The 72,089-nt window shown below is 41.7% G+C and overlaps 1 long non-coding RNA gene across 1 annotated transcript; it reads right to left on the minus strand.

Moving 5' to 3' along the window:
* Positions 1-22,735: 22,735 nt before the first annotated feature.
* LOC115076937 lies at positions 22,736-38,294 on the minus strand. The gene is made up of 3 exons (XR_003852904.1): positions 38,232-38,294; positions 37,646-37,754; positions 22,736-22,927 (listed from the first exon to the last, which is right to left on the minus strand). It is a non-coding gene; the product is annotated as an uncharacterized LOC115076937 (long non-coding RNA).
* Between the last annotated feature and the right edge of the window lie 33,795 nt (positions 38,295-72,089).

Here is a 72,089-nt window from a genome sequence, read left to right on the forward strand (position 1 = left end):
AATTGTGAAACATCATTCTACAGTAAATTTGATTTCTACACTTATTTGAAGCAAACCTACATTCGACTGTTACTCTTTTAATGAGAAACGTATTGTATCTATTTAGCGCTGCTTGTATTTTGGTGCAAAAGATTTTCTGTATTAATTAATCTAGTAATATCCCTAAGCAACCTAGAATTGTTGAAGATTATGAAAATTGGCTGATAAATGCATTGGTCACTTCACAAGCTTGTTCATATCTATCTTCTTGCTGCCCTAATGAATATGGAAGCCTGCCCAGTGTGTGATTGGATTTTAATGACTACAGGGTCAAGGACTTTGCAGAGTGCAAATCTGCTTGCGAGGTTAAGGGTTGCAAGCAGCACATGAATCTGAAAATAAACAAGGCACTGTCATGGTTGTTAGTTATTTTGTGGAGAAAAAAACCCATGAGATGATAAGGTTAATAGGTGAATGCCTGCTAACTTGTTAGAAAATCTCAAACTGAGCTCTAAAGTTATGTGCATTATGCTTTATTTCATATAGTATGCAGTTTAGACAAAAAGTGGTAATTTTAAAAAGCATTCAGCCTACAATTAATATAGGATAGGAAATTACCAAAATGGATTGCTTATATTTCATCAATATACTGTATATACTGAATAGGGACATCATTTACAAAGAACAAAATCAAGTGTAAAGACTGCTTTAAACTGCCCTTGAAATAACCACCAGACATGCATATGCGTTATATTTATGTTAAGAACATAAGAACATAAGAAATTGCCATGCTGGGTCAGACCAAGGGTCCATCAAGCCCAGCATCCTGTTTCCAACAGAGGCCAAACCAGGCCACAAGAACCTGGCAATTACCCAAACACCTAGAAGATCCCATGCTACTGATGCAATTAATAGCAGTGACTATTCCCTAAGTAAACTTGATTAATAGCAGTTAATGGACTTCTCTTCCAAGAACTTATCCAAACCTTTTTTGAACCCAGCTACACTAACTGCACTAACCACATCCTCTGGCAACAAATTCCAGAGATTTATTGTGCGTTGAGTGAAAAAGAATTTTCTCCGATTAGTCTTAAATGTGCTACTTGCTAACTTCATGGAATGCCCCCTAGTCCTTCTATTATTCGAAAGTGTAAATAACCGAGTCACATCTACTCGTTCAAGACCTCTCATGATCTTAAAGACCTCTATGATATCCCCCCTCAGCCGTCTCTTCTCCAAGCTGAACAGCCCTAACCTCTTCAGCCTTTCCTCATAGGGGAGCTGTTCCATCCCCTTTATCATTTTGGTTGCCCTTCTCTGTACCTTCTCCATTGCAACTATATCTTTTTTGAGATACGGCGACCAGAATTGTACACAGTATTCAAGGTGTGGTCTCACCATGGAGCGATATAGAGGCATTATGACATTTTCCGTTTTATTAACCATTCCCTTCCTAATAATTCCTAACATTTTATTTGCTTTTTTGACTGCTGCAGCACACTGAGCTGACGATTTCAATGTATTATCTACTATGACGCCTAGATCTCTTTCTTGGGTGGTAGCTCCTAATATGGAACCTAACATCGTGTAACTACAGCTAGGGTTATTTTTCCCTATATGCAACACCTTGCACTTGTCCACATTAAATTTCATCTGCCATTTGGATGCCCAATCTTCCAGTCTTGCAAGGTCCTCCTGTAATGTATCACAGTCTGCTTGTGATTTAACTACTCTGAATAATTTTGTATCATCTGCAAATTTGATAACGTCACTCATTGTATTCCTTTCCAGATCATTGATATATATATTGAAAAGCACCGGTCCAAGTACAGATCCCTGAGGCACTCCACTGTTTACCCTTTTCCACTGAGAAAATTGACCATTTAGTCCTACTCTCTGTTTCCTGTCTTTTAACCAGTTTGTAATCCACGAAAGGACATCGCCTCCTATCCCATGACTTTTTAGTTTTCGTAGAAGCCTCTCATGAGGGACTTTGTCAAACGCCTTCTGAAAATCCAAATACACTACATCTACCGGTTCACCTTTATCCACATGTTTATTAACCCCTTCAAAAAAATGAAGCAGGTTTGTTAGGCAAGACTTCCCTTGGGTAAATCCATGTTGACTGTGTCCCATTAAATCATGTCTTTCTATATGCTCTACAATTTTGATCTTGAGGATAGTTTCCACTATTTTTCCCGGCACTGAAGTTAGGCTCACTGGTCTATAGTTACCCGGATCACCCCTGGAGCCTTTTTTAAATATTGGGGTTACATTGGCCACCCTCCAGTCTTCAGGTACAATGGATGATTTTAATGATAGGTTACAAATTTTAACTAATAGGTCAGAAATTTCATTTTTGAGTTCCTTTAGTACCCTGGGATGCATACCATCCGGTCCAGGTGACTTGCTACTCTTTAGTTTGTCAATCTGGCCTACTACATCTTCCAGGTTCATAGTGATTTCATTCAGTTCGTCTGACTCGTCACCCCTGAAAACCAACTCCGGAACTGGTATCTCCCCAACATCCTCACTAGTAAACACGGAAGCAAAGAATTCATTTAGTCTTTCTGCAATGGCCTTATCTTCCCTAAGAGCCCCTTTAACCCCTCGGTCATCTAATGGTCCAACCGACTCCCTCACAGGTTTCTTGCTTTGGATATATTTAAAAAAGTTTTTATTATGAGTTTTTGCCTCTATGGCCAACTTCATTTCAAATTCTCTCTTCGCTTGTTTTATCAATGTTTTACACTTAACTTGACAATGCTTATGTTTTATCCTATTTTCTTCAGATGGATCTTTCTTCCAATTTTTGAAGGATGATTTTTTGGCTAAAATAGCCTCTTTCACCTCACCTTTTAACCATGACGGTAATCGTTTTGCCTTCCTTCCACCTTTCTTAATGCGTGGAATACATATGGACTGCGCCTCTAGGATTGTATTTTTAAACAATGTCCAAGCCTGTTGAACACTTTTAACCTTTGCAGCTGCACCTTTCAGTTTTTTTCTGACTATTTTCCTCATTTTATCAAAGTTTCCCTTTTGAAAGTTTAGTGTTAGAGCTGCAGATTTACTTATTGTCCCCCTACCAGTTATTAGTTTAAATTTGATCATGTTATGATCACTGTTGCCAAGTGGCCCCACCACCGTTACCTCTCTCACCAAATCCTGTGTTCCACTAAGAATTAAATCTAAAATAGCTCCCTCTCTTGTTGGTTCCTGAACCAATTGCTCCATGAAACAATCATTTATTACATCCAGGAACTTTATATCTCTAGCAAGTCCTGATGTTACATTTACCCAGTCAATATTGGGGTAATTGAAATCTCCCATTATTATTGCACTGCCAAATTGGTTTGCTTCCCTGATTTCTCTTAGCATTTCATCATCTGTCTGACCATTTTGTCCAGGTGGACGGTAGTATACTCCTATCACTATACTCTTACCCAACACACATGGGATTTCTACCCATATAGATTCTACTGAGCATTTAGTCTCTTGTATGATCTTTAGCCTGTTGGACTCTATACCCTCCCGGACATAAAGTGCCACACCCCCACCAAGTTGATCCTCCCTATCATTGCGATATAATTTGTACCCTGATATAGCACTGTCCCATTGGTTATCCTCCTTCCACCAAGTTTCTGTGATGCCAATTATGTCAATCTCATCATTTGCTGCTATACACTCTAACTCTCCCATCTTACTTCTTAGACTTCTGGCATTGGCATATAGACATTTCAAAGTGTGTTTTTTGTTTGTTTTAACAACCTGTTTTTCAGTTGATATGGGATATAGGACCGAATTTTAAAAATGATGTATGCACATAAATGGGCTTTTACGATTTCCCCCGGGTGTTGTGCATATAAAAGTGTTACGCTCGGGTTTGTGGACCCTTGGGCCGACGGGAGGATGGAATACCTTGGGGAAGACCTGAAGGTTCTCCCGTCGGGTGGCGAGGCAGGAACCGAAGACATGACCGGTGGACCCTTGGCACTGGAGACTGCGGCGACAGTGGAAGCAGAGGAAGAGTCGAGAAGAGGAGCGGTGTCTTCACCCCTGGAAGTCTGCGGTTCCCCCAGGAGGAGCCCGTAGGAACCCAGACCGCTTGGACTTAGGTGGACCTTTGAGAGGTCTGGTGACGGTGCAAGGGCCAACTGGAGCTTCACCCTGGAAGCCCATGGTCCCCCCGGGAGGAGCCCGTAGGGACCCGGGCCGCTGGGACTTAGGTGGACCTTTGAGAGGTCAGGTGACAGTGCAAGGGCCGACTGGAGCTTCACCCTGGAAGCCCGTGGTCCCCCTGGGAGGAGCCCGTAGGGACACGGGCCGCTGGGACTTAGGCAGGCCCTTGGAGACGGTAGTCTTGAAGAAGTCCTAGGTCGAGTGCCAGAGGGTTGTCGCTCACCAGTCCGAAGTTGTACGCCGGAGAATCACCACTTGCCAATCCGAAGTCAGGAACCAGAGAATCACCGTAAGCCAATCCGAAGTCAGGAACCAGGAACACGAAGACGAAGCAGGAACCAGAAGCCAAGTTCGAGGAACTCACCGAAGCAAGCAGACTAGGCAAAGCTCACAGGAGACGTTGCCAAGTCAAGGAATGGTCAGAGGAAGTCTCCCTTTATACTTCCTCTGACTCTGGAGATAGGAATCAGCTGAATCCACTCAAAGGGATGAGGTCCCTTTAAATCAAATGAAGAGGCGCGGCCTCGCGCCTAAGGATGGCGGCGGCCATCTTGGATCCGGGCCGCGGAGGAGAGCAGTGGCGGCCGTGAGGGAGGAGCAAGAGCGGCTCCGATCCCGGCGGTCAGCCCGGGGAGTCTCACTGCCGCGCTGAGCTGCAGGGCCCGCCGTGGTTGGAGGACGAGGTAGGGGACCGCGCCCGTGGATGGCCACGGGCGCGGAACACAACAAAAAGTGCTTGCAGGAACAATTCTACATGTACTTTTATGCAAACTGGAAAGAGGTATCCCAAAAGGGTGGAGTTAGAAACATTTACATGCATACTTTAGATTTTGGAAAGTATTTGCGTAAATCTACACACACACACACACATTTATACCTGCTAATGAGTGAACTGTGATCTGGGCACACATGTCCATTTTGAAAATTTGGGCTACAGTCTGTGTGTACTTTGGACATGCAAGCTTTAGCCCTATGAGGCTGCTGAAAATCACCTTCATGATGCTCACTTTCATGTCCTATGGCATGCATATTGTATGTGGCATACAAGTGTATGTGGAGGTTAGACTACTTGGTTCCATATTATAATTTAACATGGATAATCAGAAGAAAAGGTAAGTATATACTTTCAAATAAATTTTCAAAGGCCCACGTGCGCAAATACCGGTGGTTAAGCGCATGGCTGGGCCCTGCGCACACCGTGCACATTTTCTAAAGGGCCCAGCCACGCGCATAGCCATTGATATATGCACAAGTGCTGGGCCTCTCAGAAGGGGTGGGCCGGGATGGGGGCAGGCCAAGACAGCACCATTCAACACTGTCCTGGGGAAGTGCGCGCTGGCAGCTGGCCGGCGCGCAGAATCTACTGCTGCTCCAGAGGAGCGACAAGGTAAAAAAAAATTCTTAAATTAAGAGTTAGGTAATGGGTAGGGGTTGGGGAGGAGAGACGAAGAAGTAGGAAAGGTAGGGTTAGGCATAGGAAAGTCCCCTCCTAGTCCGCTCCTTAATTGGAGCGGATTGGGAGGGAAATGGGGGAGGCCCGATTGCGTCGCTGCACGTGGGCTTTTAGAATCCCCCCCCTCCCCCGCACAGAGAAGGTCATCCACCTGCACATGCGCTTGGATATTAAAATCTGCCGTCATGTGTGCGCAGATATCGTATTTTATAATACGCGCGTGTTATAAAATAACCGTGTCTATGTGCGCGCTCCTTTGAAAATCGACCCCTTTGTATGGAGGGAAGTGAGGCTGCTTATTGAACCACAATGTTATGAACCATTGCCCTTTCTAATTTAAGAATATATACGCTAGTCTTCAAATATAACTCCTTGTGCATGGATTTTTATGTACTGTCTAGTGCCAGACTGCATACAAATTGCTGTTAGATGATGAAAGCAAACAGCCTTGCTGGAAAATGTGCTGGAATGTGACTTTAGACTTGAAAATTAAAGTGGAAAATCTAACTTTCCATCTTACCTAGTCTATTTATCTGACACACATGCATTGCACAATATAAAATGACTTATAACTGTCTAAAATAAATAGGAAAGCTCTGCACTTGTTTACTTTTTTAAAGTTGTATATATAGTTATGAGTCATTTTTTAATAGAAAATTATTAAATAATCTCTACTTCTTCATGCTATAACAATACTGTAACATCTCAATATATAATTCATGAGGCTTTGTGGGTTGTGATATAACATACCATCTGTAGGAGGGATGTATGTAGTCCTAAAATTTCCTGTGGAAAAACATCCTTGCATAATTCTTAAATTGCTCTGATGAGAGGTTCATGGCCGACAGAGAATCGGGTTTCCTCCAGAGCCGTACAATTAGGTAAACTCTGCTTGTCAAGAAGGGATGCTGTATGATGGTTTTGGGTGTTCTGCTGGGAACAGGGTCAGGGTTGCTGGTGCTGAAATCAGGAAATTTCTCATTTCCCTAAAACTTAAAACGGTCTTTGATGCTTGTGCATATTTGCTTAGAAAACAAAACAAATCCTCACAGCTAGGGTTTTAGAACCTTTTTCAAACAGTAGTAAAGGATTACTTAGATTCAATAGAATTCAAGCCAAGTTTCCTAATCATCACTCACCTGTGGCCTCTATGTAGTTCAGTAATATCAAAGACTGGGCGTAGAAAAGCCAGAACATCATAGATATGTTAGGACAATCTCTGTCCAGTAGGGACGTGCAATCATTTTTCCCAAATTAGGCAATGTCATCGAAATTGCTAATTCAAAATGGTTCAGGAGAACCAAAAAACGATTGATTTTTTTCTGAAATTTTGGGAAAAATTCATTTTTGAGTTAGTGCGCGCTCACAACAGTGCGCACTAACTCGAAAAATGGGGCCCCCGAAAAAGAACCTGAACCACAGGAAAAACAAAATTCCCGTGGGGAGGCCCCGAAACGAAGCCCGCCACAAAATGTTTACCCAATGCACATCTCTATTGTCCAGTGACTTCTGTTTCTTCCTTTTGAAATATGATTGCCAGCCACTAAATGGTCTCCCTGGTCATCCTTTTTTTAGTGTAGCTTACAATTTGAGAAAAAGCATGACCTCCATGCCTTCTGCAGTTGATCCATCCGTAATGTTTTATTTGATTTCCGGTTAAACATATTAGCTCAGATAGGTAATATAGAAAGCTATATAATCAAAGCAGTATTTGAATTTTAGATGAATAATATGTGTTGGCTGTCATGCTGTTTTGAAATTGCTCCACTGCTTGAATGTGATGGCTTTTGGATGAGATACAAACTTAAATGAACAATACGCTTGCTAATGATTGGTCCAAACTCTGATTCTGGCATTTGCTCCTTTTTTTTTTTTTTTTTTTTTTACAATCAGCCCCATTAAACATGCTTCATTTTCCCATTTTTCTGAATTAGGAGAAAATGCTTCTTTCCAGTAGCTGCAAGGGAGGATGCCATGCAAATCAATACATGAAGCTTTCAAGAGTTAAAAAATAAATACATCTGAAGTGCTTTTTTGGTTGGCCCCACAATTCAAGCAGTAGCACCAAGCACTGCAGTGTGGTGGACCTTAGTTTAGATCTCCTGTTGGTTGGGGACAGTCAGTCAAGGTGCACTTGGAACTCCTTTCTCCTTACCAACTAACTTACAGCTCGAAACATGTCCCTCCAAATTCAAAACTAATCTAAAAACATGGCTTTTCAAACAAGCGTACTCTCAATAATTCCAGCTTCTCCTCCCCTTCTACTTGACACGCCATTCCTTAGCTGAACCTTATACATAATTATATTACAATCTTGTTACAACTATAAGTATTCCTATAACTACATTTACATTTCTTTCTGTTATTTAAATTTGATGTTTGACTGACTTCCTGTAGCTTTTCCTTCTAATCTTACTGTTCCTATGTATCCCAACCCTTGACCTGTTCAATGTAATTTCCATCTGTTGTTATACTGTAAACCGATATGATGTTGCTACGAATATCGGTATAGAAAAATTTATAAATAAATAAATGATGTTTAGAAACCTGTTATTGCGTTGGCTTCTGTTGATCAATGAGCCATACTGAGATTGTACCTTAGAGGAGATACCCACGCCAACCCTCAGACTATGAAAAGTCTAATGAGCTACATAGGTATGTTGCCTAGGGTTGGGACAAGAAGGGGTATGAAGATAAGATTGAAAGGGGAGAAAATTTGTAATAAGAGGTGCAAATTGCATCAAGGTTATATCTACCCATTCTTTTGTAAAATGGATAGAAAATAAAATCTCACTAAGATTCCACTGAGTAAAAGTGTAAGACATGTTTTGCATGAACATTCTTGAAACATCTCTTATTGTCACATTGATTAATAATTTCCTGTTACCTTTATAATATATCTTAACTGGACTGCACTGTGAGGCTCTGATTTCCAAGAGCATAATACTTTGGGTCTGCAGTATTATACATTAGTTTAAATTGAATTCTAAATAATTTGTGCTGTTGTTAATGCAAGATTTATGAGAGCCCAATTAAATGACTGCCCTGGCATTTCAAGGAACAGCTGATTAACAATGTAGTTTCACAGCAGGAGAAACTAGGTAACAGCTTTACTCAATAAGTTTAACCATAAATACAAGTGAATGAAGAGTGTCCTTAGATACTGCTACGAGTGGAAAAGATTCAGCAGGATTGTAATAACAGGAAGCAAAATTGAAAACAGAACCAAAATTGGTTTCTAGACTTACAATCCAGAAGTATAGCAGGGAATTACATGAATGACAGTTCTGTTTTTGGGAGGGAACCTTGCTATATATTCTAGTATAACATTTCCCCTGTTTTATTAGTATAGTCTAAGATCCCTGAGGAGAGACCCTAGTGGTTAGGTCCCAGGGATAACTAGGCATGTGAGAAAGCCCTAGACATTTGCCATGGGGAATATTTCTAGCGAAAGGATCCCGTGAACTGTTACTGCAAGACTTATCCAGGAATTGCCTCCAGTGGGAAGATTCTGTGGGACTTTTATGTAAATCATCCAGTGTAACTCAGTTTGTGGAAACAACTGCGGTATTGAGATATGCCTAGACCCTATTTGGAAATTTGAGTACAGTAAGACAATTCAGTTTTTATAGCAAAAGGTTAACTATTTCAGAACTCCTGAAATACCTTGAATTTTTAAGTATCTTTACACAAGTGTACTCATCGATTGTTGGAAGCAGAACATTACCAGATTTGGCTGCTAATGAAGATAATGTAAATAGATTAAGTGAAGCTGAATACTGTGAAATTTATCATTGATGTGAAGTGCATTCTGCGTTGAACATTTCTGGAAAATAAATCAGACCAGTTGGAACAGTGTAGGATTGAAGAGTGTGCTTCTTTGGGTTATCATAAAGTGAAGTACTTCACATGGTCTGCTAACCAGAGTAATTCTGCCATTTCAATCAGACACATGAGATCCAGGTCTATAACTCCCAATCAAAAAGTCATGAACCCTGTGCCATCCAGGACCCCACAGGATAAAAGTTTCTAATAGTAAAGCATTGTGATGAAAGTAAAATACTGAACAGAAAAAATACAACTCCTTCTTAGGTTATGCATATACTGAAAGGCAATCAACATGAAATTTTATTTTCCCCATATTGTATCCAAATTAAAAAAAAAAAAAAGAAAGAAGAAATAGACATTTTCCATTATTGAAAGGCATTGCAACCTATGCCATTTATTATTTGTATATATATGAGTTTGAAATACTTTAAAATGAAGACATCAGCTATCAGGTGATGGGAATCACTGGTCCACATTATTAAAGAGCAGAAGCCTAATATCTTAGAAAAATATTCTGCTTTAATACATTTGATACACATTGCTACTTTTAATTTCTATTTAAAATTAATATTACTTTCCAGTACATGAAGAAAAATACTTCTACACCAATAGAGTGCATCAGATGATAAATGGGAATGCAGAACGAGTACTTTGACTGGCTGGGCATAGCTGATGATAGATGAAGTTTATTATAATATAAGGCCAGGATTCAGTCTATAGAGATGTGCATTTATTTTGTTTCATTTTCCATGTGTTCATTCTTTATTTATTTAAGTGTTTTATATACTGTCATTCCATGTGAGAATCAGTAGTTCATAATGGTTACTAGTTCATTACTTCCTTACACACATAAAATTGTACTTACATGCATAAATTGCAACTTTATGCATTTTAAACTGATGTAACAAAACAAATAGAAACAATTTATAAATACAAAAAAAAAATTGAAAAGACCCGAATAAAATTTTGCCCATGCATACTCCTGTTAACCTAAATGGTTGATAGATGGGGTTTTTTTTATGATATCATACCCCTGTTACCTTTTTTAGTTTAAAATGGTAGCATAATATTACAAGATCAAATATAATCAACACAATTAATAAATATAAAAATATAAGACTTTCCATACTGGGCCAGACCAGAGGTCCATCAAACCCAGTATCCTGTTTCCAACAGTGATTAATCCAGATCACAAGTGCCTGGCAGGATCCCAAGGGGGAAGTAGAATCCCCTTGGGATTCCCCCAATTCCACTTTAATGGTTAATGGACTTTTCTTCCAGGAACTTGTCCACCAGAAGAATCAAACCAAAGCTTTTTCTTATACTCAGACAAGCCAATACAATAAAGTGCATTCAGCAGAACACAGTTTTACACGTAGATGTGTGTGCATTTTGTGTTCATAAACCTTACTACTCATGCAGCAAGGAATTTTACGTGGCACAACATGTATTTACTGTATAAAACTGCATTTAATGCCCTCTCATGGCAATTTCTTGCTAATGAGGGCATTAGCGATTGCCTCCCAATGCATCTTTAAAGTATTGGGATGGTAACATTCAAACTGATGTGCGTATGCAAATGTACGTGCGTTTGCCAGCTGATTTTATACCATGCATGTATTTATGCGAACATGTTATAAAATCGGCTAGCCATATGCACATGCATGCACGATTTTATATCGATGCTCGCATGTTTGCACGAATCCCACCACAAGCGTGTAAGCATATGAATTTTAGTTGGTATGTGCGGTGACACAATAGACCTATTTCCCAGTTTCCTCCCAGGTTGCGCCAGTAAAGGATCAAATGTCCTAAACCCGTAACTTGCCTCCCTTTCACCCTACTAGCTCTGACCCCTTAAAACCCCGCTGACTACCCTTTTTTTTTTTTAATCTGCTTACACACTGTCCATAGCAGAAGTAAGTTACATGTTTGTGGAATCTCGGTGTACGCTAGTGCGCGTAACTGGGTGCAGTCCCAGCCTGCCCATGCCCTGCCCCGGTGTCATTCTTATTGGCTTACACACTGTCCATAGCAGAAGTAAGTTACATGTTTGTGGAATCTCGGTGTACGCTATTGCGCGTAACTGGGTGCAGTCCCAGCCTGCCCATGCCCTGCCCCGGTGTCATTCTTATTGGCATCAAGGAATGCCTTTTCTCGTGATTGACCATAGTCAACCCACCTAATGCTCATAGCAATGGCTGACTCTATGGAGTGAATTTTCAGTTCTGTGCATATGTTTTAAAATATATGGGTATGGGTCGACCTAAAAAAAAGATGACGGAGCGTCCATTTATATTGGAGTGGTTTACAGGCCCCCGAACCAAAAGGAAGAGCTGGACAGAGACCTGGTTGAAGACATCCATAAGATAGGTAAGAAGGGAGAAGTGGTGATCGTTGGTGACTTTAATATGCCGGATGTAGACTGGAAAATCCCATCTGCAGAATCTAAAAATAGTAGAGCGATAGTGGATGCCATGCAAGTAACTTTGTTCAAACAAATGGTATTGGAACCCACGAGAGAAGGAAATATACTCGACTTAGTGCTCACTAATGGAGATAATGTCTCTGATGTCCAGGTGGGCGCCCACCTCAGCACCAGTGATCATCAAACGGTATGGTTTAATATCACTAAAAGAATACGGAAAAGAAGCATAAAGACCAGAGTTTTACAGTTCAAAAACACGGACTTTGAGGAAATGGGGAAGTACCTAGAGGAAGAACTAAATGGATGGGAGAATGAGAGAGATGTGGATCAGCAGTGGACCAATCTAAAAAGAGCAATCACCAAGGCAACTACTCTTTATGTTAGAAATGTAAAGAAAAGCAAAAGAAAAATGAAACCTATCTGGTTCTCAAAGGAGGTGGCTGACAAAATTAAAGCTAAAAGAACAGCATTCAAGAAATATAAAAGATCCCAAAGGGAGAAGCACAAAGAAGAATATTTGATTCAACTGAGGGAGACAAAGAAATTAATCAAGAGAGCAAAAAGTCAAGCGGAAGAGAGGATTGCCAAGGAGATAAACAATGGTGACAAAACATTTTTCAGATACATCAGTGAAAAGAAAAAAGTCCATAGTGGTATAGTGAAATTGAAAGGTGGAAATGATCAATGTGTGGAGAGAGACGAAGAAATGGCAGAAATATTAAATGAATACTTCAGCTCTGTGTTCACTAAAGAAGACCCTGGAGAAGGACCATTTCTCCACAAGAAGCTGGAGGGAAGTGGAATAGATGAAAATCATTTTACAGTAGAAAATGTATGGGAAGAGCTAAAGAATCTGAAAGTGGACAAAGCCATGGGGCCTGATGGGATTCATCCAAGGATTCTGAGGGAGCTCAGAGATGTGCTGGCGGGTCCGCTGTGTGACCTGTTCAATAGATCCCTAGAAACGGGAGTGGTGCCGAGTGATTGGAGAAGAGCGGTGGTGGTCCCGCTTCACAAGAGTGGGAACAGAGAAGAGGCTGGTAACTACAAACCGGTTAGCCTCACTTCGGTGGTGGGAAAAATAATGGAGTCACTGTTGAAAGAGAGAATAGTGAACTATCTACAGTCCGGAGAATTGATGGACCAGAGGCAGCATGGATTCACCAGGGGAAGATCCTGTCAGACAAACCTGATTGACTTTTTCGACTGGGTAACCAAGGAATTGGATCAAGGAAGAGCGCTAGATGTCATCTACTTGGATTTCAGCAAAGCTTTTCATACGGTTCCGCACAGGAGACTGGTGAATAAAACGAGAAGCTTAGGAGTGAGTGCCGAAGTGGTGACCTGGATTGCAAACTGGTTGACGGACAGAAGACAATGCGTGATGGTAAATGGAACTTTCTCTGAAGAGAGAGCGGTTTTAAGTGGTGTACCGCAAGGATCGGTGTTGAGACCGGTCCTGTTCAATATCTTTGTGAGTGACATTGCGGACGGGATAGAAGGTAAGGTTTGTCTTTTTGTGGATGACACTAAGATCTGCAACAGAGTGGACACGCCGGAAGGAGTGGAGAGAATGAGACGGGATTTAAGGAAGCTGGAAGAGTGGTCAAAGATATGGCAGCTGAGATTCAATGCCAAGAAGTGCAAAGTCATGCATATGGGGAGTGGAAGTCCGAATGAACTGTATTCGATGGGGGGGGAAAGGCTGATGTGCACGGAGCAGGAGAGAGACCTTGGGGTGATAGTGTCTAACGATATGAAGTCTGCGAAACAATGCGACAAGGTGATAGCAAAAGCCAGAAGAATGCTGGGATGCATAGAGAGAGGAATATCGAGTAAGAAAAGGGAAGTGATTATCCCCTTGTACAGGTCCTTGGTGAGGCCTCACCTGGAGTACTGTGTTCAATTCTGGAGACCGTATCTACAAAGAGACAAGGACAAGATGGAAGCGGTACAGAGAAGGGCGACCAGGAAGGTGGAGGGTCTTCATCGGTTGACATACGAGGAGAGATTGAAGAATCTAAATATGTACACCCTGGAGGAAAGGAGGAGCAGGGGTGATATGATTCAAACTTTCAGATACTTGAAAAACTTTAACGATCCAAAGACAACAACAAACCTTTTCCGACAGAAAAAAATCAGCAGAACCAGAGGTCACGAGCTGAGGCTCCAAGGAGGAAGACTAAGAACCAATGTCAGGAAGTATTTCTTCACGGAGAGAGTGGTGGATGCCTGGAATGCCCTTCCGGAGGAAGTGGTGAAGTCCAAAACTGTGAAGCACTTCAAAGGGGCGTGGGATAAACATTGTGGATCCATCAGGTCCAGAGGACACATATAAAGACCAGGTAGCAAAACACTGCACGGAGCGGCAGTAGCCACAGAGGCATTCACGGAGTGAAGGTGGAAACCTACCACTGGCCAGTGGCCAGTGGTAGGTTTCCACCTTCACGGAGTGGAAGGATGGAGGGCAGCCATCTCCCAATTAAAAAAAACAAAAAAAGAAAAAAAAAAAAACAGGGATGGGTTCATGGGCTATAGGTATTACCAATTATTAGGCTTTTCAATATTTGATGATAGTTAATGTGACTTTCAAGGCATACTTCACTTTTAATGCATATCCAGCATAGCTCCCTGCTTCAACGACAGGGGAGAAGAAAAACTAGTACTTCACACATATCCAGCATTGCCCTCTGCTTCATGGCAGAGAGCTATGCTGCCGCTTACCCAACTAATCAAACAATATTTCACTTGGAAGCAGCTCCATCACTGCTCTCTACATTAATAGTTGGGGTGAAAGGGAATTAGAACATAAGGTTACTAAGAGCCAAGAGAAACAGATAAGTATGAGAAAAAAGAAGTGTGAAGCTTGCTGGGCAGACTGGATGGACCAATTGGTCTTCTTCTGCCGTCATTTCTATGTTTCTATGTTTCTATACCTACTGCGGTATATAAATTAGAGTTTTATGCAAGCAAGTTATTTTTTTCCATGTAAAATATACATGTGTACTTTTATAAAATAGGTTGAAAAAGTACATGCTTTCAGTGCACTACTGATATTCATGTGTAACCAAACATACACATATTTTACAATCTTCACAGACCAGATAGGTGCTAGTTATAAAATACTGCAGTAGATCTCCGCGTAGCCATATATGCATGTATGTGGGGCTGTGCAGAGTTGTTTAATAGTTATCCTCTCTGTAATGAAACCAGAGTTATTTGTAGTGCTGTCAAATATTTTGATTAATGCCATCATAATTAAATGATTATAACAATGGTTAGTCTATCAGAATTACTACAGCACAAAATAATTTAGGCTTTTTTTTTTCCCTTTGGCAGCAGCACTGGTGATGAAGCAAGGAATTACTTGATATTACTGAGTCTCCACAGTAATAAAATCTATCTTTAATTATTTGCTGAAAATTCATTTTCACTGAGAAATAGTATAGCAAAAATAGAAAAGTAATTTTTGTAACAGGCATTGTCAGTTTCTATAAAAGAAAGGGATTCTGACTGATGTCACTCATATACCAGTGGACTTTGTTATTAAGATTTATAATGTTTTCCTTCAATAACCTTGCAATGTAGATTTTTAATAGTGTCATAGAATGTTTTAAACTATGTGGAGGCATTTGGGCTGAATTCACTGCTGCCTCTGGCCTCTGACCACATCCCTCCAGGGGTCCTCAATTGGGAGAGGAGCGAAAAAATAGGCAACAGGAGGCTCACTAGTCCTTACATATTTCAGACCACCATGTGTTATTTATTATGCTATATTTGTATTGATTTTTAGTTTATTATTGAGATGATTATTTTTTGAACCTTTGAGCACATTTTAGTTGGAAAAGTGAGCAATAAATAAAAATGATGATGAAGAATGCGGGAATGAGTTCCTACCACTGGAAATAAAGGGATGGAATGCATGCTGCTCCTTATCTTTTCATTTTTTGTGGCAGCTAGCAACCTTTCCACCTGCGTTCTAACTCAATTATATGCCCTTGTGTTTATCTCACAGCTTTGTTTCAAGCTACTATTTGTTCAGGGTAATGTGGATCCACCTCGTTCAACTGGTAGTGAACAGCATTGCAAGACCCTGGTGAACTATTAATGTGATCAGGGATAGTTTCACTAGATGTGAGTAGGTTATTCAAACTTGATGAGGATGGACCAGTGGGGACTTGGGGGCTTGGATTATGGCAGCATACATTTGTGTTTGCTTAAAGGCCAGATTGGGCTGGATGTGACCCAACTTGCTGGGATATGGTATATAAGCTGCCCAAGCTATTGAGAGGTCTATGAGGGGGGTTGTATTGTCTTGTTATTTATTTTTGTTAATATTAATAAAGCTGCAGTTTTGCTATATAAAGTCATATGCTTGCATTTCTTTGCTGACCAGTAGCATCACCACAAGTTGTGTGAAGGATGATGAGTGCATGAGGAAGGCCAAACAGCCATGCCTGTCTATGTTATTAAAGTTTACAGAAGATACTAGCTAAAATATACAAAAATTCTAAATTAACTGTTAATAAAAATGTATTTATTTAAATTATCTATGATTATCATGTCTTCCCATTACTGTAAATCATTAAAGGTTGATTAAAAAAACAATTCTACAGCAGGACTAATGAAACAGTTTGAAGACACCTGTGTGTTCTGCATTTTGTGTACACAACCCCATTATTTAAATAAGCTAATGGCATTTTATTTGACGATTCCATGGGTTCTTTTTTATTTTATTCTGATGAACTATCCGCTGTTACATTTATGGTAAATCTGTTTTTATTGTTTGAAAAAGCAGTAAACAACTGACAAAGAATGGCATATGATACATACTACACTCTTCTACATATCATATGATTGTAAGCTTCTAAGAGCATACCTTTCTCCCCCAGAGCCCCTGCAAGCCCCCTCCCCCCTTCCTCTCCCTCCCCCCCCCCCCCCCCCGTGCACTGAAGAGGGCCCTATAAGGCCAGTCAATAAATCAAAAAGCTGTAAACAGTCATATCACCGGTAAGTCTGCGTATCAGACATTTATACGATTGAGAAAGAGACTTTTCAAATCTTGTGGTAAGGTTTGGATAAACAGCAGACAGACTGCGTTGATAGCTCTCCTGGTCCAGATCGTTAGGTGATTACAGGCTAGGGTTTCCATCGTCAGCAGTTGCAATATGGACGAATGCCAGTACGCCATAGATGGCCTCCTCTGGCTTCCTCCATGCCAAGAGGATTGTTTTACAAGCTAATAAATAAACTTTTGTAATCCAGAGGGCTTGACCCTTTTTCCCCGTAAAAGATCTGGGGAAGATGCCGAAGAGTGCCACCAGCGGGGAATATGGGATTTTGAGGCCCGCAGTGATGTTGTCAGAATGGTAAACTTTCTTCCAGAAAGATTGTATTGCTGGGCATCCCCAAAGAGAATGACCCAGATGTGCTCCCCCCGATCTGCATCTGATACACGCATTTGAGGTAGCGATCCCCGCTCAATGTGCTTGATGCTGAGAAATGTACATCTGTGGATGATTTTATAGTGGGTTTCTCGTTATCCGGGGCACCATGGTGAAGGAAGTTTTCAATGCTGGGACAGGTAGTGGGTGCGCCAGCTCAGATTGCCACTTGAGCTGCACCGCCTCCAACGACCATTGTTTATAATTGGCCCCCAGCTGTTTGTAGAAATATGAGATAGAGTGTTTCTGAGGTTTATCAAGATCGAACCAGGTTCGCAAAAGCTGCCACTTGGGGTCCGCGAGGATGGAGGAACCCAGCGATCGTAGATAGTGTCGAGGTTGTATATATTGGAAATGGTCAATGGGCTTGAGATCGTAGAAGAAGCAGAGCCCCGGGAAATTGAGCAGAGTCCCATCCACGTGTAACAATTGTCCCAGATAGGTCAGGGTGGAGCATTCCCACTTGCAGAATATGGAAGAGTCTGAACCCGCAGGGAATGCAGGATTACCACAAAACGGGACGAATGGAGAAACACTGACCGGCAAGGAGGTATTTTGCATGAGCCATTTCCACATCTGCCACAGTGGCTGCAGGAGTAGTCTCGAACTGATGGTGTTCGAAATTGAGGTATATGGCACATGGAGAGCATGGCATGGCGATATAGGAGAGAGTAATTGGGATTCGAAGGGAGTATCAGAGAAGAATGTTATGCCCAAAACCTAATCTCTGATATGCCTCAAGTTGATCACATGGTTGTAGAGCTTCAGATCTGGGAGACCGAAGCCACCAACAGACGGCGGCCGCATCATCGTTTGCAGGGCCAGCCGGGGTCGTTTTCCGCGCCATAGGAATTTTGTCACCGTTCTTTGGAATTTGGCAGTAGTGGCTCGGGTAAGGAGCAGTGGAAGAATGCTGAGAACATAGAGCCAGCGAGGAAGAACAGTCATTTTTAACAAGTGTATCCGTCCCATGAGCGAGAGGGGAAGGTGCATCCATGAGGCCAGTGATCGTACCATTTATTGCTGCAAAGGCAACACATTAATTTCATACAGATGGACCAGGCACTTAGGTATCCAGACCCCTAAATACTTAATGCGATCCCCTGCCCATTTTAAGGGAAAGTCCCCACTCCATGTAATAGTATCAGCCGTCCCTATCAGCATCGCCTCGGACTTGTCGAGATTTAATTTAAGGCCTGCATGCTGGCCGTATTCAGAAATTATTTGGAGAGCTGCTGGGAGTGAGTGTGTGGGATTAGTCAGATGCAGGAGGAGGTCATCCACAAACGCCGCCATCTTGAATACCACGGACCCCATCGTAATCCCTTCTACGCTCTTGGATTCCTCCAAAGTTCACAATAAGGGGTCTAAGGAAAGAACAAATAAAAGGGGGGACAGGGGACATCCCTGCCTTGTACCATGAGCCAGGGTGAATGTCTGTGATAATTCCCCATGAATCCAGATGTTAGCCTGTGGATTAGTATAAATGGTCTGGAGAAATGATATAAAAGGACCATGGAATCCATAGTGGCTCAGGGTTTCAAAAAGGAAAATCCAGTTCACCCTATCAAAAGCCTTTTCGGCGTCGAAACTGACAAGCAGAGAGTCCAGTTTCATTTTATGGGAAAAGGCTATAGAAGCTAGAACGCGGTGGACATTGATAACACCCTGCCTGCCCCTGACAAACCCCACTTGTGAAGGGAATACAAGTTTTGCAATGAACGAGGCCAGACGATCAGCTATCACCTTTGCTAGCAGCTTCAGGTCACAGTTTATAAGTGTAATGGGTCTATATGAACCCGGCAGCTCAGGGTTGCGACCCGGTTTTTGCAGTACCACTATAGTCGCCCGGTTTGCCTGCCATTCCTGAAATTCAGCCGAGGATAACATATCGTAGACCCGTTGGATAGGGGGACTAATTAGGTCAGACAACACTTTGTACAGCTCATTCGTAAGGCTATTTGGGCCCGGGGATTTGCCTAAGGTGGAGCATTTGATTGCCAATTCTAATTCTATTTTGCCCATAGGTGCATTAAGGAGTTGTAAATCTTTCTCTTGTATTTGGGGTAATTTTAATTTTGAGAGATAAGATTGTATAGCTGGGCAATTGCTAGGGTCCGCAGAGTAGAGTTGGTGATAATAATCTGTAAAGATTGCTCCAATGTCTTTCGTTTCGATTTTAAGTTGTACTTTGGCATCCCGGAGCCCCTTAACATACGCTCTCCCCTCCCAAGATCTCACAAGACCCGCTAGTAACTTCCCCGCCCTGTTCCCAAATTAAAAGAGCCTGTGTTTGTAAAAAAGGAGGCTTTTCTGAGTTTTTTGTTGAATGTAGTCATGGAGTGTGCTCTGGACTGAGTAGCATTTCGTTTGGTTATCTTTGTTAGGGTGGGAGGTAAAGCATTTCTTGGCCTTTCTAAACGAATTATATTCGCTGACAATTCCTTACTTTTCCTGGCTGTATAGGCTATAACTTCACCCCTTAAAACCGCTTTTGCAGCATCCCAAAATAGAATGGGGTTCCCATGATGTTGTTGATTAAAATGGACATATTCCTTCCATTTTTCCCATATGTAGGATTTAAACCCCTCATCATAATACAGTTTTGCCGGGAATCTCCATCTCTGGCACTCTCCCACAGTGTTTAGCCCTGTGAAATCCGCCCAGACAGGGGCATGATCTGATATGGCCAGAGGCCTTAGAAAAGTAAGTGGAACTGGCTAGTAGATAATCAATCCGCGATTGTGACCCATGGGCACGAGAAATATGAGTGAAGTTTTGGTCAGTAGGATGGAGCAGCCCCCAAACATTGGTGAGGTCATATATCTTACACAGGAGTGGGAGGGCCCTGGTAGAGTCCTCTCACAAGACCGGTCTCGACGGTTGCCAGTCCAGAGCAGAATCCATGACCGCATTGAAATCCCCCCAACGATGAGCGGTAGATGGGAATACTCTTGAAGAATTTGCATGACCTGTTCGTAAAAGGCAGGGGAATATGTATTTGGGGAGTATAGGTTTCCCAGCAGCATGAGTTTCCAATAGATCTCTATCTCTAAGAACAGGTATCTGCCGTCCGGATCCACTACTGAGCGATGTAAATGAAAGGGTATTGATTTATGTAAGAGTATAGCCACTCCTGCTTTACTGGAAGTGGCAGAGGCATAAAATGATTTCCCCATCCATTGCCTGGTCAACTTTTCATGTTCCAAATCATTGAGTCTAGTCTCCTGCAACATGGCAACGTGCACTATAAAACAAAGATAAATAGATTGGTAGAGTTTTAAGGGTTGGAGCTAACAGGGGAGAAGGGAAGCTTTTAAATTAGGGGGGTTTGGAAGTCCTATTCTGTACCTGGGCGAACTGGGAACTAACTGGTAAAACTGGTAATGGTGTCGGTGTGCATGTCTTTTAAAATCCCCCCCATTTATGCGGCAGCATGTGCTCACATAGGCAAGCATCCACTTAAAGTTGCACACACATGTTCGCAAGGTCAGACTATTTAATAACATGCACTCACAGTCACGCATATGTTATTAAATGGCCACATCTCTGGGCACAGGCCGACGGACGTGCCTGTTTAAAAGTTACCATCCCTGAGCAAAGAAGGATCTATGGTCAAATGATTATTATTAGGAATTGCAACAGAGAATGGATTTCCTCTTTTCGAATCTGTTGGGTACTGCTAGGTGACCTGGCTTGGCCACTTGTGGAGAGAAGATATTGTACTTATTGGACCATTGGTCTGACCCAGCATGTCACTTCTCATGTGCCTGTGAGGAATAGTCTTGGTAGGACATTTACTCCATGCTGCTTTTAAGTAGAGTACAGATATGGTGAGAAGGGGAGATGTGGCGTGATCATATGGTTGTTGAGAGCCTGTTTTATTTAACCACAGAGTCATCTTTATATTAGATGGTCCTTTTGTATAAAAACTCCAGGTAAAATTCTATGGTTTAAAATTTGTCATTTTATCATGTGTTATGTAGCTTTTTGTGTACATCTGGGTGGCCTCAGACAGGAGTTTTCTGTAGGGTACCTGTAGAAATAAGTACATTTTTAGCAATTTGAGCTTGAAGTTACATGTGAATTACAGATGGTGTCAAGGTTAACCTGTGCTTCCAATTCTGACCCATCGAGGTCAGCATTTCCTAGTACATTGTACTCATTTCTGTATCAGTTTTTAAATATAAAAAAAAGTTTGAAATAAAAAAATAAAAATACTTGCATGTTCTCAGCATTATAGAGGCAATTTGTTAAGATTGAACTACATGCGCACAAATGGCATATGCATTTTGTGCAGGGGGACATTTGAGATCTACATTTGAAAATGTCAAACTACTCACACTGTTTCCCCCTTTGTCCAGCTTAAATACCACCCCCTACCCCCTTGGGTAGAAGAAAAATGTAATTTTCAAATCAGACAATTTTACCAAGGCAATCAGGTTCAATGGCTTTGAAAATTATCCTCTTTGTGTTTGGTACTTACGTAATGAAATGCCGTAAGAGTTATAGTTTGTTTTTTTAGGAGAGAGCAATAGTTTTGCCCCATATCAAACTACATCTAATGACTTCAGATAAAGGCTAAATGGACTATCTAGTCTGCCAAGATGAGATTCATCCACTTTGGGTGAATGCACCTATAAGTCCCATACACAACCCAATACCAGCTCTTCACTTCCCCATGTCTTACCCCTTTCCTACCACTATCCTGCCATTTCTGTCCCAGGCATGCCCAAAATGTGCCATCGTGATGGCCTCTACTAAGCCATTTTAAGCCTTATCATCAACTTTGCTTATTACAAGATCAACACTTAAGCCGAACACCCAGACCCCCTCTATATCTTATTATCAAGTAATAATTTCCACTGCCAGATTAGTAAGAAAGTTATAAATAAATCAATTAAGAAATAAAATTCATATGCAATTGGACCATATGTTTTGTGATGACTGATGTCCAAGCAGCAAAGGAGAAAGCACCTATATTTTATTTTATTTTGATTTTACTTTTATGTTATTTTATTCTGTGGAAGTTATAAAAAAATTTTTTTGCTGCTCTCAAAGGTAATGCATTTCTACAAGATAAAAAAAACAATTGATGCAGTCGCTATGCACTCAGATCCTGAATGAGGCTCAGAAGTAAAAGGACTGTCATGATGAGAACACTTTGGCAAATAAATAACGAGGAAAGAAAAAATATAGATGGATGCAACATATAAACCGAACTGTGTCTTAATGTTGTGTTGTTAAAGTTTTCCTGAGGCATCAGTAGCTTTTTAAAGTGTAATAAATTACTTTGGCTATTTGTGGCAAAAAAGAAAGCTTTTCACAGACAACATTTCACTGGAGCATTGATCAAACCTTGAGCTTCCCCGTCTACAACAAACCCCAGGATCCATTCCCAGCATAGGAAATGATCAGTTGTCTCGTATGCCAATGACAGTCTAAAAATAATCAGTACACAAAACAATTCTTTAACCTTTAGTTACATAAATCATTCATGGCTTTAACAAGTGTTGTGGTCAGTGGAGTATCAATGTTGCAGGGACACTCCAAAAATGAAAGATGATCTCTTAAGTGCTCAGTAACTTGAAAGGCTGGTATCCTTTTCAGACTCTGAAATAAAAAAAAAAAAAGGAATGAAATAAGGTACTTCTAAGATTTGTCAAAAAACCCCTCAAACAAAACAGTGTTATATGTAGTTTTGTGGAGCAATGGCATGTAGATATATTTACTTCTTTGCCAGTTCCTCTTTTCTCTTCAATCAGAGCCAGTGCTGGGATTCTGGCAGGATAAATCTTCATGCACATCTACTTGGCGATTTTCCTCCTTTTTTGATAGACCCATATTTGTCATTGCAGCAACGAGCCAGGCACCAGGACTCTCTTTGGAACTCTGTTTCATGGGCTCTAATTCCTGTCCATTTGCTGACGCCATCACGCTGTCAGCTGTTCTGTGTCCATGAACTCAGCTTTTCTGAGTAAGACGCTTTCCCTCTGAGGTTCTCCGTCTTGTTAGTTGTGAGACGCTCTGATCGTCTGGATGAAGTATGGACTTGCAAGTTCCAGATAAATCTTTAAATCTTTATTTGATTCATTTATCATTTCTTATACAAATATTTAATGTTGTTTTTAGATTTTAGACAACAGTCATAACAATCTTTAGTGAACTTGGACTTTGGAATTTGCCCCTGAAGAAGCATTGTTTTGCGAAACATTGGCCATGTTAGGCTTCATTTTTCAATGAAATAAAACTGTGTCTAAAAGCACATTTTTTAGATACAACAAAAATTCAAAAAATTATATTTTGTTTAAACCCACAAGGTGAATGAATGAATGAATGAGATGACCAGTCTGACTTTAATATTGATCTATGGGCAACCAACAGGCTTCCTGACTCCATAGCATAGATATATAAACAACTACTTCAGTGTTTAATTAAGACTCTTTTGGTAGTCTGTTTAGGTGAAAACTGTGGTGTATTTATAATTCCCTTTTTGTTGTGCATCTCAAATTCCAGCCACCAGATATTGTCCCTCTCACTCCAGGGACTTCACACCATCCCCAGTCCCAGGTGACTCAAGCCACTAGGCCAGCCCATTCAACCAGTTTTTAACCCAGTTTACTACCTTCAGATTCATGACTAGGCTGCTCAGCATATGTAAACCTCCGGTATGAAAAACCTTACTTTAATTAAAATACACCGCATCCAATTTTTCCCTTGAGCAGATATGCTGGACACCATCTTAAAGAAATCAATGAAGGTGATTGTGTGAGCAGCCATTCTTTAGAGGTTTCAACTTTTTCTTTCCTACTTTGTGCTATAATTTTGCCTTTATCATCCTAGTGAAGAGAAAGGGCAGACGATATATCATTTCCTTGGATTCTTCTCTACATTCCCCAATGCAACAGCAAATTGACACTATTTTCTGCCAAGATGCCACCTTTTCAGACAGGGGTAGCCTTGCTGCCGTTTCAGGTGAGGAAGTGCCTGTATGAATTGAGGAGGAAATATCCTTGATCCCCGTCTGAGGCCCTAACCCAGCAGAAATAGGACAAAGCTGCAAAGTGGTGCTCCATGCCAGTTGATGCTGCCAGTGTTGGGACTGCCTTGGAAGGAGCTGATGCTTGACACATGGCTCTTGCATTTGTTCCTGCTTCCACAGAAGGTCTGAGTTTGGAGAGTTGATTTGAAGAGAGGGGCTAGCAGAACTGGTCACCAGAGTGAATACTATTGCATTCCAACAAAAGATATAGTACCAGCAGTGGTGGCAGCTGTTATACCGCCCTTCGTCAAATCCTCTGTGGTCACCTTAGGCACTGTTTGGACAGCCTAAGAAAGATTGAATTCTTCTAAGACCATAACATAAAAAGTGGCATGCTAAAATCAAATCATCAGAAAAGTGGTAGTGCTGCTTCCTACCAAGGGTACAGGGAAGTTCTATGCATAAGGCTTGTTGTATTTCTTTGCAAAATGTCTCTAACTCATAAGTGTTATAGCAACACATATCACCAAGTCTTTTTTGAGTGAAGGTATTTGAACCAGCCAATTGAAAATCAAGATGTAGTTTTCTTATGGTTGTACAATAACCGCCCATTATATGCAATATCCAATTACTGTCACGGAACCCTAATAATATTCCATAGACAGAGATGAGGGCATTCTTAATTCCTCGATGATTATACCTCAAGAGAATATCTGCTTCTTTTTAGCACTCCCCTTACCTGGGGTTCATTGAAAACAGTGATTTTATTTCCTTATTCCCACCCCTATATTCTCTATGGCCAAGAAAATCAATATGCAAGAGTTGTAAGGTTCGATGCATGCCAGGAACTCCTCCGGAGAAGCTCTTTGCATGCTATGTGATATATCTTTCAACATGCTCAAGTGATAAAAACAAAGACCATGAAACCACAGTCAGTCTATGCTGACAATCCCTGCTACCACACTTTTATCAGAGGCAACACACCTTATTATAACACTCTCCAAGAAAGCATGCTGCTAACCGAGCCCCTGTGTTGTCAGGATTAAACCCGTGCACAGAAACTATATCACCATTTAGGCTGAAGCTAATCAAAATTCCAGGAGGGTGATATGGACTGGTTGAAACACGTATCATTTCCATTTGGAAAGATAACTAAATAGCTTTTCTATAACACTTCTGTGTTTGCATGAAATATTTTTCTGAGAATGCATAAACAGAAAACTGTAGCTATTATTCATATTCATTAGATAGATACAATAGCCAGAAAACAGTGTCTTAAATGTTTTGAACCAATATAAATGCATATAAAGTGATGCTGTGTCAGCATAGTGATTATAAATCATATTTCCCAGGAAAAAGGCATTTTTTGGTGATGGTACTGGTGGGATTAGAAGAGCATTAGGGGATAAACATGCCAAATATCAATAATTACAGTATACCTACCCCTTACTAAATCTATATTCAATATCATTGTATAGTATTCCGGTTAGTCTAGCATAGGCATGTACAGATAAATGTAAAATCTTTTCCATATTAAATTGTTTGGATTTTTTTTTGTAGTTCCCTCTTGTGTTGTTCTATATTAAATTGACTTTTTATGTTGTTCTATAGGCTACTACTGTACAAGATCTGCTATGCTGATTTGGTTTATGAAAAAAAAATAAATGCACTCCCTTTCTTTTAATGAAGTCATGGAAACTCAGGTTGAGTGTTGTGGTATTCAACAAGCCCTATGACCTATAAGTAAAATGCATTACTATCCAGCCAGGTAAGCCTGAAGAAATCAGTCTGCTAGGAATATAGAAATATATTTACTGTCCCCCGAAATATTTGCATCATGATCTATCGAGTTTTCTAGAAGTTATTTCAACTCTTCCAATAGATTTATCAAGAACCATACTAATAGGAGATTTCAATTTACATGTAAATTCCTCTACTTTATCTAATGTGGAGTCAACTTTCCTAGATGCTTTAGCAGGTCTTGGTTGGGAACAACTAATTCAGAATCCCACTCATCAACGTGGTCATACTCTAGATCTTTTATTCTGTAATCCGTCTTATGTTTCTCTTCTATCTAAACATATTAGTATTTTACCTATACCCTGGTCAGATCATTATCTTATTCAGTTTAAATTAAATGTTCAATCTACTACTATTAAAGTAAATAGTTCCCAAATAATATGGAAAAGGAAATTTATTTCTTCAGACTCTTTTATTGAAGCTTTACCCGCCCAAGCAGACTTACAGACTGGTTCCTCATGCTCAGACACAGTAAACACTTGGAATTCCATCATCTCCACTACTTTAGATTCTTTAGCTCCATTGAAAAAATCCTCTTTAAAAATAAAAAAGAAAAAAAATAATACACCTTGGTTCTCTCAATCTTTGCATACTCTTAAATCCTTAGTTAGATCGAAAGAACGTAAATGGAGGAAGAATAAATCCACACAGACAAAGAATGATTATTATAGTACATTAAGGTGTTACAATAGAGAAATCAATAAAGCCAAAAAATCTTTTTTTTCAAAAAAAATTGCAGAAGCCCATGGTAATCCCAACGTTTTGTTTAATATAGTGAAATCTTTAACTGTTATTAATAATTCAAATAATTCTAACTACAACTTAGATGATTGTAATAAAATAGCGCTTCATTTTCAAAATAAAATTGATATTATTTCAAAAGAATTCCAACATTTGCCAATCCCAACTTTTAAAGATCCTCCAATGCAATTATCTTGGTTGGAATTTGATTCTATTACAGAATCATCTATTCTGAAAATAATCCAGAAACAAAAAGTTACTAACTCTCCTCTTAATCCTTGCTCAGGAAAATTATTTAAAGCTATTGCACCCTCTACATGTCAGTTTCTAAGTAATTTAGTTAATCAATCTCTTTCCTCAGGCATTTTTCCGGACAATTTAAAAAAAATTGCTATTCTTCCTATTCAGAAAAACAAAACTAAAGATCCCTTAGATCTCAGTAATTTAAGGCCAATAGCTTTGATTCCCTCATTGGCTAAACTTATAGAATCAGCAGTTTTAAAACAACTTTCTAATTTTCTAAGTGACAATGACATTCTGCATGCAGGCCAGCATGGCTTTAGAAAAGGCCACTCGACAGAAACTTTATTACTATCTTGTTTTGATACAGTTTTTCGAGGGTTCGATGCATATACAGACTACATTCTTATTTCTTTGGATATTTCCGCTGCATTCGACACTCTCAATCACCATATACTTTTAGCAGGTTTACACTCTATAGGCATTCAATCCACTGTTTTGTCCTGGTTTCGATCCTTTCTAACTAATCGCTCATTATATGTACATGTCAATAATCACTCCTCAGATTCCTTCATCTCTTCATCTGGGGTTCCACAGGGCTCATCATTGTCTCCACTACTCTTCAATATATACTTACTTCCTCTTTGCCGTATTCTCACAACTTTAAATGTATATTTTCGAATATATGCTGACGACATCCAGTTACTCTTTCCGTTAAAAAATTCTTGGTCTGAAACTTTTTCTTTAATATCTTTGGTCCTTACTACGATTAATACATGGTTAGAACACAATCGCTTAAAATTGAACCCCTCAAAAACTATGATTACACATCTTTCATCCATTTCAGAATCTACCTTAGGTCCTCCTTCTCACCTAAATTTTAAAGGTATTTCAATTCCGGTTAGTACCTCATCTATTAGCTTAGGTATCACAATTAATTCCAATCTTTCTATGGTTAATCATATATCTAATATTACAAAAAAATCTTTCTATAAATTACATTTATTGAAAAGAATTCGGCCTTTTCTTTTCTTTAAAGATTATCGTACAGTATTGCAATCGTTAATCTTTTCAGGTATGGATTATTGTAATGCCTTACTTTTAGGTTTACCTGATTCAGTTCTGTATCCATTACAAATGATACAAAACTCCGCTGCTCGGGTGCTAGTAGGTATTTCACGCCGTACCCATATTACACCAGTTCTACTTTCACTTCATTGGTTACCAATTAAATACCGAATTCAATTTAAAGTCTTATCAATTATCCATTCTCTCATCTACAATACTTCTTCTACTTGGTTATGTACTAATCTTCGCATATATAAACCTGCCAGACATCTCAGATCTCTCTCAAAAAACTTATTAGATATCCCTACTGTTAAATCAGCAAAACTTGAACTTACCAGAAAAAGAGCATTCTCAGTGGCAGGTCCTGTTTTATGGAATTCACTTCCAGATCACATTCGTCTCACTTCATCAATACAACAGTTCAAAAAACTATTGAAAACATACTTATTTCAGAAAGCATACACCTTAACTATTTCATAAACTCAACACTTATTCACTTCAACTGTTCTCTCTTCTTTCAGAAACATTCACACCATATAATATTTACTTTCTGCTAATATCCTTTGAAAAAAATAGCTGGATATGAATATATACTGCACTATGTTAGCTCTTAATTGTTTTATTTTTGTTTTTATTTTGTCAAGTTCATTTATTGTGTATGTTTGGTTGTAAACCGTTTTGATTAATTCTTTTGAATTGTAAAAGCGGTATATAAACATTTTTAAATAAATAAATAAATAAATAAAATAATAATTGTGTTTGAGTGTTACATGCAGTATCGTTTGCATAAAGCATATTCTGCTAAGGGCTCTATGTGTTAAGGCCTGACGTTTGAAACAGCAGGTGCTATTTCCATTAACAAACTAGGAATCTGAGCATTTCTTGGGTGCTATTTCTTCCTCTTCCAGTCTTACGTTTATACTGCCTGCAAATTAAAGCTGACAGTCCATGAACTTCAGGGGGAGCAGCTGTTAGGGTGGGGAGGCTACGACCAGGCACATTGCACCACTCTGCAACTCCTTCTTTTCGTTATGTTTCTCTCTGTCCTTGCCCTCTCTTTTGGGGTTTGTAAATTTAGTTTTGATTAGCCACCTTTCCTATAATAAATCAAAGAATGTGCCCACCTTCTGGTGCCTGGGATGTTAGGTCTCCTCCGAAGCTGGACCTTGGTGGTAGATGACTACTTGGGGCAGTGCAGAGTGACGTAGCCTGTTCCCTTCCCCGGCTCTGAGAGCTGCTCCGGGAGGTCTTGGTGGTGCCAACCGCTGAGCCAGCGTTCCTGCGCGCACTCCTAGCCATCCAGTTTCAGCTTAGTGGCATGCTTGCGCCTTCTGGTGTGTGTTTCTTTATTTTTACTTGGTAGAGCATGGCACAGAGCATAGGGTGCAGTAGAGAGATGTAGTTCTGCGAAAGCCCAAGCAACTGCAGCGTACAACAGAACTGACATGGCAACTAAATTCAGAGGCAGACGTTGCGGCACATGAATGGCGGAGAAAGGGATGGCCTCATGTGTGCCATGCTGGATTTCATGCTGAAGGACACAAAGAGAATGAAGTCAAATTAACTATCTCTGGCCCTATAACCATTGCAATGGTCCATCTCTCTCTCTCTCTCTCTCTCTCTCTCTCTCTCTCTCTATATATATATATATATATATATATATATATATATACCATATATATATATATATATAGAGAGAGAGAGAGAGAGAGAGAGAGAGAGGATATATATATATATATATATATATATATATATATATATATATATATCTCTCTCTCTCTCTCTCTATATATATATATATATACCATATATATATAGAGAGAGAGGATATATATATATATATATATATATATATATATATATATATATCCTCTCTCTCTCTCTCTCTCTCTCTCTCTCTCTCTATATATATATATATATATGGTATATATATATATATATATATATATATAGGCTGCTAAGGTTTAAATACCAAACAAGTGGATCTAGGTTGAGAACATATCTCCATTCTTTCAAGAGTTGGAGAGATTAGAATTGTGACGATCTGCAGTTTGTAGGAAAGTGTTACTATGCATTCTGTCACCCACTGTAGCAGTGAAGGTAGATGTCAAAGTCCACAAATAGTGTATTATCTCTTTATTAATATATATGGCTGCCAATTAAATTCAGGATACCCTTTAAAGCCCTCATGATGATCCATAAGGCCTTACCCAACATCTCCCCCCTCAACCTAACCTTCCAACTTCAGCAGCACACCACCATGAGACCCATCAGAAGAGCGTACAAGAACATGCTACAAACCCAGCCTGCCAAAACCTTACTTAGGAAACGCGCCCTTTCCACAGCTGGTCCCTCACTTTGGAACTCGCTCCATCCAGACCTCCGCCAAGAACCCTGCCTTTTGGTATTCAAAAAGAAGCTAAAGACTTGGCTATTTAGCCAAGCGTTCCCTGATAGCTAAGAGCCGATGAATAGAGCGTTACAGACGCTGGTCCACCAATCCCACTGTAAATATGTTTTGAACTGTATATGCTTTGAATTGTACTTCTTTTTGCTAATCATGTTTTGAATTGCATTCCACTGGGTTCTCTGTAAGTTTCAGTTTCAACCATTGTTTCAATGTATCCGCCCCTGAGGCGACAGTTCAGTTCTCTGTAAACCGGTGCGATATGTATTCTATACAGGAACATCGGTATATAAAAATAAAAAAAAAAATATATTTTTTTTTGTTTGTTTGTTTGTTTACTTTCTTCAGCCCTGCTGCTTAGCTGTGTTATGGGAGGTTTGCCCGTTTGTTCTGTTGCTGCAACACATACCATTAAAATGAAATTTCTGGCTAGGTGACCTTGCCATATTATAAACGGAGCAGCTTAAGGTCGAACGCTGATGAATCATTCTGCCCACCATATAGCACAGGTATTCCATCAGCTATTCAGCTTATTTGACCACAGTACTGAAATTATGCCTTTCAGCTGTGGAGGCTTAAGCTTTAATACATGATTTAGGCAACAGGCATATTAAAAACTGCATGTAAATGAAATGCTGACTAGATGAAACATAACATGTGAAGTTGGCCTCCCAGAATGGAGGGAAATTGCCAGCCAGCTCGTGTGCTGCTTTCTTAAGGGCTACATTTTCAGCAGGGTGCACTGAGGACCAAGGTGAAAGCTGTTATTGTTTTTTTAAGTGGGAAACATGCACCTCACAGCACTAACTCTGCTCCATGCAGAATCACAGCGTTACATGTCGGGTACTTGAAAAATATACTGCTTTTGGGAAAATTGTTCAAATGGGGATGGGAAGGAGCTGATATACAAAGGGTCCCCCACCTTTCTGAACCTACACTCAAACAGTTCCCTTTTGTGTTGCATGTCCCGGCCGCGGAAGGCCCGCGACTGGCCTCACTCACCCCTGGTGCCCGGGTCCCGGACCTGGCCCTTCCTCTCTAGCAGTGGTAGGCAGCCGCCTACGCGCTCATGCTCCTACCACTTTCCCAGGTTCCTCCAGCTGCTCAGCGGCCTCCTCCGGTCCCAGTCGGGTCTCCCCCATGTGTGCGTAGGGAAGTCGCCACCATCTTGTAATCCCAGTCATTTGCCATAGGCGTGCGATCACCTTTCCCGATTTTAAAGGGACCACGGTGGAAAACCTTCCTGCGGCCCTGGATGATGACATTGCCCGGGCCCTGCTATTGGTCCTTGCCTTGGCAACAGGTCTCTACATTTGTCGTGTGCTTAGTTGCTACTCTTTTGTTCCTGTTCCTGTGCTCATTCGTTCCTGTCCTTGTTCCTGTTTCCAGTTCCTGAGTTCCAATACATGTTACCTGTTCCTGATAACCTTGGATGGATTCCTGACTTTGACCTTTACTTCTCCTGACCACGCTTTTGGATGGATTCCTGGCTTCTCCTCAATATGCTTTTGGATGGCTTCCTGGCTTTGACCCTTGCTTCTCCTGACTATGCTTTTGGATGGATTCCTGGCTTTGAACCTTGCTCGCCCTTGACCATGCTTTGAATGGATTCCCGACTCTGTTCTGTGCTCATACCTTGATCTTGTTCCTAGCTGCCTATCCTGACTTCAGCCTGTACTCAACTTCATCTCCAGCCACCTGCCCTGACTTCAGTCTGCATTCAACTTTGTCTCCAGCCACCTGCCCTGACTCCAGCCTGAACCTGACTGTGCCTCCAGCTGATTACGTGGACTTGGCCTCTTTTAGGCTTTTGCCTACTTACAAGTCAGGACTTAACTTGTTCCTGTTGTCTAGCCTGCCTCAGCCTGTCCAGGCTTCTGGATCCAGGCCCTGTCCTGAACTCAGCTCCTAGTGACCCTGTCTCCCTGCTACTTCCTGGGTCCCTGTTCTGAACACCTTCCTCGGGATCAACCATGCGGAGGCATGCCTAAGACCAGCCGGCCCAGGTACCCAAGAGCTCAACCTGCGGGGAACGAGAGCTGGTATTGGGGAAGCTCCAGTTGGCCTCCGCTTCCCAATCTGCTCTGCCTCCCGACAGTGGGGACCTATGGGGGTTTCCCCACAGGTAGCGTCAACTCCCCCTCAGGTCAAGCATCCACCTCCACAACATTTTGTCTGATTTCTTTCTGTTTAAATGGAGTTTAAGCCCTGTTACAATAAACAGAATTACATAGTAAATCACAGAAGAAAAACAAACAAATTGACCCATCCAGCTTACCTCGTTGCTATTATTCCATTTTGAGTACCTATCTATACACATTCCCATACACAACCCAATGGTAGCTGTCTACTTTCCAAACTCTTTTCCTGAAATCCAGTATCGCGGCGGCAGGAGCTACTCTTGCCTGCTTCTTCTTGCAGCCTGCTCTGCCTTCCATGCCGTCGCGGTTCAAGAAAATAACTGCTCTGCTGTGAGCCGCCAGTGGGACTGAAGTGCGGGAGCTGCTCAACTGGGGGCTGCCAGAATGCCCCACAGCAGTTTTATGGGGGGGGGGGGCGGGTTCAGCTCCCCAAGGCTCTCATGTTTGGGATTCATGCAGCGATGGCAGCGATAAGGTGAGTACATGGGCCTGAGCTTGCTTCTCTTCTTTCCTCCCGCTGCCTTCATCACACCTGCCTTGCCTTGCTTTGCCTCACTTGTTCTAGAGCTTCCTCTGCTGGAGACAGGAATGCACAAACTTCCTGGGACTACCTCACCATGGGATGAGTACTTCCTGCTTCTCCCAGGCACAACTGCCTTCATGCTCAGCCCGCTAAAAAAAAAATTACCAGCGCCCCCTTGCCAGCATCTGGGTCTTCCAGCCTGCCTTAACTGATAGGGATCCCTGCCTGCTGGAGGAATAACAGGATGCCTACCCAGACCCTATTCTTTTGGAGCCCTGCTTGAATACCCCCTGACCACCAATGTAAAAATAAGTAAAATATCTTTTTAACTTATTCACAGGAAAAGTGAGAGTGAGTCACTGAGTATATATGAGCTAGTGTAAATTTGGAGCATGTGTGAGCCTGTGTGTCACTGAGCATATATGAGAGTGCGTTTGTGAGACAGTGAGTGCATTTGAGTGCGTATGTGAGTCAGTGAGCATGTGTGAGCCTGTGTGTCACTGAGTATATGTGAGAGTGCATGTGTGAGTCAGTGAGTACATGTGAGTGTGTGTGTGGGGGTCAGTGAGCATGTGAGAGAGTGTATGTATGTGACGGTGCATAAGACAGAGTACATATGAGAATGAAGAGAGAAGAGTTTGTGTGCACCCCTGTGCCTGCCTGATACATGACAATCTCAGAGTGATAGGAATCAAAAGTTCCCAGGAATAAAAAGTGTGGGATTTTTAATCCTTATTTTAAATTATTAGATGTTATTAAATGTGTCTGCTGTTTTAAAATATTTTATTGGTTTCTGATTATTTGATGTTCTATTTGTCAACTGTTTTGAAATATGTATTCTTTTTTTTAGTATGGTTTTACTATTATGGTTGAAATTTTATAATTTTTTATTTTATTGTTTGATATTTTATGAGGAATGATGGTGATTTTGTTTTTCTGTTGTTGTACTGGCTTGTTGTAGTTTCCAGTTCAGTTTTTGGATGTTTCTGTTTATACATTATGGTCTTTTTATTCTGAGTTTGAAGGTCTGTTTATGTTCTGCATGAGTAATCAAGGTGAAGTATTCTGCTAACATGAACTTTCTGTTTAAGGATCTATAACAGCCTGATTTGTTTTCTTTTTCCAATAGGAGGTGTATTGATGTTTTAGAGTCTGATGTAATATTTCCCAGGTTACCTTTTTATAGGTAGCATTGTAACTCTTTGCGTTCTGTCAGTTAGTGCTGTTTTGGTGTGGAGGTTTACTGTATTGTAATTGTAATTCAGTTTACCCAAGGCTTTCTGTGATCTAGGCCCACATCCAGCAAGCATTAAAATAGGCCTACTGCCATAAGAACATAAGTGCCATGCTGGCTCAGACCAAAGGTCTTTCAAGCTCAGTATATTGTCTTGCAAAAGTGGCTAGGCCCTAAAAGATTTGGTTTCTTGTTGCTACCACCCTGTGACAAATGGTGGGTCTCCCTGAGTCAAATGATTAATAATTAATTATGGACTTTTCTTCCATGAACCTGTCCAAACTCTTTTTAAATTCAGTTATGCTAGCTGTCATGATCCCATCCTCAAGCAGTGAATTCCATAACTTGATTGTACATTGAATTAAAAAAGAGATGATTGAGGTAGGATATAATTGAGGACTACAAAACTGAGAGTGGAGTAGAACAAGTAAATAAGGAACAGCTATTTACCCTTTCAAATAATACTAGGACTAGGGGATGCTCGCTGAAACTAACAATGGTGGTTATTCGTAATGCAGAATCCATCATTGTGTATGTAAAATTAGAGTTATTTTTCCCTATGTGCATTGTTTTGCTTTTATTCATATTAAATTTCATTTGCCATTTAGATACCCAATTCTCCAGTCTTGTAAAGTCCTTCTATAGTTCCTTAAAATCTGCCTGAGTTTTAATTATCCCGAATATTTGAATGTAATTGCAAATTTGTTCACTTCACTTGTCGCTCCCCTTTTTAGATCATTTAATAAAAAGTTGAATAGCACTGGTCCCAGAACTGATCTTTGGGGCACGCCACGATTCACCTTTTCTCCACTGGAAAAACTGACCCTTGAATACTCTGTTTCCTGTCTTTTAACCAGTTATCAATCCACATCAAGACAACACCTCCTATCCCATGGCTTTTTAGTTTATTGAGGAGAAATATGTTGTATTGCCACCTGCTCTTCTACTGAAAATAGTAAATGTTCTCAAACTAATAGGTTTCTTGTTGAATGAAAGTACTTACTGAAATATTTTATAAATGATATATGTGGGCACAGCCCATGGATTTTATAGCATGTGCATGCTGGGTAGCTTTTTTTTATGTTTTAAGGGGTGTGTGCATATATATGTAAATTATATATGTAAATTATATTGTATGTGTAATTGGGTACCCATGGGCCAGTATGGATAAAAATCCCCCAGGCCACTATTTTCCCACAATCCGCCCCTGGCGCTAGAAGTAGTGTACTTGGATTTCAGTAAGGCCTTTAATACAGTTCTGCACAGGTAACATAAATAAACTGAGCATTCTTGGTATGAGCCCTAAACTGACTGATTGGGTTAGAAACTGGTTGACAAAAGTTAGTGATAGAGTTCACTTTGAGGAGGAGGGTGTGTGTGTGTGTGTGTGTGTATGTGTATGTGTATGTATATGAATATGTGTATGTGTATGTATATGTATATGTATGTGTGTGTGTGTGTATGTGTGTATGTTTGTTTTTTGTGTGTGTTAGTAGCAGTATACCGGAGGGTTTGGTCCTTGGACTGATTCTTTTCAACATTTCTATGAGCGACATTTGCTGTTAATGCCAAAATCTGCAACAGGGTAGACAGCCAGGAAAATGTGGAAAGTATGAGGAGGAATGTAGCAAAGCTCATAGAGTGGTCTAGGGTCTGGCAGATAAAATGTAATGCTAAACAATTAAGAGTTATGCATTTAGGATACAAAAACCCAAAGGAGAAATACAGTACAAGGGATGAAATTATTCTAAGCACAAAAGAAGAGCAGGATCTGGAGATGATCATATCTGATGATCTTAAGGTAGCCAAATAGGTGGATAAAGTGATGGCAAATCCAGAATAATGCTTGGCTGCATAGGGAGAGAAATGGTCAGCAGGAAATGGGAGGTGATACTCACTTTAGGTCCCTGGTGAGACCTAACTTGGAATGCTGGGGACTGCTAGGGGTGTTCATTCGGTCCCTACATATTGGCAATCCGCAACGGATGTGGCCATATTTGTTGTATTCGTGGGGAAGCGAAACGTATCACGAATCCCCACGAATACACAAATCTTCGCCAAATTATTTGGCCGCCTAAAGAAGCCAATTTAAACAAACCCCCCACCCTCCTGACCCCCTAAGACTTACCAAAACTCCCTGTTGGTCCAGCGGGGGGTCCGGGAGCCATCTCCTGCACTCACACCCTGGGCTGCTGGTTTCAAAATGGCACCGATAGCCTTTGACCTCACTAGTCTGTGACATAGTGAGGGCAAAGGCTATCGACTGCCAGTATTCAAAAGGGCGCCTATAGCCTTTGCCCACACTATGTCACAGGGCCGACAATCGGCCCCTGTGACATAGTGAGGGCAAAGACTATCGGCGCCAATTTGAATAATGTCAGGCGACGGCCCGAGTGCAGGAGGTTGCTCCCGGATCCCCGCTGGAATTTTGGCAAGTCTTGTGGGGGTCATCAGAGTGCCCCAAGACTTGCCAAAAGTCCCTGGTGGTCCAGCAGGGGTCCGGGAGCAATCTCCTGCACTCGGACCGTCAGCTGCCAGTAATCAAAATGGCGCCGATAGCCTTTGTCACAGGGGCTACCGGTGCCATAGGTCAGCCCCTGTCACATGGCCATTGGCACCATCTTGTGCTCCTACCATGTGACAGCGGGGGTTTACTGGTCAGAGTGGCTGAGACAGGAATGGTATTCACAGTGGCTGGCAATGTAGTGCCAGTCATCAAAGATGAAAGGGATCTCTGCCCCAGTATTTGACAGTTTGGGGGCAGGAATCATGTGGTCAGATTATGAGCACTGCTGGGGTAAAAACTGCATTATTAGGAGATGCAGAAGTTGGGTGGGGGTTACTGCAGCTTTGGTTGTACTAGGGATTTGGTGAATTTATGAATAAATTTCTAGCTTTCACTTTTCTTCCCCCTGCCCATGCCCTTTGTTGAAGCCTACCAAAGGTTATGTCTTTTTCATTGCCCTGGCTTCCCCCCTTTTGAAATGTAGGTACTGGGAGTGGGATCATAACAACACCTTATAAATTAAAAGGGGAGTGACAGGACCCTTTAAGTCTGAAAACCAAAACATATATATATATTTTAATATAATAAATGAAGTATAGGTGAAATAAGTGATGAATAACTTGTGCTCCAAAATAATGAATAGAGTGCACTGGGGAGTGAGTAGTAAATTAAGTAAAACTGAACCTCACCCAAAAAATTGTGCTTGCACTCCTTGACTGCACTGGGAAGGGCTGCAACAGGTAGCTCAGCTGGGGCTCAGAGCTGGTGGCTCAGCTGAGTAATTACCCCTCCAGAAGCCTGAATGTTCAAGTAATGAAAATAAAAAGGTAAGAGATTGCTCTCTTATTTTTTAAAACTGAAATCAAATCAAGATAGGCAAGTTTTGGGAGTAGGGTAAAATAAACTTAACTAGAGGAGGCAGAAGAGAAGGACACACACACGCACACACACACACACAAATGTAAACTGTAAGGCAAACAAAAGAAAGAGAAAATGTGCTTTTAAAGCTGCCCTTGCCTTCAAATAAACTAACCCTGAAATCACAGCCCTGAATTTGTGTGAATGTACTCAGAAATAATAAATGTGAGCAAACTAAATGGGGAGAGTCTGCAATAACTGTAGAGCACAAACATCAAATAAAAACTCAAAATAAGTAAAATAAACTGTAAATAAAAGTGAGGAGTTGTTCCTCTAGCCAAACAACTGAAAAAATGTTAAAACTAAGGTTTATACATTTTGACTCTGAAACCCAATGTGCACACAGCAAATCCCTACCTGCAATGGGGTAAAGCAAGGCCTGGATCTGCCTTGCTCAGGCTGACCTGGGTAAGATGACCAGCCGTAGGGAAACGGAGGTGATAATGTCTCTGTATAAATCAACAATGAGACTTCATCTGAACCTGTGTCCATTTCTGCAGCCCACATCTCTATAAGGATACAAATAGAGAAAAGATAATCCAGAGAAAAGCTACAAAATAGTGTTCAGGTGTGCTATATCCCTGTGAAGTGAAAATTAAGACCTAAATATGTATAAGCAGAGGAGGGGGAATGTAATAGACATACAAATAGCTAAAAGATATAAACAACACACAAGAAGTATTTTTAATAAGAAATAAAATTCTAAAACAAGGGAGACATGATTTGAGACGCCAAGGGGTAAACTGGAGTAACATAAGAAAATGTTTCTTTACAGAAAAAAGTTACAAATGCAGTGGACATGGCAGGAGGAAATAGTGTCATAATTCAAGGTAAAGCTGGAGATCAAATAGGGTCTGCTACATATATAGCAACAGAAAATAAAAATGGACAGACTGGATAGGTCTTGTTGCCTTTTATCTGCCATCTATGGTTTTGCATTGTCTGGTAACTTGTTAAAGCAATGGCAGATTGACCTGGGAATGATTTGAAATGGAGCTAAATTTATCAATATAGTTTACAATAGTTAAAATACATTTAATTCACAACAATAACAAAAGTACATGATTAATTACCTGCAGAGTATCTGTCCTTGATGTGTGGAAACAAATCGGATGCACCAGAGAGTGCCTTTGAATCGATTCTGTGTCCACCTAGTATAAAATCTCATCATTTATTTCCCACTATTTAGTCTTATTCCCCACTATTTAGTCTTATTCCCAAACCAATTAGAAGCAGAAATTTCAAATGTCTCTGCTGCTAGCCAAATAGAAATTAACCTTGAGAAAATTTCCTCAATATTTACACTGTGTGTATTCTGCAGCATGTAGAACTGGAGTGGCTCGGAAATGGTTTCTTTGAAACTTGATATTTAAAGTATTAATTTTATGTGGGAGAAAAGGTGATGTGATTACACATACCAAGGAAACAGAGAAATATTGCAAATCCTGAGAGTACTCTGTCTCATTACTAGCATGGATGCCCTCCTCCCACCACAAGCATCTGTGATTTTAAAATATTTTGTTAGGGACGTTAGTACAATATCATCCTTTATATATATATATATATATATATATATATATATATATATATATATATATACTTACAATTTAACCTTTTTGGCATGCAGGATATGAAGAAAGTGTTCATGACTGCATGACCAGTTACATATCTTTTACGTTTAGCCATTGTAAGGTACACAATGGTTGACCCTCATTGGAGTAGCCTAAAACAAAGGATTGCGAATCCTACATTCTGATTGGTTGATACTCGACAATCTATTTATTTCAGAGCCTATTATCTTAGGAGTAGACAAAATGAAATGTTTTAAACTGAAAAAATATTTTTTTTATTTTTCATACATTGTTATAGTAGTATTGATTTGCATTCAGAGATTTCATGTTCTTAATACTTTGGTGGGTTAAGGGCTTGTGACTTAGCTTCAGTCCTTCAGCTCCTCCTCCTCTTACAATATTAACTGCCAGTAGCTGGCTCTCTGTTGAATCAGGATTTAATCTCACATCTTTGTTGGCTTGGATAAGCACAGGTGGTCCTTAGATATCTTGAATTTTGTTAATATTTTGGATTCCATCACCTCTACCGTGAGGCTATTCCATGCTCTCGGTAAACGTAGCCCCTGCACAGCAGCATAGATCATCTCCCCAATTAGAGATCCCTAGTGTTTCTGTTTAGATTTGGTTAAGGAGACCTGAGAACTTTCTAGGGAGTGCAGTCAGGAGGATGGCAGTGCACAGCCTGGAGTCTGTCGTGCTGTGTGAGAAGTGCAGTTTGACTGAAGCAGCAGCAATCTGTATTTGTCAACTTAAGGGATCTGCTGTCAGAAGTATGGAGGGCAACTGCTAAATGATTAAAATGGGGAAGAGGTGGGAAATGAGGCTATATGATAAACCTTAAAGTTTCCCTGGGATAAAGTGAAAGCTGTAATCAGGAAATTGTTTCTAAATGTTACAATTATCAGACGCAGAAAACTGAGACACTCGTTGTTTCCTGGGGGTGGGGGAAGCGGTTTATCTCCTGTGCTTGTAAATATCAGAGCAGTTTTGCTTTTGAATGCTAGTAGTAACTGTCCCTATCCATTCTCTCTCTTTGCAGCTCTCCACACTCCTTTGTTTCACTATTTTACTACCTTGAGATTATCAGATACTATCCTGAGATCTCTCTCTTTGGGGGCAATGTTTCCAAATGTGTTTGTTTTGCATATAACTTGACAAGAATGAACATCACTCATAAGCCCGGGGTATTTGGGAAACAATCTCAATCCTCTCAAATATACTGCTAATGCAATCCAAAGAATGCATCCTCCTGAAGTTCATCAGATGAAGTTAGTATGGGGCACATTTAAAACTAATCAGAGAAAGTTCTTTTTTACTCAATGCACAATTAAACTCTGGAATTTGTTGCCAGAGGATGTGGTTAGTGCAGTTAGTATAGCGGTGTTTAAAAAAGGATTGGATAAGTTCTTGGAGGAGAAGTCCGTTACCTGCTATTAAATTCACTTAGAGAATAGCCACTGCCATTAGCAATGGTTACATGGAATAGACTTAGTTTCTGGGTAATTGTCAGGTTCTTATGGCCTGGATTGGCCTCTGTTGGAAACAGGATGCTGGGCTTGATGGACCCTTGGTCTGACCCAGTATGGCATTTTCTTATGTTCTTATGTAATTATGTATCAAGTCGCACTTGCAAATTCTTTTTAATCAGGCTAGTGGCACCTCTACAACTGGGACAACCTCTGTATCTTTCGGCCACCTTTTTCGGTCTCTGATTGCATCTTTTGGTACCTAGGGATCTTCTCTCTCTCCACATGATCCATACAATAGTTGCTGGGTACTGACACCTCCATCAGCAATGCCATTTTAGTGCTGGCTTTACTCCTTTGCCAGGATATCTGGTTTTTCTAGCCTTGAACTTCTTTCCAGTTGAAAGAGGAATGTCCCAGGTCATGACAACTTCTTCATGCTCTTCAGTTCTGTTAGGATTGTGGTCCCAGTGTTATCATCTTTACACAGTTTCCAGTGCACCTTGTTGTGCCTTTCTGTATAGAGATCTTCTGACATCAGAAAGTTACATCCAATGACAAAACGAGTAACCACTTCCATTTCACTTTCCCTTTTCACCAGAGTTTTCTATTCTGGCTGTGAGCCATCTTATACGTGATCCGCTGTGTGTAGTTATCACTCTATCATCTTTGCATTTAAAATCACTCCTCTTTAGCCATTTCTGCATTTAATTGTGATCACTAGGGATTCTGAAGCAACTCTTTGCACGTCCCACTTTATTTGTGCTTCTGGCAGTTATTTTTCCTCGTACATTGGTCTGATTCCTTAAAGAGATTTTTCTCTTATTTTTCAAATTCTGTTGCTTCTTTCCTCTGGGCACTGCTGGCTTCTTGCTCATTCCTTCTATTTGGTGAAGCAGTTCTCCAGCTTTAAGAACAGAAACAGATGGTGGTCATTCTTTTGTACTTCATCACTTTTTGGGCATTTGGGTCTATTCATGCCATTAAGTATGCCTGAAGGCGTAACCCATTTCTATAAGACCCATATGGCCTTCTGCTCTAGGGATATACAGTCTTAGTATACACTGGTTCTTGCCTCGTCCTCTTTGTTTTTATTTATTTGTTTAATATTATTTCTATTCTGTTTGGTGCAGATCATTACTTTTGCAGTCCTCCCTCCCCTCACCTCCTCTACATATGCACCCTGCCCACATCAAGTTCTGTTTTCCAGGATTTCTATGCCTCAAAAGTATGACTGTGTTTTTATTCTGCATTAAATTTAAGATGATAAACTTTCAACTATAAGCTTTCTTAGATCATGCCTCGTTTTTTTTTTTCTACTCTGGTGTCAGTCATTATTACTTAAATAAGAATGAACTTTCTACAACATTGTAAATAGATTCACACAATTTAATTGATTCACTAGAAACCTCTAGCACACTGTAAACACATTTTTCTCAGCTTCACCTTGAGTCTTCCAAACCTTCTCAGTTGCTTCTCATAGCCCATTAAGTAGGATTTTGTTGCCTCATTCAGTAGTTGCCAAATAATCATTTTTTATAGTAAGATAACATTCAAAAATATTACATATTCCTTGCTTCGAACACTATAAAAATATAAATCAGGCTTGCTAGCATACTGCTAAGTCCCCCTTGGATAGTCATTCCTGTGAATATTAAAGCACACTAAAAGTCACCTTGTGAAAATGAGAGGTTTGAATTGCTTGTGTATACATGCTTTGAGATTTCTAGGTTGAAGTTCATTTTTTCTAAATAAAACCATCTAACCTGCTAGAGAGTGGGATAAAAATGAATTGCTCCACATTTGTTGCCTTTTCCCTGCCTCTGACATCATCAGACAGTAGAGGGTGATCATTGTCTGATAATGCTCATCCAACTCTTCCAAATTTAGACTTAGCTTTCCAGATATCAGAATGAATATACATGACTGCCTCTATTATATGCAAACCTATCTCATGAATATTCAATTATGATATCTTGATATCTAAACTTAGTAGTTAAGGCTCCAGGATTGGGCTGGGAAACACCATGCTAGGTAATTTAATAAAAAATTGCCTTGTTAATTACTTTGGTATTTTGCCTGTCAAATGAACCAGAAGTTCAATTTCTTTCTGCATAAGCTAACAGTAGTTTTGGGGAAAGCTTTTTCATAATCCACATAAAAACTAATTATACCTCTATGCACTGAGGTATCAATTTACTAAGGAATTTCTCCATGAATGAAAAACGTATTAGTAAACAAGACTCTAACAGGGGAATTCACATGTATAGTGTTTTTGCCTTCTGCACCCCCTCCCTGTCACCCTCAGAACTAAAACCAACTCCCAAGTACTGAATTTCATACCTATTGATCCCTTAGAAGTGAAAACCATTTATCAACTGCAGACGGAGGCAGTCTCCTCTCATTCTGTGTAACGGCAGGGACGCTTATGATCCATCATCGATGAACAGGAAGCATCGATGCCTCTCAGACCTTGAGAAACAGAAGGGGATTTTTTTGTTTGTTACCTATACACAAAATACCATTTTATGCAGCATTTGTCATACAGAGGTGTAGACAGTTTACTGTACATATTACCAGCAAATTGGAAAGAGAACATGTCAGCCGGAATTAGTACAATTAAGAGCACTACACCATGACAGTATAAAGTTTGAAAGCAGAAGATACATTTATTAGGCGATTATCTCAACAGAGAAAGAAGAGCTTAGCTGTGCTATAGAACAGCTTAATGACAAAGGATGCAGATCAAAGAGTTGTGCAGAGAACATGCAATTTAGGCAGTTGACTATCTGAGTTAGTAAAAATTAATGCAGTGGGCTGGGAAGCAGAGCAGTGGGCTGGGAACAGTGGGCTGGGAGAAATCAGTGTTCAAATCCCACTCTCCCAATGATGCTCCTTGTGACCTTGGGCAGTCACTTTGGGATAATATTCAAAGTGCCTGAACCATGTAAAGCCCATGTGCTCTTTACCTGCGATCTCTGCACCATGTATGAAAGGAAAATGTGCACAAGGACTTTGAAAATTGCCATGAAAAGTCACATCTTTTTGTGTGGATATGGTTTTGCAGGAAAACTGTGTGCATAGATTTGGAAATGCAATTTCCATGTGCCTTTTCCCCACATTGAGAAAATGCCGCTTCTCAATGTGACTAAAAAGTAAACACATGAAGAATGTGTGGACATTTTGCCATATTAAGGGATGGCAATTTTCAAACAGCAGATTTACTTAGGCAAAATGCTTTCATGCCCCTGGAAATCACTTGGAAAATTACCTACTTTATCTCCCATTGCCTCAAGTACCCCTTAAAGATCTTTGGGGCAGGGATTCAACATACCTGGACACATATTGCCATTGTACAGCACAGCACATATTCGGTACCACCATACCAGTGCTAAGTATCATTATTATTACAACAGGGAGAGAAGGCATGAAAGGCAGAAATTTACCACTGTAAAAGAGGAGATGCTGAAGGAGAGGCACAGATGTCAGGTAAAGAAAGAGAAGAGAACATGCATTTTATTTATCTTTTATTTATCTGGTTTTTAGATTCCGCTTTTCAGGACTTCAAAGCTGATTGCATTCAGGTACTATAGTTATTTCCTTATCCCCAGAGGGCTTACAGTCTAAGGCCTAGATTCATCAAGCTGCTATAAATACAGCAGAAATTGATCAGCGATAAAAAAAAAAATGGGTGTGCTTAGGATAATTTCCTGTCTACCGCATCGCATAGGCAAGTAACGCAAAGCGCATTGCATCAATGCTTCATTTTATGTGGTGCACTTTGATTAGTGCATGGTGTATTATTTTTTATAGTTTATGTATCCCTGCTTCCTGTAGCTGTCTCTTTGAGGGTGTGTCAGGCATGACAGAAAGAGGACAGGAGGTGAGTTCTTCGAAAGTGGTGGGAGTAGGAGTATAGGTAGCGATTTCTGAGTGCTTTGTCTTTTGTTTGTGTCTTTCATCTGTTTCCCTATTCCTTTGTCTTTTTTGTCTTTTCTGTGTATGAAAGTATTTCTTAGTTTGTCATGTTTGTCAGTCTATTTTTGTGGAAGAGTGAGGAGGAGTGGTAATGATGGTGGTGGTGGTGAGGAGGAGTGAGCAGTGGAGAGGATGGATCATGAAAGGCGTGGGGGAGAGGAGAGAGAAAAGGAAGTGGGAGTATGAGGGCAGGAGTACTAGGAGGAGGATGAGGAGTAGGTATGGGGCCAGAAGTAGGCAGGAGGGAAGGGATAGGAGGAGGTGGGAAGGAGATAGGCAAGTGAGGACAGAGGGAAGAGGATGGCAAGCTAGGGAAAGAGAGAGAGGGCAGAGGGGAAGGGAGTTTGGAGGGCAGGGGCAGGAGGGGGAGAAAAAGAGGGGAGAAGGGAGTGGGGAGGGAGCATGAGGAAAGGGAGGACACCTCTCCAGGAGCAGAAGTGACACCCCCTTCTGGCAGCCAGGCAGCAGGATGTCTTCATCTCAGGGTTCTCAAGTTCAGTGTGCAGGACAAATAGACGGTGATTGCAGGGGTCCTAGAGCATTATATCATGCTGTTTCAGAACCATGCAGCCAAGATCTCAAAGGCAGCCAAAGCCAGATCTGGTGTACCATTGCCCAGGCAATCTCCAGGCACAGTGGTGTCCATGGAGAAGCGCCTCATATTGGGACCAGATATGTTTGAGGGCATGGCTGAGAGGCTGGACACTGCATGAGCCACAGCCGGTAAGTTCACCTTCCCTTAAATGGCAAGGCTTCTACGGTTGTAGACATCATTTGGCATGAGATGTTCACGATGCTTTAGTTGCAAAGTGTGCCTCTGATGCCAAATGGAAAATGGATACTTGCTGCCATCGGTACTTGTGTCTTCTTCTTTGTTTCCACAGCTCTCACCCACAAAGCTGCTGGTCCCAGCCATCAAGCCTCAGGGACCAGCAGCACATCAGCCCTTTTGCAGAGGACCTTGCTGATGGATGCCCAGACCCAGTTGAGTGAGGAGCAGGAAGAGCAGCAGCAGCAACTGCCTTAGGAGGCTATGCAGATACTTGAACCCCTGGGCTCTGCCAGCCCATTGAATGTCACTGAATATCTCCAGCTTCATGGAGGAACCTAGCCTGGACTGGGAGCCAGTTGATGCAGCACAACCTCAAGACAGTACACCATGGTGCCAGCCTGAAGCACCAGGCCCTTGGCAGGAACAGTCAAGCAGCCCCCTCATGCCACAATTGGAGGCCAGAATTTCAATACTCTACACCACCAGCAGCACTGGCACCAGCCCCAGCACTGGCACCAGCACCATCTTCGTCACCAATAAAGACATTGATGCACAAGCAGCTGGATCAGCTGGAAAGGAAGCATGGGGTATATATCTGCCAGATACGGGCTGAGCTAGTGCACTTCAGGAGGGCTGTGAACAGGCAGACCCAGGCCCTGCGGGATAAGACTGCCACACATACACACACATACAGGCTTTAATGATGGTAGCCACATCATTCAACACTATGACCGGCATCGTCACGCAAATCCTTCAAAGGATACCTAAGCCTCCACCAGTGTCTTCTCCACTATCACAAAACTCCACTCCCCATAGCAGTCCCCAGCCTGATAGATGCCTGAGGGATAAGGCCCCCAAAGACATGCACCCCCAAGTGGCAAGCTATGCCTTGGCAAGGGGCTATAAGGCAGCAGTGGGGGTGGCATTGAATGATAAATAAGAAGAGTTGTACCAACAAGCCTAGACTTGCCTTTCTACATAGTTCCTTTGTCAATTAGAAGGATGAAGCGTGCTGGGCCTGTCCTCACTACAGAGTTCCTGTGCCAGCTAGAAGAAAGAATGGTCTACTGTCTGCCACTGAGGTCATGCTACCTAGCTCTAAAGCCCTCATTGATGCTCTGCCTATACTTCAGCCTCCTTGATGCAGTCTCCAGTCACAGTACTGCTGCTCATCATATCTCATTTCCTGCTCCTGATGCTAGTGTCTGTCTCATCTCAACTCAGCTCATGCTGCTGCTGCTGCCTCCATGTAAATTTTTCATTTTGATTTGTTTATTCATTTCACTGATCACCTCATAAATGATGGAGATGCATAAATGATTTGACAAATAAACAAATCAAAATGAAAAGTTTACCATGGTACATCCCTATTCCAAATGCATATAAAGGAGTGAATTTTCAAGTTACATGTATAAAAGTAGCATATATTGTAGCAATTTTTATTTATGCATGTAAAACCTTTTGAAAATTCAGTCAAATTTCAAAAGATACATACATAAAAGGAACAGTTTTCAAAAGCCTATTTATGTGCGTAAAATCCAGTTTTACGCATGTAAATCTTTTTGAAAATTACTCCCCTTGATTTTAGGGATTGTTTTGGATTTTGTTTCATGTTGTTGTGCGCTACAGGCCGGTAAGAGTTTATTGCGGTTCACGATGTCTCCTGACAGGCCTGTTTCAGGAGACATCGTGAACCACGATAAACTCTTACCGGCCTGTAGCGCACAAAGTAAGAGGTGTAGCTATTGGCCACGTTAGGAGAGGCCCTTAGTCATGGATCATATAGAGTGTCAAATCATTTATGCATCTCCATTTTTTTTCACAGATTTTCTTCTGGATCAGATATATAGATGATTTACTTTTCTTTTGGAATGCTGATTGTGATAATTTGCAGGAGGACCTTGTGAGACTGGAAAATTGGACATCCAAATGGCAGATGAAATTTAATGTGGATAAGTGCAAGGTGATGCATATAGGGAAAAATAACCCATGCTATAATTACACAATGTTGGGTTCCATATTAGGTGCTACAACCCAAGAAAGAGATCTAGGTGTCATAGTGGATAACACATTGAAATTGTCGGTGCAGTGTGCTGCGGCAGTCAAAAAAGCAAACAGAATGTTGGGAATTATTAGAAAAGGAATGATGAATAAAACGGAAAATGTCATAATGCCTCTGTATCGCTCCATGGTGAGACCACACCTTGAATACTGTGTACAATTCTGGTCGCCACATCTCAAAAAAGATATAATTGCGATGGAGAAGGTATAGAGAAGGGCTACCAAAATGATAAGGGGAATGGAACAACTCCCCTATGAGGAAAGACTAAAGAGGTTAGGACTTTTCAGCTTGGAGAAGAGACGACTGAGGGGGGATATGATAGAGGTGTTTAAAATCATGAGAGGTCTAGAACGGGTAGATGTGAATCGGTTATTTACTCTTTCGGATAGTAGAAAGACTAGGGGGCACTCCATGAAGTTAGCATGGGGCACATTTAAAACTAATCGGAGAAAGTTCTTTTTTACTCAACGCACAATTAAACTCTGGAATTTGTTGCCAGAGAATGTGGTTCGTGCAGTTAGTATAGCTGTGTTTAAAAAAGGATTGGATAAGTTCTTGGAGGAGAAGTCCATTACCTGCTATTAAGTTCACTTAGAGAATAGCCACTGCCATTAGCAATGGTTACATGGAATAGACTTAGTTTTTGGGTACTTGCCAGGTTCTTATGGCCTGGATTGGCCACTGTTGGAAACAGGATGCTGGGCTTGATGGACCCTTGGTCTGACCCAGTATGGCATTTTCTTATGTTCTTATGTTCTTAATTATCCTTGAAAAAATTTCTGAAGTGGGTTAATACAATCAATGTACATTTGAAGTTTACTTTTGAATATAGCCAGCAGCAGATATCATTTTTGGATATTATGATTAATAAGCATCATGATAGAAGTGACACGACTATTTATTGGAAGCCCATTGAGCGGAATAACCTGCTGCATTATCACAGTATTCATCTGACTGCTTTTAAAAAAGGACTTCCCGTTAGTCAATTTTGTAGAGTCGGAGAATTTGTTCCACGGATAAAGAATTTAAAATTCAATCGCAGATTATGGCCTTGAGGTTTTTTGTAAGAGGTTACCCTTGGTCAGTTGTGAATAAAGCATATAAACACGCTAAATACTCTCCTTGATCAGCTCTTTTTAGAATATCAATCGAAGCGGCAGAATATAACAGATGTATGCGTGTTACAACATTCTGACAGGTCTCATTTAATTGCAGCGAGTATTAGGCGACATTGGCACGTTCTACAGTTGCATAAGAACATTTTCACTGATCCACCTTTAATTTCTTACAAAAGAGGGAGAAATATTTGTGATCGTGTAGTTCATGTGTTATCAACTTCGTAGACTCATGATAATATAGTGGGTTCTCATAATAGGTGCAATGCCTGTGACATGGTCCAGAGTGGCGACATCCTACTACGGGCAAGATATACAAAAAAAGACACATAACTGATTGTACATCTATGAATGTGGTATATTTGATTCAGTGTCCATGTCCTTTGCTATATATTGGACGAACTTGTAGACAAGTTAAGATCAGGCTGAGAGAGCATAGAAGTTGTATGAATACCAAGTATCTAGAAGCTCCGATGGTGAAACATTGCATGGATTTTTTCCATTCATTTGAACAACTTCAATGGACAATTTTGGACCAGCTTAATATTTCTGAATGGGGAGGTGATCTCCATTCTTTATTAAATTATAACGAACAAAAATGGATTTTCACTTTGAAATCATACACTCCATTTGGTATGAATGACTCAGTTGAGTGGCTTACTTTGATTTGAATGTTAGCCACGTCGTAAGTTCTATTGGCTCTTCTCAGCGTAAGGTTTGATTGGCTTCGCCAATAATCTGTGACAGGGTTTAAAAGTGAGTTTGAATAACAAAATGGAGGGCTACTCTGAGGAAACACTGTGCGTGTTGCTACAAGCGGATTTGGAGAAAAATCTTACGAAAAGTATGAATGCTTGGATTGTTTAAACATCTTCTTTAGAACAGTTAAATGATATTCTATTCTGTTTGATTTTTGTAGTAAAAATTTCTACACATCGAGAGCCCCTGCGGAAGCAGCTGACGAAACACGAGCCGTGTCGGGCAGCTCTCTGTGCTACATGTTTGCAATATCGCATTGGCTACAATCCAGCTTTCCTTGATTTGATAAGTGCTATTTTGTTTTTATAACATTAAAGCACATAAACAAAAAAGTTTAAGAATGATTGCTTGTTCACAAAATTTAAAAAATTGAGGGTTTGGACCAATGATTATAAATGTTGGATGGCAAAAATAATATACCAACATAAATTGTGCTGTGGAATTTACCACGTGAAAATGTGAGTGCATATTTGTGTACTCTGCACAGTATTATATGAGGTCTTTACCTTCTATACATATATAAAAAACATTTTCTGGGACATTTTTAGGTTCCTACCAGCGTCTGATTGTGTTGTTGTGTATTTAGATGTTACGGGTTACAGCACATTTGCAGTTAATCTGAAGTATGTATATATATATATATATATATATAGTTTTTCATTTCAAACATTTCATTTGTTTCTCATTAAAGTCAATTGGGGAAGCAATGCAGCCTATTTTGAGCTTCAGAATTGGGGTTTTCTAATAAATTCTAAAGAAACTTTTGGGTAGACCATCATACAAGGAAAGAGAACTCAAAGGTACCAAGTAGCACCAAAAGTGGCAATGAATAGCTTGTGGCACCATAAAAGGGTAAAAGGATTCCAGCAATGGCAGAAGTTCTCCAAAGCACTGTCAGAGGAACAAAGCAGCATCAGGACTGCCGAGAAAATCAGAATGCTTAAAAAGATGACACCGATGTGATAAATCCCCCCCAAAGCAGCACAAGATAGGCAAAATGGCACCAAGAATGGCATGAATATCATACGGTACTGTAAAGTGGGAATAATGCAACAGAGACTGCAGAAAAATTACCCAGGCACTCAAAGAAGGTAAAAGCAACACTTAGAGTGACATGAAGACTCCAAAACACCATGAGAAATCAGCCAGCCTCAGTGGAAACAAAACCCAAGGTGTAATGTCATGGGTATGGCAGCAAGGCTTAATGGAAGAAAAATCCTTAAGGTATAGCATGAGAGGTCTAGCAGCAAACCCTCAAGGTGTAAAGTGTAGGGTATGGTAACAAGGCTGAGTGGCAGAAAGTCCCAAAGATGTAGAGCAGTGGTTCCCAAACCCATCCTGGAGGATCCCTAGCCACTTGGGATTTCAGGATATCCACAATGAATGTGCATGAGAGAAATCTGCATGCACTGCCTCCATAAAATGCACATTTTATCTCATGTATATTCATTCATGATATCCTAGAAACCTGACTGGCTGGGGGTCTCCCAATACAGGTTTGGTGTAGAGCCCAGAATATGTCAGCCAGACTGAGTGACATCAAGATCTGGAATGCGGTTCATCAAGGCAATTGAAGCCCTCAAAAATCTTGGTATGGCAGTTATGCTGAATGAAAGAACCTTAAGCAAGGCAGAGTGGCATGGGAGATGTCTGTCTTCCTGTTAAGCACGGGAGATGTCTGTCTTCCTGTTAAGCACTTGCCATTTGTCAGATTTAGTATAAGAGATTAATGATCTGTCAGAATCATTTTTGTGGCATAAGAGTTTACTGCTTTGCCTACTTAAAACTGTTTTTGATGCTGGATAAAATTTTGGGGTTTGTTTTGTGAAATTTACTTTCTAATTGAAACTTAGAACATGAGTGGCCTCTCATCAGTGGGGTTTCCCTGGTAATTTGTGAGATTTGCTTTATTAAGTACCATTTTTCCCATATTCTAAGGCTGAACACAGTTTCTTCCCTTTGTTGATTTTCTGGTGTTGCATTAGTTCTCTCTTCCACATTCAGAACATGAAAAAAGTCCTATGCATTAATTTTTTGTGCTTGCATTTCTTCCTTCTGACTGAGAGTTTTGCTATACTCTGTACATGTATATTGTCTATCTTCAGTATCACATCTCTCAAGGGCTGGTGCCCAATGGATTATGCCAGAAAATGGTTTATTAGCCTGGCAAACTTCCATTCTCCCAGTGATCTGGATTCATCCTTAGGAGTCTTAAAAGGGGTTGCTGGGAAAGGCCCAGTGTTTAGGAAACTAGATGGCTGAGGTTTCAGGTTGGAGCAAGGCTCCCAAGGTGGTACATCTGGGACAGAGTAGCTAGACAGAGTGTCAACTATTGTTACCAGTTAGACTCTACCTGCACCTGCTTGCTCAGCATAGCCAAAAACTTAAATGGAAAACAAATGAATGAGATAAAAAATGTTGTTTCATTTGTGGGCACCCTCCATTCGTTTCAGGAGTCTACAAATGAACATGGACTCATTCATTGCATTTTACCCATTCATTTCAAATGAATGCACATCCCTAATCTGGAGTATTACAGCAAAGTTAAGAGAATCTGACAGGCCTTAAGATAGATTACATTGTACAAAGCAGAAGATACAAAAATCTGTATCTCAAAATGCTTTTTGAAATAGAAAATAAAGCTGTCACATACTTCTCATTCTTGTGAGACTGCCAGAGCTAAGCAGGTTTTATTCCTGCTGAGAGAAGTTAAATAAGATTCTTTCTAGAGACACTAGTAGGGAGATAATACAAGGAAAAGGACAGAAACCTTCAAAAAGCCTTGTTGCTAAGGAGATTCTGATGTCTGTAATGAGGTACAAAAGTCATGGAATCTCACGTTAATGAGCTGGGATTTAGAGGAGATGAAGCCATTTGGGATTATTTCTGAATGGATGCAGCATTTGAAGGAATGACATTTGTGTTGTAGAGCTGGCAGATGACCCTGGCTTGTCACCCTGATCATCATATCCCTGATTCATGTGCTTACTGGCCACATCTCTGCTCAAGATCAAGCATGAAAGGAACATTGCTAGCTTTCATTAATTAAATAGATAGAAACTTGGGCTACTTGTTATAAAAATATAAATCTCCTTGAAAGTTTTTGTTTTACTTTCTAGGTCTGAGATATGGACACAGTGGTTCCCTGTTTAACTCTAGGTGGATGACAGATCTCAATACATGAATATCTTTGCTTCTGGAAGAAACTGAAAACATGACTCTTCCCTGCATTCAGTAGCTAACTTTCAGGCCGATACAGTAAAGTGCGGCCACGGTTACTCTGCTTCTAACCCGCTTTCTACTCACAATTTGGCTGCATTAGTCCAACCCACGATTCACTATCCCTTTTAACCGATCCTTACCGCTTCTTTAAATCAATGGGAAACCCTTTCCGCCCGTGGCATGTATATGAGATGTAAACAATCGGATTAGCTATTCCCTCCCATATAGTAACGTGCGCCACGATTATCGCTTTTTTAACCTGCAGTTTTGCCGCATGTTTAACCTGATAATTTACCGCCTACCTTTACCCCTGCGTTAGTGTGGAGCGTCAGGTCAGAGAGATGAAATTTCACGGGCAAACGACCCCCTCACCCCCGGGACAAGAGCCAGGATCGGGCAAACTTTCCTCCAGCCCCCGCTCACCTGCCCTGGTCGCGTCCATGGTGCCGGTCTCCCGTGCGGGCGCGCTGACAGCTCCGGAGCAGGAAGGAAGGACCTGTTGTTTCCAGCATAACCTAAACTCCTGCCTGCCCAACCTAAAATCCAATGCGCCGGGAAAGCATAACCTAAACTCTTGCCTGCCCAACCTAAAATCCAATGCACTGGGAAAGCATAACCTAAACTCTTGCCTGCCCAACCTAAAATCCAGTGCGCTGGGAAAGCATAACCTAAACTCTTGCCTGCCCAACCTAAAATCCAATGCGCCGGGAAAGCATAACCTAAACTCTTGCCTGCCCAACCTAAAATCCAATGCACCGAGAAAGCATAACCTAAACTCTTGCTTGCCCAACCTAAAATCCAGTGCGCTGGGAAAGCATAACCTAAACTCTTGCCTGCCCAACCTAAAATCCAACGCGCAGGGAAAGCCACTCTTCAGATCGCGACTAATCCCATCCCCCAGCCCCTGCTTACCTGCCCTGGCTGTGTTCATGGGTGCCAGTCTCCGGGGCAGCCCCTGTCCTCTCTCCCATCCTCCCGGGGCAGCTGGCGGCGAGAGCGAGAGCAGCCCGGGGCGGATTGTGAGGCGGCTTCCAGCAGACCCCGCCAGCGAGGGTGCATGAACGCACGCCGTGACCTGAGCATCCAGCTGGACGTCCGAGGTCACGGCGTGCATCCATTCACCAAAAAGTACATGGGTGCCCCGGAGACCGGCACCCATGGACGCGGCCAGGGCAGGTGAGCGGGGGCTGGAGGATGGGATTAGTCGCGATCTGAAGAGTGGCTTTCCCGGTGCGTTGGATTTTAGGTTTTTAGGTTTTCTTTTGCTTAAAGTTGGGATCCACTTCCTGGTACCTGTCATTTCAAATGTCATTTGAAATGACAGGTACCAGCGCACCCAGGATACTGTATAGGCGCTGTATAGCCCCTATACAGTAAAATAGATTGCGCTTCATGGACATGCGTTGGACGCGGCTTGCATTTGCATGCCATTTAAATACAGTATCAAGCGGTATGTGATCCAGACTGTGCATGCGGCAAACGCGGGTGCGCCCGGCACTAACGCACCTCTTTCTACCACACCTTACTGTATCGGCCTGTTTGAAGGGCTGGGAATGTTATGAAATAAGGAAAGAGGAATAGTCTGTGAAGGGGAGAGGGATGTTCATCCAATAATTGACTATAGGGGGGTGTTCATTGATTTGTTTTATTTTCAAATATCTGGGGTTTTTTGTTTTCTAGTTGTCTACTAGGTTTGATTGATTTTATTTGTTTACATTTGTACACTGCTTCTAGCTGCCTGTATATATAGGCTAGGGAAGCAATTAATGCAAGATATTTAGTAAATAAATATGTACTGTATTTTGAATGGCATGCTCAAATAATACTAGCAAGATCTAGATTGCCATTAGCATACCAAAAATAAATTACTTTAACATAGTAACAATTGGCAGAAGAAGACCAAATGATCCATCCAGTCTGCCCACCAAGCTGCATGTGATGGCAACATATTTATTTATTTAGATTTTTATATTCTACTTTTCAACACTTCAAACTGAATGACATTCAGGTACTATAGGTATTTCCCTATCCCCACAGGACTTATAATCTAATTTTGTACTTGAGATAATGAAGGGTAAAGTGACTTTGCGAAGGTCACAAGGAATGAAAGTGGGATTGGAGCCCTGTTTCCCTGGGTTGTAGCCCCACTGCTCTAACAACTAAGCCTCTCCTCCGCTCCATGCAGACCACCCCCAAGCCATCTGTCAAGGGCAGCATCTGCCAGTCCGTGCAGATTACCCTTATTCTGCTGCACTGTGCAGGTCACCCCTAAGACCTGTTAAGGATAATAACTGCCTCTTAGTGCAGGCTTCCTCAAGCCTAATGTTAAGGGTAGTAACTGCTGCTATGTGCTGGTTACCTCCAAGCAATATTTTAAGGGTAGTAATATTTACAATCAAAACCAAGCAATTGTCAAACCCATAACAAAATTACCGCTAGCAAAGTTTTTATGGGGTGACCAGCCTTCTTGATAATTCATATAATACTGCTTGAATAAGCTTTGCTTTTGGACTTTGCCATAGAAGCAGTCCTATGCCACATTATGCCATTTCCCAAACGTTACTTATCAGTTTCCTGATCAGAAAAGTCGGCGCCCCAGCATTGCTGCCATCTGAATCCAATTCCCCCACCGTTAAAGTGAAAGACAATGTTGAAGTTGCGTCAAAAGCATCAAAGCTAATTGGGCTGCAAATGTGAAAATGCCTCATAGATAATTATTCTCTGTCCAACCTAACCATGAATTTATGGCCTCAATTGTGTGGGCTGCTCAACCCACATCTATGCTGGTCACCCCAAGCCTTATTTGAAGGGAAGTAACTACAAATCCATGCTGGTAACCCCACAATCCAAAGTTAATATAGGTTGCCCTATTTCTTCATTCCATCCTCCAGCCTCTAGGGATCTGTGGTACTTATTCCATAAGAACATAAGGCTTGCCATACTGGGTCAGACCAAGGCTACATCAAGCCCAGTAGCCTGTTTCCAACAGAGGACAAGCCAGGTCACAAGTACCTGGCAGGATCCCAAGTTGTTGATAGATTCCAAGCTGCTTATCCCATGAATAAGCAGTGGATTTCTGCAGCTCTACCTTAATAATTGTTAATGGACTTTTCCTCCAGTAACTTATCCAAACCTTTTTTAACACAGCTATACTAATAGCTTTCACCAAATCCTCTGGCAATGAATTCCAGAGGTTAATTATGCGTTAAGTAAAGCAATATTTTCTTTTATTAGTTTTAAATATATTATCCAGTAACTTCATTGTGGGCCAGATTTTAAAAGCCCTATGCTCGCTGGGCCTATTTTAAAAAGGCCTGGCGACATGCGTAAAGCCCTGGGACGCGTATAAGTCCTGGGGCTTGCAAAAAGGGGCAGTCCGGGGGTGGGGTATAGGTGGGGTGGTCTGGGGACGGGGCGGAGGCGGGACCAGAGAACTCCGACACAGCGCAAAAGGTAAGACAAAGGTCAGGGGGGTTAGAGTAGGGTTGGGGGGAAAGGTTAGGGGAAGGGGTGGCATGGTCAGGCTACGGGGAGGGAATGAGGGAAGGAGGCGTGGCTCGGCACATGCAAGGTGCACAATTGTGCACCCCCTTGCACATGCCGACCCCTGATTTTATAACATGTGCGCGCCTGCGCACTCATGTTATAAAATCGGGCATACTTGTGTGCGCACCAGGTAGTGCGCGCACATGTAACCCTGCGCACACCTTTTAAAATCTACCCCTGTGTGTTCCCTGGTATTTGTACTTTTTGAAAGAGTAAACAACTAATTAACATTTATTCATTCCATTCCACTTGTTATTTTATAGACGTCTGGCATATCTCCCCCAGCCATCTCTTCTCCAAGCTGAAGAGTCCTAACCTCTTTAGCCTTTCTTCAAATGGGAATTGTTCCAGCCCCTTTATTATCTTGGTATTCCTTTTTTGTATCTTCTAATTCTGCTATATCTTTCTTGAGATATATATTGACAAGAACTGAATCGCGCCATGGTGCGACCTGATCCGGTCAAGATCAGGTAGCACCATGGAGCAATACAGAGGCATTATGATATTCCCTGCTTTATACTCCATTCCTTTTCTAATAATCCCTACCATTCTGTTTGCTTTCTTGGCTGCTGCTGCAACCATTGTACCTGGACAGTGACCAATGAAACACTGATATTTAAAAAGGGCTCCAGGGGTGATCTGGGAAACTATAGATTGATGAGCCTGACTTTAGTGCCGGGAAAAATTGTGGAAAGTGTTATAAAGAATAAAATCACAAAACATTTAGATAGACATGGTTTGATGGGACACAGCCAGCATGGATTTATCCAAGGGAAGTCTTGCCTCACAAATCTGCTACTTTTTTTTAAAGGGGTGAATAAACATGTGGACAAAGGTGATCCAGTCAATGTGGTGTATTTGGATTTTCAGAAAGCGTTTGACAAAGACCCTCATGAGAGACTGATTGGCTGAACTTTTCAATTCACTTACATACCCCATACAGAATATTGAGATCAGCCAACAAAGGACTTCTTCAAATTCCCTCAGTAAATACAGCCCACTTCACGTTAGTTCGTGAGAGGATTATCTCCATTGCAGGTCCCAGTTTCTGGAATACGATGCCTGCTGATTTGAGACTTGAAGCAGAGTTCAAAAAATGTAAAAAAGCCTTAAAGACCTGGCTGTTTGAACAAGCATACTTAGACAACTTTGAAAAAGGATAATAACATCTAGAGCTAAGGACTGCTGTTATTTTTCTTCTTTTAATTGTTATTATTAAGGTAATTGTTTTCTTATTGAATGCATGTTGTAAAACTGCTATGTGTACCCTGTGTTTTTATATTATTTTATGTAAACCGTTGTGATGTATTTCGAACGACGGTATACAAAACATTTTAAATAAATAAACAAATAAATACATATTGGATAGGAGGTGATGTCCTTTTGTGGATTGCAAGCTGGTTAAAAGACAGGAAACAGAGAGTAGGATTAAATGGTCCATTTTCTCAGTGGAAAAATGTAAACAGTGGAGTGCCTCAGGAATCTGTACTTGGACCAGTGCTTTTTAATATATTTATAAATTATCTGGAAAGGAATACGATGAGTGACGTGATCAAATTTGCAGATGACACTAAATTATTCAGAGTAGTTAAATCACATGCATATTCTGATAAATTGCAGGAGGACCTTGTGAGATTAGAAGATTGGGCATCCAAATGGCAAATGAAATTTAATGTTGACAAGTGCAAGATGATGCATATAGGGAAGAATAACCCTTTCTGTAGAACACGATGTTAGGTTCCATATTAGGGGTTACGACCCAGGAAAAAAGATCTAGGTATCAAAGTGGATAATACATTAACTCCCAAATTTTCAAAACCCCGTGCGCGTGAAGATCGGTAGATATGCACGTGGCCAGGCCGAATGCGTACCGAGTGCATTTTATAAACAGCTCAGCCATCCGCATATATATACCAATATGTGCAGAAGTGCCAGGGTTAACAAAAGAGGTGAGCCGGGGTATGGGCAGGGCGGGGGCTGACCGGGACAGCAAATTAGATGTTGTCCCAGGGAAGTGCGTGCCGGCAGCCGGCTGGCAAGCAAAAGTTACTTCTGCTCCAAAGGAGCAGTAAGTAAGTAAATAAAAAAATTGGGGATAAATAGGGTTAGTTTAGGGGTCAGAGGGAAAAAGGGAGGAAGGGTACGTAGGGGTTTAAGAAAGTTCCCTCCCAGTCCATTCCTTAATTGAAGTGGACTGGGAGGGAACTGGTCAAAGGCCCGATTGTGTCGCTGCGCAGAATTTACAAAATTCCCCTCTGTGCACGTGAGTCGCGACTTGTCCACCCATGCATGCGCCGATATTAAAATCAGGCACTCATGTGTGCATGGGAATTGTATTTTATAACATGCATGTGCTGATGCGTGCAAGTTATAAAATCAGTGCATCCATGTGTGCGGGCCAAGAACCGCGTGTACATGGATGCACGCATGCGCCTTTTAAAATCAACCCCTAAAATTGTTGGCTCAGTTTGCCACAGTGGCCAAAAAAGCAAACTTAGGGTCATTTATCAAATTACGTTAGGTCCTTATCTCGGGCATTAGGGCCTTAACGCCCGCAATAACGCCATAACACATGCGATAAATAATGCATCACAAGATGCATATGCATATTTTTTAAATTTAGTCAAAGGGGAGGAGTTTATGAAAATGAGGGGTGTTTAATGTTGTGTATAATAGCATAACACAGGGGTAGATTTTCAAAGGGTTACACGCGTAACCCTTTAAAAACTACCCCTGAGCGTGCCGAGCCTATTTTGCATAGGTTCGGTGGCGAGCGTATGTCCTGGGGCTTTGAAAAAGGGGCGGTCTGGGGGCCAGGGTGGCGGTCCAGGGGTGGTCAGGGGGAAGTCTGGGGGTGGTCCCGAGTCCTCCAGCACAGCAGCTATGCCAGGGTTGGTGTACCGGCAGCCAGCCGGCGCGCACAAGCTATGTCTGCCAGAGGCAGGCGTAACTCCTGCAATAAAGATAGGAGGGAGGGGGGATTTAGATAGGACAGGGGGTGGGTTAGATAGAGGGAAGGGAGGGGAAGGTGGGGGGGAGCGAAAGGAAAATTCCCTCCAAGGCCCGATTTCGGAGCGGCCTCGGAGGGAACGGGAAAAGCCATCGGGCCTCCCCTAGGGCTCAGCACGCGCAAGGTGCACAAGTGTGCACCCCCTTGTGCACACCAACCCTGGATTTTATAACATGCGTGACAGCGCGAGCATGTTATAAAATCGGGTGTACATTTGTGCGCTCTGGGTAGTATGCACAAATGTAACCCGCGCGCGTAAGATTAAAAATCTGCCCCACATGTTGTAACACCAGAAATAATTACACCTTTTTTTTCCTGGGATTATGCTGTGCGATATGCCTGAACTGGGATTTGCAGAAAATCCCATTTTGGTTGGGAGGGGGGAGGTGGAGCCTCTGGAGTGACACACATATTAGCCTATTATTTATACTACTGAAGGAGAGTCAACTAGTAACTCGAGGTGAGGTTTTGGTGCTGTTCCTACCTCTGACTGTGCATGTAAAACTGACCCCCAAACCCCAGCCTTTACCAAGACCCCACCGAGTTACTAGTTGACCCTACAGTGGTAGAAATAGTTGACTAATATGAGAGCCTTATCAAGAGTCTCTCTCTCTCTCTTTGAGCAGCCTAAAATATGGAAATGCCTGTCTGGGTACTTCTCAGCTTGTGATGTCAAAATATTGCAAGTGTCTTAAATTTAACACGCACTGTGGTAAATTACCTATGCGAAGCACTAAAATAGTGTGCATTGCGGTAACTCAAAAATTACCCTAACCATGCCCCTTTTTCTATCGCGGGCATTATTTTTGCCTTATTTATAGCAATTTGATAAATCTAGGTCATTGTTAGAATTTTTAGGAAGGGAATGGTGAATATAATGGAGAATATCATAATGCCTCTGTATTGCTCCATTGTGAGATCGTACCTTGAATACTGTGGGGTAGATTTTATAATTTTGCGCGAGTGCGTACTTTTGTTCGCGCACCAGGTGCGAACAAAAGTACGCTGGATTTTATAAGATACGCGCGTAGCCGCGCATATCTTATAAAATCCGGGGTCGGCGCACGCAAGGGGGTGCACATTTGTGCAAGCTGCGTGCGCCGAGCCCGGCGCGCGCTGCCTGTTCCCCCCGAGGCCGCTCCGAAATCAGAGCGGCCTCGGAGGGAACTTTCTTTCCACCCCCCCCGCACCTTCCCCTCCCTTCCCCTCCCTTCCCCTACCTAACCCACCCCCCCGGCCCTATCTAAACCCCCCCTACCTTTTATTGGCAGATTTACGCCTGCTGAAAGCAGACGTAAATCTGCGCACGCCAGCTCGCTGCTGGCATGCCATCACCCAACCCGGGGGCTGGTCCGGAGACCTCGACCACACCCCCGGGCTTACGCCACGCCCCCAGTCCCACCCCAAACCACCCCTGACTCCGGACATGCCCCCGGACATGCCCCCTCCCCGCCCCTTTTATGAAGCCCCGGGACTTACGTGTGTCCCGGGGCTGTGCGCGTACCAGCGGCCTATGCAAAATAGGCACGCCGGCGAGCGAGGGCCCTGCGCGTGTAAATCCGGCCGGATTTATGTGCGCAGGGCATTTAAAATCCGGCCCTGTGTGCATTTCTGGTTGCTGTATTTCAAAAAAGATATAGTTGCACTGAAGAAGGTAGAGAGAAGGCTGAGCAAAATGATAAAGGGGATGGAACAGCTCCCCTGTGAGGAAAGGATAAAGAGGTTAGAACTATTCCACTTGGAGAAGAGACTGCTGAGGGAGATATAATAGAGGTCTATAAAATCATGAAAGGACTAGAACTGGTAAATGTAAATGGGTTATTTCCTCTTTCAGATAATGGAAGAACTAATGGACACTCCATGAAGTTAGCAAGTAGCACATTTAAAACAAATCAGAGAAAATTCTTTTTTTACTCAAAACACAGTTAAGCTCTGGAATTGATCACCAGAGAATGTGATTAAGGCAATTAGTGTAGCAGGCTTTTAAAAAGGTTTGGATAAGTTCCTGGAGAAGTCCATAAACTATAAATCAAGTTGAGTTAGGGAATAGCCACTGCTTATTTACTGGCTTTAGTAGCATGGGATCTATTTAATGTTTGGATGTTTGCCAGTTACTTGTAACCTGGATTGGACACTGTTGGAAATAGGATGCTGGGCTTGATGGACCCTTGAACTGACCCAGTATTTACATGCTATTTGTAATTCACGCACACTATTTTTGAAAAATGGATAGCCAAAAAAAAAAAAGATGAATGAAAACAAATCCTCTCAAAACTAAAATCTGCCAAAAAAAGAAGAAGTCAGAAGTGAATGGAAAAAATCAGAAATAAAATATGTCCTACGCACATCCCTAATTTTGATGTTGTCAGTGTTATTCTCTATTCCTTTCTGAATAATTCCTAATAATCTATTTGCTTTTTTTTTGACTGCCGCCATACACTAAACTGAGGATTTCAATGTTTTGTCCTCTTGTTATGGAAGCCAGCATTAAGACCATATATGCTTCAGAATGTTAGAAAAACTATTTTATACATTTGTACATGCAAGCTAAGTATAAGTATAAATTGTATAATTCTCACTACAGAATATATATTGCAATTTATATTTAAAAGAAATGTTAAAGAAAAATGCAAACAGTTGCAGGTACAAACATTTTTTGCATTGTGTATATATTTTTTTTTTTTCATAATCGGCACAACTCTATTAACCAATAGTATAGTTTTTTTTCTTGTACAACTCCAAAACACCAAAGCACCATATTAAAATCCTACCACATTCATACCTAATTCTCATACATACTGCATAAAAAAACTGTGTTAAATGGATAGTACCATCATATTATTTAAAGTGTTTAACTAATTACTTCTTGTATGATCAAACTCATATCACATCAGGTATGCAAATGTTAGTATCCTGTTTCGTATGACTCGTCTCATATCCCTACAAAATCTTTATCCGCTCTGTTTCACCTTAAAGGAAGCTTCCACATGGGACTTCTACACTTGCTGTAAATTCAACGTATTGCCATTTCTTTTACTGCTGTGCAACTCATTACCTGATGTTCTTTTTCCTGCACAATTATTTAATGGATATAAATTCTGAATATCATTAAAAAACTGCCTGAAAGTAATAAAATATAAAATCAGGAGTCACCCTCCAATAATCTATAATTAATTAATAATTAAAAATCTATGGCACATGTTCAGTATGTAATCACACTTTAAAATTTTCTGAATTTTACCATCCAGTTTTGAAACGTCCATTCAGGTTGACTGGACATTTCACATGTAAATCAGCACAAGTGGTATATGCTATAGTGTGCCCCTGTAATCTAATATATTTTGGCCAAACAAAATGTATGATAGGGGTATAGATTAAAGAACACTTCAGTTGCATAAGAACAGGCTCCCTTATTAAACATTGAGTCAAGATGTCTCATCTGGAAAAAGATGTAAAAGTTTTTGTAAGTTATCAAATATTTAATCCTCGAGGGAGTGACAACTCTAGAAGTTTGATTTATAAGGAACAACGTATAATTTTTGAATGGGGGACATTGAGTCCAGGAGGGCTAAATCAGGAGATTCATTGGCCAGTATTATTATAGGACATTTTATGAGAGTCCTTTTGATTGGTCCATTGGAAATATATGGGCAAGTTTGTGTGCAGCCGCAGCATTCAAACCAAAAGGGACAGATCTCAGAGACCCACACAGCTGTGATGCGTTGATTCAAAGAATGAAAACGTTTTGGATAGCAGACATGGGCGAGTCAGTTAAATTTGTTTTGAAAGTATCCACTTCTGGGTTATATAATGCATTTGGGTAGTTTAGTGATTATTATTAACTTTTCGTTATTCATGTTAGTTTGATAGAGTGCTTTAAAATAGGAAGTTAATGGCGCTACTGATGATTAAACACAAATGATGATGCCAGTGGATGCAAGATTCAAGATTTAGAGGCTTCTTGCCTGTCTGACAATAGTTATAACTTAGATTTTTAATTATTAATAAATTATAGATTATTTAATGTTAGCTACTGATTATATATTTTTTTTTTATTTTCAGGCAGTTTAATGATATTCAGAATTTACATCCATTGAAGAGGATATGCAAGAAAAAGAACATCAGGTAATGAGTTGCATCCCAGCAGAAGAAACAGTAGTACATTGAATTTCCAGTGAGTGTAGTAGTCCCTTGAGGAAACCTCCTTTGAGGCGAACCAGAGCGGATCCAGACATTGTAGGGACATGAGTCGTATGACACAGGATAACAACATTTGCGCACACTGATATGAGTTTGATCATACAGGATGTCATTAGTTAAACACTGTGGGGCGGATTTTAAAAGGCGCGTGAATAGCCTACTTTTGTTTGCGCTCCAGGCGCAAACAAAAGTACGCTGGATTTTAGTAGATACGCGCGGAGCCGCGCGTATCTGCTAAAAACCTGGATCGGCGCGCGCAAGGCTATGGATTTTGTATAGCCGGCGCGCGCTGAGCCGCGCAGCCTACCCCCGTTCCCTCCAAGGCCGCTCCGAAATCGGAGCGGCCTCGGAGGGAACTTTCCTTTGCCCTCCCCTCACCTTCCCCTCACCTTCCCCTCCCTTCCCCTACCTAACCCACCCGCCCGGCCCTGTCTAAACCCCCCCTTACCTTTGTCGGGGGATTTACGCCTCCCAGAGGGAGGCGAAAATCCCCGCACGTCAGCGGGCCTCCTGCGCGCCGGGACGCGACCTGGGGGCGGGTCCGGAGGGCGCGGCCACGCCCCCGGGCCGCCCCGGGCTGTAGCCACGCCCCCGAGCCCGCCCCCCGAACGCTCCCGACACGCCCCAAAAACGCCGCGCGGTTCGGGCCCGCCCCCGACACGCCCCCTCCGAAAACCCCGGGACTTACGTGAGTCCCGGGGCTCTGCGCGCGCCGGTAGGCCTATGTAAAATAGGCTTACCGGCGCGCAGGGCCCTGCTCGCATAAATCCGCCCGGTTTTGGGCGGATTTAGGCGAGCAGGGCTCTGAAAATCCGCCCCTTTATATAGTATGATGGTACTATTTGTATGTGGTATGTGTGAGAATTATGCATGAATGTGGTAGGATTTTAATATGGTGCTTTGAGATTATAGAGCTGCATAAGAAAAAAACACTATAGTATTGTTTATTAAAGTTGTGCCAATTATGATGCAGTTACTGCAAGTGCATATTGTAAAATATACAGAATGCAAAAAATGCTTGTATTGCAACTTGTTTTATTTGTATTTTCCAAATTACTATTTTTTTATATAGATTGATTAAAATTAAATTCATTTAAATTTTGTATTCCTTCATAGTATTATATAGTATTGATATTGGAATCATTTTTATTCCTTTGATTGTGTAAGTAAATTAAAGAAAAAAACAGCTAGAACCTTTTTTTTTTTTTAAGTTAATGTATTCTCAATTGATTTTTAAAAAATTAAATAATAAAAGGTAGCTGCAATTAAGGAGTTTCAAAGAAAATGTCCTCCATGGTCTTTGTCTCTCTTTTTTCTCCTTTGTCTCTTGGTGGATTTCAGACCTCTAATAAATTGTTATTTCTTTACAGATAGTTTGAATGAAAGAATATGAGAGAATAAGGGAGATGTAAATAGTTGTGCACTGCGAATGCAAGCAGCTGTTTCCTGCCCAGCTGTACTGTTCTTAGGTGAGAACTCTGTTTCTTCACAAATTTCTCTCCAGATTATTTAAAAGTGCTAATCTATAATCTTTCCAAGGTATTGAATTATTATTTATTTTAGAGAAGACTTTAAAGCAGATTTGAATTCTTGTGCCCAGAGAAGTTAGAGCACAACTCTTGTGAATTTGCATTTTTTTTAAGGAGCGCACTGGGAGGGAACTTCCCTACTCCATACCCTAACCTCCCTTCCTCTTCCCCTCTCCTCCCTAACCCCTAAATCTAATTTTTTTTTTCGGCTTTTACCTTTTTTTCTCTACTTATTTCAGGTCCCGAGCTGAAGTAAGTTGTGCGTGCTGGCAGAGCGAACAATGGCGCTGTCCTGTTCCGCCGCCGCCCTGCCCCTGCCCGTCCAAAACACGCCTTCCAGCACGCCCCTTCCAAGAGGCCCAGCACTTGAGCATGTACCAGCCTTTATGCGCGAGGCCGGGCATCTTGGAAGATTCGCCCGGTGCACATAAGGCCCAGCCATGCTCGTAAAAGCCGGAATTTATTCACACCAGGCATTTAAAATCTGCCCTTATATCACTAAGTATAACTTCAGGGGTAGATTTTATAATTTTGCACGAGTGCGTACTTTTGTTCGCGCACCAGGCGTGAACAAATGTACGCTGGATTTTATAAGATACGCACGTAGCCGCGCGTATCTTATAAAATCCGGGGTCGGCGCGCGCAAGGAGGTGCACATTTATGCAACCTGCGCGCCCCGAGCCCAGCGCTCTGCCTGTTCCCCCCAAAGCCGCTCCGACTTCGGAGCGGCCTCGGAGGGAACTTTCCTTTGCCCACCCCCCACCTTCCCCTCCCTTCCCCTACCTAACCCACCCCCCCGGCCCTATCTAAACCCCCTCCTTACCTTTGTTGGCGGATTTATGCCTGCTGAAAGCAGACGTAAATCTGCGCGTGCCAGCGGGCTGCTGGCGCGCCATCACCCGACCGGGACCTGGTCCGGAGGCCTCGACCACGCCCCCGGGCCGGCGCCACGCCCCCGGGCCTGCCCCCGAAACGCCGCGTCACGCCCCCGAAACGCCGCGTCATTTACGGAACGCCCCCGACATGCCCCTTTTACGAAGCCCCGGGACTTACGAGCATCCCGGGGCTCTGCACGCACCAGCGGCCTATGCAAAATAGGCACGCCGGCGCACAAGGGCCCTGCGTGCGTAAATCCGGCCGGATTTACGCACGCAGGGCATTTAAAATCTGGCCCTCACATTTTTGATAGTGATATCTCTCTCTCTTTCTCTCTCTTAGCCTTTTTGTTGATTTGTAATAAAGATCAGAGCTGTAGCCAGGCTATTTGGCACCTATGGCCTAGTGAAAAAGTGCGCCCTCACCTTGAAGAAAACATACAGCAGTACGAGCCAGGAGACTCTGCTAAATGTAGGGGGCTTTGATTTTTATTTTGACACAGCAGTTTACTCCTTCTTCTTTGGGCTTCCAGCTCAATTGGAACCAGTACAGAGATTCTGGTGCCATGAGCCTTCCTTCACAAATACTGAGGATCTATTTTTCCCTTATTTTATATCTCCTCTCATCTTATTTACTACAGTCATTGCAGTGTCAGTCCTGGGCTGGTCCATTCACTATTGCTCCCTTCAGAACCCTGCAATCATTGGCCCATAATCCAACCACTAGGTGCCAGCCCCCTCCCAGTTATGCCTTCCTCACACACAATAAAATGTATTTATTTATTTATTTATTTATTTATTTATTTAATTAACATCTTTTCTATACCGTCGTTAACCGGGTGCCATCACAACGGTTCACAATAAGGCACAAAAACTATGTTGAATAAAGTGTCTAGAATTCTAACTCTTACACAGGTGCCATCAAAAATACTGTAACATTATATCATAATAAGTACTATTTGGTGAGTGTTATAAGTCATGTCTAGTTTTTCTAACTCTGCTAAAAGTTTGGTGTTATTTAACTTTAGTTCTTTGTTGTTTAAGATAAAGGAAGAAATTAGAATATAGGAGAGAAGACACACTTTAAGAAGGAAGGAGTGTGTTTGTGTGGGTGTTTGCTTGACCGCAACTAACAGTTCCCTGGGTTCTGCTCTTGATTCTCTTTGTGGTATGCTTGCTTAAATAGCCATGTTTTTAAATTCTTTCTGAATGTTTTGATGTCTCTTTCCAATCTGATTTCCACCGGCATGGTGTTCCATATTATAGGTCCTGCTAGGGATAGGGCTCTATCCCTTACTTGGGTTAGTCTGGCTGTATTGACTGACGGAATAGTTAGCAGTGCTTTGTTTGTTGATCTTAGATTTCTGTGGGGGGGGCGGATTTCTGTTGGGGGTTATGTATGCGGAGGGCTGTGTTCAGCCACTCTGCTTTTTCATCGTGTATTAATTTATGAATGGTGCATAAAGTTTTGTATTGTATTCTTTGTTCAATGGGTAACCAGTGTAATTCTATTAAGGTTTCAGTGATGTGGTCTCTTTTACTTTTCCCAGTTAAAATTATTGCTGCTGTGTTTTGTAGAATCTGTAATGGTCTTATTGTGGTGTATGGCAGGCCCAGTAGGAGGGCATTACAATAGTCGGTACTGGAAAAGATTAAGGCTTGTAAGACTGATCGGAAGTTGGTGGGCGTTAGTAGTGGTTTTAATCTTCTGAGAGTCATAAGTTTGGTGCATCCTTCTTTTACTTTTTGAGATATATGTTGTTTCATACTTAATTCTGGGTCGATTATCACTCCCAGGTTTCTTACTTTCTCAGCTAGATGTATGCATTCATAATGCAGATTTTACCTGAAAAAGGACATTCTGAGATAAAAATATCACTTGTAACAACATATTATACTTGTAACAACATATTATATTTGCATTCAGAAAACATTGCAAAAAATATAAGAAAAAAAGCATTTGGAATCCATATGATATTACGTCTATGATAACACGTTAAGTGTATGCTTGGCCCTCAGAAAGCTATAAGTAAACTGAATTACAATTACAATATAATAAACCTCCCATACAAAAACAGCACTACATGCCAGCACTCAAACAGTAACAATCCTATCTATGAAAAGGCAACACTGTACATATTACACCAGCCCTTAAAATACCAATACATCTCCTTTTATTAAAAACAGAACAAGCCAAGCTACTATAGACCCTACACACAAAACTACAAGAAATATGTTATAATATTAAAACCACACTAATAACAATTATATTTAAAAAACTGATAAATAGAATATCCAATAATTAAAATTAATATAAAACTTTTCGTAATGCCAATAAAACATTTCAAAACAGCTGAAACATAAATAACACCCAATAATTGAAACTAATAAGGATAAATTCAATCCCTTGCTTTCCATACCTGGGAACTTTTGATTTCCAGAGGCCCTGAGATTATCATGGATTAGCAGGTGAGGTAGGGAAGGGGATTGTAGCACACAAACTTTTTCCAAGCTCTCTGTCACATGATCAACCATACACACACGCACACACACACACACACTTACTCATGTGCTCTCGCTTATATGCTCAATCATTTACACACAAACATGCTCGCTTTCGTGCTCAACTATAGGCATATACTCATTTTTGTTCCCTCTCTATTTCATATGCTGAACTATACATACACACACAAGCTCATATGCTCTTTTTTCATGCTCAAACATACATACACATTTTCAGACACTTCCTCTTTCTTGCTCAACCATACAAACACATGCTCGTTCATGCACACACATATGCTCATGTGCTCTCGCTGACATGCTCAGTCACAGACACAGGCTCATATGCTCTCACTTGCTCAATCACACACACACACTCATACGCTCTCTCTCTCACACATGTTCAATCACTCGCGCGCATGCGCACACACACACAGGCTCATAAGCGCTCTGTCTCTCACATGCTTAATCACAAACATTCATATCCTTTCTCTCACATGCTCAATTAAACACACATGCCATAGCTCATATGCTCTCACATTCTCAATCCTATGCTCATATGCTCTCTCTCACGTGCTGAGTCACTCACATGCTCTCTTACATGCTGAATCAGATAAATACACACATTTAATCTTTATTTTCCCTCTCTGGAAGCAAGTGGCAGCAACAATAGCAGCCTCCTCTTTCAGCCCCCATGGACCATCAGACTCTTCAGCTTTCTTCTAGCCTTCTTGTGCAATGCTGCTCCTGCTTCTGACTTGGGGAGAGCGCTGGGGGGGGGGAGGGGGAGGCCTGGAGTATGCAGAGGGAGTCAATGCTTCTTGAACCCTGTGGGCCATGCTGCTACTCAGTGCTGAAGCATGGTGAGGGAGGAGGAGGCCAATGTTTCTCGCTGCCCTATGTTCCTCATTACCAGGGTGGCAGGGGGAGGTATGGAGAAGGAGGCCAATGCATCTCGCGGCTTCGCGGGCTGCGCTGCTCATACGGCTGGGGCGAGGGGAGAGAGGAGAAGGCTGATACTTTTCTCAGCACTGTGGGCTGCAGCTGCACTGTTTCTCACTGCCAGGGGGGCGGTAGGAAAACAAATCTGCTTCTTTTTGTAGCCCTATGCTCTTTACTGCCAGGGCGGAGAGAGGGAGGAGGAGTCTGACACCTCTAACTGCCCCATGGGCCATGCTACTTCTTCTGCAGAGGGAGGGGCTTGGAATACTGCCGCGGCTTCAGTGTGATGGTGCCCCTGGTGAATGGCGTTTGTGGCCACGGCCATAGGCTAGCTACGGCTCTGACAAAGACAAAGAGCGAAAGAGAACCATCTTCAAAATACTGTAGTTTTGTGTAGACATAGAGATCAAGATCTGGACATTTGTCAGCAGGTTTTAGAAATAAGAACATAAGAACATGCCATACTGGGTCAGACCAAGAGTCCATCAAGCCCAGCATCGTGTTTCCAACAGTGACCAATCCAGGCCATAAGAACCTGGCAAATGCTATTTCATATCTTTTAGGATGCCTGTTTTTGGTGAAACAGGAGACAGAGGCTGAACTGGATCATGAAAAATTAATATTCATGAATTCCCCTTCATTCCCACTAAAAAGTTATTTTAAATATTTTTAGTAATAGAGCCATCAGGGAAACATTACAAACATAAACATCCAACATGTTTCTATATCTAACTGCAATCTTTTAGAAATTCTTTGCAGTTCGTAATTTTTTCTTGAAACGCTATGCAAATTATTCAAAATGATAATGGTGATGGTCATTTTTTCCAATGCAACTTCAAGGCTGAACAAGGTAATTATACATAAATTGCAAAGGGATTAAAGAAATACATTTTGTTTTAGATGAGGCCTCCCTTGCACTGTTTTCCAATGGTTTGAATTATGACTGGATACAGCCTCCCTCCCCAACCCTTTCTAGACACTTACAGCCCCCTACAAACCTGTATCCCTATCTATTATAGGGATGTGCAGACAAAAAGTTTATGTTCATAAGTCCATAAGTCGAAAAGGGGGGTCAATTTCGGTCAATATGGACATATGGAGAATTCCATAAGTTGAGTCTATGTCATACGTGCACCGGTTCCCTAAATAAAAATTTAAACCCCTCACCCTCCTTAATCCCCCCCCAAGACTTACCAAAATTTCCTGGTGGTCCAGCGGGGAGTCAGGAAGCCATTCCTCTATTCCTTTGCGAGGAGCACGTGACGGCCGCGTCACTCGTGACGCGGCCGTCACCCCCCCAAGCTGGTTTCCGCTCCCGGACCCCTCGTTGGACACAAACAGAACTTTTGGCCAGCTTGCGGGGGCCTCCTGACCTCCCCAAGCTGGCCAAAAGTTCCGTTTGTGTCCAACGAGGGGTCCGGGAAGCGGAACTGCGGTGGACCACGTGACGGGCCGCGTCACTCCGACGTGACGCGGACGTCACGTGCTCCTCGCAAAGGAATAGAGGAATGGCTTCCTGACTCCCCGCTGGACCATCAGGGAGTTTTGGTAAGTCTTGGGGGGGATTAAGGAGGGTGAGGGGTTTAAATTTTTTTTAGGATCAACGATCGCGATTTCCAACGTATTCAACATAGCTATGTTGAATAAGTTGGAAATCCGATCGTTTTCGCCTCATCACATTTTTAAGTTAAAAAAAAAAAAAGTAGCGTTTTACATATAAGTTCAAAACGAATGCTCACCCCTATCTATTTATGTATAGTAACCTTCAGAAGTGTGGTCTGTCAGCAACTGATAGGTTGCTTGTGTGTGTGTGCCATTGCCCATGCACATCACACCAGCCACTGAGGAGTGTAGACAAATAGCTCAAACCTTATGTATGTGTGCACAGAACTATGTATGAAGCTTGGAACTTATACATATAGCTTGGAATTTAAGAGGTAGATCTTTAAAAAGTATGCGCGCGCGTACTTTTGTTTGCGCAACCGGTGTGAAGAAAAGTACGCCGGATTTTATAAGATACGCACGTAGCCACGCGTATCTTATAAAATCCGGGGTCGGCGCACGCAAGGCTGCGCAAAATCGGCAGCCTGCGTGCACCGAGCCGCGCAGCCTGCCTCTGTTCCCTCCGAGGCCGCTTCGAAATTGGAGCAGCCTTGGAGGGTACTTTCCTTCCGCATCCCCCCACCTTCCCCTCCCTTCCCCTACCTAACCCACCCCCCGGCCCTACCTAAATCGCCCCCCCTACGCAAGGGCGGTCCCGAGTCCCCTGGCACTGCGGCCTGTGCCGGGAGATGCGAGGCGGCGCGCGCAAGTTACGCCTGCTTGAAGCAGGCGTAACTTGCGCGCGCCACCTTGCATCCCCCGGCACAGGCCGCAGTGCCAGGGGACTCGGGACCGCCCTCCGACCTGCCCCTGAACCGTCGCCATGCCCCCGGACCCACCCCGGACTGCCCCCTGACCCCAGACATGCCCCCTCTCGCTCCTTTTACGAAGCCCTGGGACTTACGCGCATCCTGGGGCTTTGCGCACGCCGGCGGCCTATGCAAAATAGGCGTGCCGGCACGCGAGTGCACTGTGCGCGTAAATCCAGGAGGATTTATGCGCGCAGGGCTTTTAAAATCTAGCCCTAAGTGTGTACATAGCAAACTATGGCCTGGATTTATCAAAAT

Source organism: Rhinatrema bivittatum, chromosome 15 (assembly GCF_901001135.1).
Source record: "Rhinatrema bivittatum chromosome 15, aRhiBiv1.1, whole genome shotgun sequence".
NCBI classification, from domain to species: domain Eukaryota; kingdom Metazoa; phylum Chordata; class Amphibia; order Gymnophiona; family Rhinatrematidae; genus Rhinatrema; species Rhinatrema bivittatum.